The sequence below is a fragment of the Drosophila willistoni genome (genome assembly GCF_018902025.1).
Source record: "Drosophila willistoni isolate 14030-0811.24 chromosome XL unlocalized genomic scaffold, UCI_dwil_1.1 Seg141, whole genome shotgun sequence".
Lineage (NCBI taxonomy): Eukaryota > Metazoa > Arthropoda > Insecta > Diptera > Drosophilidae > Drosophila > Drosophila willistoni.
The window spans coordinates 1,274,373-1,331,790 of NW_025814052.1; the positions used below are offsets into that span (position 1 = coordinate 1,274,373).

Consider the following 57,418-nt stretch of genomic DNA (forward strand, 5'->3'; position numbering starts at 1 on the left):
TTTTGTTTGTTTGTTAAGCATTTTCTTATTATCTATTAAAAATTAATACGCCAATTGCATTTAAAATTAACGCGACAACAACAAAAAAAAAATCCAACCAAGGGCCAAGTTAGGAGAGTACAAGAAGAAGAATACGTACGAAGAGTGAGGGACTGAGGGAGGTAGGCAAAAAAGGAGTGGTAAAGGGGGTTACTATGTGGGGGGAGATGGTTTTTACAGGGCGACACACTCATACACACACACAGCGAGTCGAGAGCTTAACTAACCGGTTCAACAAGAAATTCTACAGACAACAAAATTAAAACAAGTCAGTGTTGCTCCCCTTCACTCCTCTACCCTCTTTACTTACCTCTCCTATCCACGTTATGTTAATACAACAAAAGACTAGTTTTGAACCGACTGTTTTAATACCCTACACATACAACTCGATATCCATTTCCACTATCTATTGATTAATCAGGAGGAGGAAGGAGGTAGGAAATCTAATCTCATCTAATAATCTCACCTAGGAAACTCCAACAAATTGCTTGACCCTTTCGACTGTTGTTTAAAAGGGAGGAGGGACGGTTTGATGACTTGTTTTTATTGATTTCTCTATATACATACAGTGACTCCATCGCATAATCGGACACAAGTTTTCTCGGCTTTAATTAAAGAGGTGAGCATGTAAATTTTTTGATTTATTTTTAGTTCAAGGTCTTATAATTCTGGTGAATCAAACAATCATCATTTTATTCGGCAGCTATGTTTAAGATGGAAAAAAATGTCGGATGCTAGCGCTCAACTCATAATTTGACACATCGGACAAATTTCAACAAAGAGTCAAAAAGACAACAAATTAATATTTGGGTGGGTAACCTTTGGTTTCCTAGAACAGAATCCAAGTGGCAGGAAGAAGACGAGTATATTAACATTTTTTTTATAGAATGTCTTTACACATATTCGCTGCAGGAACTTTTCGCTTTCCCTAATAATCTCCATGGAACTTGTATGAAAAAAACCCTAGAAACTAAGTCTTTTGAATAGAGTTTTTATGCTTATTTGCTGCTTACAAAGACCTTCATACGGGGCGTCAAAAATTTCGATTTTCATTTAAAATATTAATCCAAATGTCGAATAAGAACTTTTTCTTTCCAATCCTGGCAAAATTAGAAATTTTTGAGAACGATTTTTCCTCTCCCAAAAATTAAGAGTTAGATCCGCCAATGTTGAAAAGCTTTCCCCTTAAGGAAGGACCAAAAATCCTTTTTAGCCATAATAGACACATCCTTCTTAAAGTTGACTGAAAGGGTATACACAGCTCTCACATACAAACAAACGTACATACATACATACATACATACATATATTTAGACCGGGGGTATGCCCAAACCATTGAAAAACACACAATTTGTAGGTTTTTTTTTTGTTTTTTATAACCATTATATTTGCATAATTTAAATGCTAATTAGCTGCTAGAAAGAGGACAGAGAGAGAGAGAGAGAGAGAGCGGGAGAGAAGAGAAGAGACAAAGAAATTAACGTTAAATTTATAACGAAATTTATGATAATCTTTAAAAGTGAAAGAAGAAAAATGAAAATGCACTTTATATACAAGAGTTATTGGTAAGGAAGGAGGGGAGGCGTCTATCCTTCGTAACACTAGGCAATACACAAACGTTTTGCAACACTTTAGAAGCTTTACAATGGACGTCCATGTGGATCATGATTAAAAATCAAAATATGGAAAAAGTCTTTATACAATAAAAAATATATATTTTCCCATAATTTGCACAAAACTTTCTTTCGAAAAGAGACGAAAAACTGTTTTATAGGTCCTGATCATTTCGATCTCTTAGCTTCTTCAAGTTAGTAGGGTCATTACACCACCATAGGGTGAAATGGTATATTAAAGTCGCCAAAATGTATGCAATAGGCAGAAGGACGCTTTTCCGACCACATAAAGTATATGCATATATATTCTTGATCAGCATGTTGATGCTCGGCTGTTGATCTAAAAACATATGTCAGTCTGTGTGTCTGTATGAACACCTAGCTCTCGGAGACTATAAAAGCTAGAGCCACCAAATTTAGTATATCGACTCATGTAGTATGTAAAGTAAACAAGTGTATTTCAAATTTCAATTCCACGCCACTTTCCGCCCCCGTAATTAAAAAAAACTCGATTATATCCCGTAATTTTCTACATATATGGCGGCGCTATGGAGCTCAATTACTTGAGTGAGCGAGATAAAGAGAGAGAGTTATGCTTGTAAAAAGTATGTGAACAGAACTTTTTATAAATACATGTTCTACTGGTGGTAAGAACGCTTGAAAACGTGATATTTGCGTAGAAGGGTTTGAGAAAAAGGACTCAATGGGCTGTAGTCCAGTAGCTATCACACTGTTTTTGGTCAGTCAGTCCTGTAATAAGCAATATTAAAATCAAACCTAAAGTTGTAGAAAATGTTATCCCTGTTGTTACGAATCAACGGTTTTACAAGGACGAAGGATCGAAATATGCATAACCATATATCGCCAGGACACTCATTTCTATAGGACACTAATGATATTAGCCAGATGTGAAAACTGATAGAAGACCCCAGGACTCTTTTCTTCTTTCCACTCCTTATATAAAACGGTGAAGGGGTTTAAGTTAAAGAACATTGTTGTAGAGAGAGAGAATGAGAGAAAAAACGAGTTCTCTCCCATTTGATAATTATTTATTTAATGTTTTTGAAACTCTGCGCCATTAAAATGAAACCGGAAACCTTTTTTCGTTTTTAGAGCCCTTTCAATAAACAAATGGTTTGAAATTTGATTTTTGTTTATTGTAAAAAGAATAAAAAACGCCACAGCAGTTTTTGTTTTTAGCAAACTTTGCAGTTTCTGGGAAAAGGCAGCGGAAAAAAAGAAGCAACGTTGTCAAATTTCACTTTTTTTTTCCAACTCCTCACATAAATAATTTGCTACAATTTCAAAAAAAAAATTTCAATATATTGCAAAAAGCAATGCCAAAAAACTCAACTGTGACTTATACCCCAAAGGGGGAGAATCCAAGGAAAATCGGAAAATAGCTACAAATTTTACCTTTAACTGATTCAATTTCGATATCCAAGATTAGTTAAGTATATCGAAGTTAATATCTCCTTTCGATTGCAAGAATCACGTGAAAATTCCTTTAAATGAATTTTCCGTAGAAGATAGTCCCAAAAGTAGGAAGGAAAATGGCATATCGTTTTCATTTTCAATGCTGTTTACCGAAAAAACGCAAACAAACTTGGTCGTATGTAGAGTTTTGGCCGCAACTCTAAGTGTTCCAAGTCAGGATATATAGACGATGCCCCAAATAGCCCTACCCTCTCCTATATACTCCAATTCTGTTGTTCTCGAGTTCGAACCCCGACGTAGGTGGAGTTTCCCCATGATGAAGCAATACTAAAAGGTAGTTCCGTCGGGGATAAAGTATTCTCCTATATACTATATATGTACATATATACTTGTATTTGTTCCCAGCTGAAATCGAAGTACTCGAAGCATTGAAAACCGTGTATTTTAGACCATACGGTAAAAAAGAACATACACACACACACTTACACACGTATACACACGTGTTGTTAAACACATTTGGCAAATTAGAATAAAATTTGACTTTTATTCATCAAACTATCATTCCAAAATTCCAAAATCGATTGAAAATCGATTGTTTTTAATTTTCCACTTTTTTTCTGCTTTTTTATGTGATACTACTACATACATATGTGTTGGCCACGTTGCCAATTTTCGTGGCATGAATTTAAACCGTTACACACACACACACCACGAAGAGACGGCACTTGGACAGAAGGCAACGTTGTCGCATTTCAAACTTCTCAAATTTAAACATCAGCTTAAAGTTGCTAAGCGCAAAAACAAAAATTGAAATAAAATTGAAAAAACATAACTTACCATGCGCAAAAAGGAAAGAAAATCCATTGAAATGTTTGAGTTTGGTTTGAATTTATTTTTCTCCCTATTTTCCATTTGTGATGAAAAACTTAGTAACTTCAAATTTCCTCCTTTTTTATATCTTTACTTTCTTACTTTTCTTTACTTCTATATATTTTTTTTTACTTTTTTCACGCACACACACAGAGGTATAGAGAGAGAGAGAGAGAGTGAGAGACACACACAAAACACAAGAAAAAAAAGAAAGAAATAAGAAAGAAAACCAGTAAAAAAAAAACCGTAAGAACTTGAATTTACAGAACTTCTACACACACACACACACACACACATTCATAGATATATATATATATATACAAATATATATATACATACATATATAGCATATACATATTTGTAATTTCTTTTTTTCTCTCTTTTTTTGGGCACTTTTTTTTCTATTTTTTTTTGTTGGTTTTATTATTATTATTGATCCAGGAGTTATGAAAAGGGCGTAGCTGTAGTAGAGGAGGCGTGGCAGTACACGGCTAAAGGGCGTCGCGCATATCGACAAATTAACAAATTTGTTTTTAATCTGGCTTTTTTTTTCTAATGGGCGTGTCACGCAACAAAAAAAAAATTTATACACAGTTTTAAACAAAATTGCAAAAGGCCTAAGTATACACATATACACTCATGTGTCTGTGTGTGTGTGTTTGTGTGTGTGGAGCTAAAGAAGAGAAGGCAGGGTTGGGGGGTCAAGCTAAAGCCAAAGCTCGGGGCTTGGCTTTAACTTGACTTTTTTTTTGTATGTTGCTCTTCTTTTTCCTTCTACTACTTTTCAAATTTGTTCTTGCCCACACACACACACACACACAAACACAGGCAGTGTAGATGTAATTGAAATACATATATTACATAAAATTATGCATTTTGTTTCTTATAAAAAACAAAAAAAAAAAAACTCAACAAACAACAAAAAACAGTTAAACAAATTAAATTGATAAAGTGGAAGAAGAAGAGCTGCAGTAGATTTTTTATAGCAGTAAAACGCGACGCAATTTTTTTTCTTCTATGTACTTCTGCTTTCTCGTTTACACACACACACACATATATATATATATATATACATAGGCAAATGCACACACACACACAAGTGATTTGGTGTTGTTGTTGTTATTGCTGTATTCGATTTGAATTTTTTCTATTTTTTTTCGTATTTTTTTTCTTTTGCTTTGCTTTTTTTTTTTTGTTGCTCTTTTTCGTTTTAGATTTCACATTTTTGGCATTGGTTTTGCTCAATTTTCGTTTGGCTCACATTTTAATAAATTTTCGTAAATTTGTTATAAATAAATTCGCAACGTTTCCTGGGCAAAAAAAAAATTTCTTTTAAAACGTTGTAAAAATTTTCACATGCTCTGCGCGTAGCACACACCCGAGTTTTTAGGCTTTGAACAACGACGACGGCAACACGGCCAACGACGACGACGACAACTGCGCTGCTATGGCGCGCTCTGCTATGTTCGTTTCGATCTGTTGACTGCGACTGCAACGGCGACGGCGACGTCGACAGCAGCAGCGTAGGAAAAACGAAACGGCGCTTACATTTGCTGCTCCTTTCTAGCTTGAATTTTGTTCACAAATGTTGTTAATACTTTTGGGAAGTTTTTTTTTTTTTGTTTAAACAATACAAAAATTTATTTTTATATTTATAAGAATTTACAAATTTAATTGATTTATTCACTACGACGTGTACAAACAAACATATAGCAAGTGAGCGAGAGAGAGAGAGAAAGAATAACGCCTGGCTGCGGCTCTGTGGCTAGTTGTGGTTGTGTCTTATTTGGCGGCGGCAGCAGCAGCGACGACGTTTGTTGGCTGTGCTTGTTGTTGTGTGTTTTACTACAGGGCGGCGGCGGCAGACGCAACATTTCCATCCAACATGCTCGAAGGTTAGATTATGGAGATCTAACCCCCCGTGGCAGAGCGGTCGGCAGCGGCAGCGGCAGCGGCAGTGGCAACTGCAACATGACCGTTCACACTGTTATTTATGCTGAGGGCAAAAAAAGTTTTCTCTCCCCCTCCCTCTTAAGAACAACATAAATGACCTAAGTTTTAACAAATAACAAATAATTACAAATTATAATGATTTAATGTATTTTGTTTAAAAATAGATTTTTTAAATCTTATAAACTTAAATTCCATTCACCTCTAAATGTTTAAGTCTACTTACATTATTATTTTGTATGGAAAGAAATTGACAAAAACGACTATAACCCACAGTGGCGGATCTACGGGAGGTGAAAATGGGGAAAAATATGTACATCAAAGAAGGCGATTTAGAAACAATAACAATTCATAAATAGCTGAAAAAAGTCAATGTTGGTGTCAAAAGGTCATATAACAGTAAGTGTTAAAGTTTCTTAGGCAACTTTTTCATGGTTAAACTTTCATTATGAGGCTAATACAGGTGGCTAAAAAATTAAATATTTTCACAATAAGACTTAAAGTCTTTAATTTGTAGCTGAAAATGAAGATTTGTACATACATATGTACATATTATGCAAAATCAATAATTTTTGTTAAATTTTTTTTTGGGCTCAAGTTCAAAACCCAAATTCCAAATTCCTCTTCTGCTCTGGAAAATGTAATCAATTAAAATATTTAAATCATTTAATTTTCTTAAGTAAAGGAATCCCATGTGTTAACATTTTCTCTTAAACCATTTGTCGAGGAAAATAGTTGTGCAAAATTTTTGAGGTAATAGACACACACACACACACATACTACCTCCCTCCCACCCACATACATACATATATATGTACATACATAAAATGATGAAAATGCAGGCATGGGAAAAATATTTGCAGTTTGCAGCTGCATTCAGAACAGTTTGACTAACTGACTGACTGACAATCGTTTGTGTGTGTGTGTGATATTTTTGTTGTTTTTCTCTCGATGTAATTTTTTCCTAATTTTTTTTTTTTGTCGTTTGCCAATTTGCAGTGAAAGTGAAATGTGCAGAAGTAGGTGGTCTAAAGAGGGGAAGAGAAGCGGGGCAAAGCAGAGGTGGTGGAAGCAATATCATTGCGTGGGCAAAACACACACACACAAACGGCACACACAGATGCACATTCAACCTGCATCAGCGGCAACAAACAAGTATGTCTGTGTGTGTGTATGTTGCATGTTGGGTGTCGAAACTGGTCTGTTTCTTCATGTCTATTAATATTTGTGTGTGCTGTTATTGTTGTTGCAATACTCTCTGTTATTATTAGTTAGTCTCCTCTCTCGCTCACTCTCTCTCGCTCACACTCGCATAAACACACTCCTTGGTCCCTGCAAATATCTCTATCTCTTTTCATCTCTTTCTAGCTGCTGCGGCAGTCCGGCCGGCGTAGACAGAGACTGATGGCCTCATTGCTACAATGAGTGAGAAGGCAATGTTGTCAAATTTCATTCGAACTCAAACGCAACATGTTTGAAGCCAACTAACGCCGTTGTTCCATTGAAAATTGACAACTGCGCAAAAAGAGTACGTACATATGTATATGTATGTGCTTATATATGTATATGTATATGTAGACGTTGCTGCCAAAAAAAAAACACATAAATAAATAAAAATAATAATAGAAATAAAAGCACAAAACGCAAAAAGAAACAACCCAGTAAGAAGAAGAATAGACGCCGTGACGACGACGACGACAACGACGACGACCGACAATGACGATGTATTTATGTATGTATGTACATATGTATGTATGTATGTATGTAGCTTAAGCCAGCTTTAAAAACAACAAAATGTGATTGCGGTGGTGGAGAACGAGAGCAAAGGAGAGAGAGAGAGATAGAAAGAGTGACAGTGCGAAAGGGGGGATAGGCACTATGACGTGCTCATACACGTTGTGTTTTGCATGACACTCTGACTCTCTTCATGCGAAAATCATTCAATTGTAGCAAGCATGACAGCATCAACAAAGAGAAACAAGAACAACTAAGATAACTGCAACCCCCACATCATTCCACCCACATGTACATACATATGGAGTTGCATCCCCATTAATCTCCCACAAATGAGAAGAAGGTAATTGTAGAGTTTATCAGCTGTTATCGTCAGTTTTCCCGCCCTCTGGGATAGTATGCAGTTGCAATGATTATAAATCCCAATGAGAAGCAGAAGAGGAAGAATACAACTACCGTTGAGTTGTTGAAATTAAGGCTTCGCATTAACAGTGAGGAAGAGAGAGAGAGAGAGAGAGAGAGTTCCATGTAAAATCAATTTATTACGCTACTGCTGAAAGATGATAAATCCCATAATGGCTATGAGCTGCGTCCATATGGTGACTCCAATGATATTATTTTCAAATGCATCCCAGCATGAAAACTAGTGATCCAGTGAGAAGTGATTTGATTGTAGCAGGTGGACAACACAATTATAATGACGAATATGACCAAGATGGGAATGAAAATAATAATAACATGACGGTAAAGAAACCGACCGAACGAATGATGTTGATTGGCAAAACGGATGGCAGCCCACTTCCGCAATATGCGAACCGATCAGCATCATCAGCAATTTTTGCCTGACAAGTGAACGGAAGAGCCAACGAGTACATGGGATCCATGTGGACAGGAGTTGGAACTAAGACAGCGACTGCAAAAATGCATTAGAGTTGCATGTGCCACTTAAAGCAGCGGCGACGTCGACGTCGACGTCAGCTCTAATAAACGAGAAGGTGCAGTCCAACCGACAAACAATAACCAACTAAAGAAAAATGGAAAACCTTTTCGACATTTTTGTCGCCTTTTCTACCCCCAACACCCCACACCCACACACACAAATGGCACTGCAAAGGCAAATAAAAAGAAGAGAAGAAAAGCCAAGCAAGTTCTAAGAGAGAGAGAGAGAGAAAGAAAACTACATAAGCCGAACCGGTTTTTTTTTATCCATTTTTGAAAATTTTGAGTAAGCGGTTCTGTCTACCACATGCAGCCTCACCCTGTGGTTCTTTTCCTTTTTGTTTGTTTTCTTTAGCCATTTTGCGCTTTGGCACAGTCAGCGGACTTTTTGTTGGGGCATCACACACACACACATACACATATACCATGTCTCCCTAAAATATACAAACATACATCTTTGCCTCCCCCTTGATCCCCCCGTCGTAAAATGTTCAAGAAATTTCTGCTTGTTATTCTGCTTTTTTCTCCTGCATTCGTATGTATGTATGTACATACATATGTACAAATGTATTTCCAGTAACTTTAATTTTGTTGGCATTGCTCCATTGCCAATTCCAGAGGCAAATCCCCGTTATGACAAAACAGATGGGAGGTGAGAACCAAAAAGACATCAAAATTAAAGTTGGTATTGGGAATTGGATGTTGTATTTGAGTCATTTTAAAGAGAGAATCAAAATCAATTCTGTAATTGTTCATTAGCTTCGAATCATAAATGTCTTCAATGGCCTCAAAATTGTTTGCCAATTTTGTTACTTTAAACAATCTGTGGAGTCCCCCTAAGATTATTTCTTGCTTGATTAATCAATCATCTTTGAATTATGCCGTGCGATTCCGCATTATTTGATGAACAGTGAACGTGAACAGATGTTCACAGTTGATTAAAATCAGCATCGTGGTGGGTTCATTCGGTTCGTTCAGTTCTATGTGAACATGTTCAGATCAAACATGTTGTGCTCACAATATAATCAGTGAACAAAACTCAACATTGTATGAGCTAGTCTCGTATGCGTCATTTCAGTGAGTGTCTGAATAGTCGTCTGAGTCAATACATTACGTTCGAGAGCAATAAATGAATTAGTTGATAAAAGCAAAAGCAAACAAACAAACAGGCAAACAGAAAACAAAACAAAAATATGTCAGAGGATCAAAATTTTGTATTAGAACAAATTGCGAAAAAGGTGTACAGTTTATCGGCCAAACGCAATGTTAGAAGTGCCGTATGGAGCATATTATCCGAAGTAATTAAGGACGATGGCGTTGTTTTGAAGGGTTATTTATATTGTCTGATGTGTGACAAGCTTGTCAAATATTCACCAAAACAATTGTCAAATTTAAATCGTCACAAATGTTGTCAAAACCTTAAGGATCCTAAGCCGAAATGCGAAAAAATTGTTACACAAGCTGATAAGAAAACCGCCATAGATGCTTGTGTTGCATGGATTACAGAGGATTGTCAACCGTTTTCGGCCATCGATGGTTCCGGATTTCAAAGAATGGCACAATTTTTTATCAATATTGGAGCAAAGTATGGTGATAATAATAATATCGAAGAACTGCTACCAGATGCGTACACACTTTCCCGTACAACACAGAATGCCGTAGATGAAACGAAAAATCAAACCAAAAACGATGCACCCGATATTTTCGATGAGGATGAGGCAAGCATGAATGTAAGTTAATAACCAACAATGAATAATAGCCAACGAAAATAAACTTTGTTAAATTTTTGTTCTTATGATGTCTCTTTAGGACGATGAATTTTTTAGCAAACAATCCTATGAAGTTGAAGAAGATGCTCTAAATCTAGATGAAAGTAGTGGTGGTGGTGACCCCAACGAATCAGAGATGGAAACAGTGAAACCGATTAACAATACGAGCGCCCATCGCTTGGAGCCACATCGATCGTCATCAAAATGGAACGAATCAAGTGCAGGTCATATTGGCAGTACTTCTGCTGGCGTCTCAGCCAATTATAGGGCGAGAAAACGAGGCCAAAATAAGCAACAACGTAAACGTAATGTCAGTCACACTGATGATAATGGAAGTGCTTGCCATGATGAGGATTCTTACGATTATAACAACGAACACAAGAATGATGATAATGATGATGATGATGAGTATGATGGAGATCGAAATGATTATGTGGCAGCAAAGAAACGACGTTGCCAAACTTCAACCGATCGTGAGACAGAGAACGAATGTGTATTAATTGGTAAGCGTATGGCAACCCACTTCCGTAATATGCTACCCGATCAGCGACTATATGCGGAACGCATCATTAGCGAGGTGCTTGTCTATGGCCGAATGAATCGTCTCACGATAGAGACGCGATTTATGCCGGACAATTAGGCAGCAGAGGCGACTGGGAAAATGCATTTTGTATACTAAACAAAAAAAGGAAAACAATTGTGACAAAACCAAAAAAAAATAGAAATAAAAACTAAACAAAAGACAATGAGTATTGATCATAAATTATACATTATTGTACTCTTTTTGGTCGTATGATTCTGTTTTTGAGAATCTTAAAAAAAACTATCTTTAATCAGCTTATGGTTAAAGCTGGGTAGGCCAGAACTAGCTACTTTTTGACAATTTTGTCGCCTGTTCTACTCCAATACACTGACACCCACACACAAGAATGGCACAGCAAAGGCAAGGCTTTTCTTCAAAAGAAAAGCCAAGCAAGTACTATATTAGCCGAACTGGTTCTTTTTCTTTTTAACCATTTATGAACATTTCGTCTACCACATGCAGTCTCACCCTGTGGTTCTATTCCTATTTTTTGTTTTCGTGCTTTCTTTAGCCATTTTGCGCTTTGGCATAGTCAGCGGACCCACACACTTGCACATAAATCATGGCTCCCTACATACATACATACATACATACATACATACATACATACATACATAAAATGTTCAAGAAATTTCTGCTTGTTATTCTGTTTTCTTCTTATTTCTCTGCAATCGTCTGTATGTATGTATGTACATACATATGTACACACATACATACATATGTATAATTTCCAGTAACTTTAATTTTTGTTGGCATTGCTCCATTGCCAATTCCAGAGGCGAGTTCCCGTTATAACAGGACCCAAAAGGGGCAGAAGTTAAAGTTGGCATTGGAGCAATAATCATCAGTATACTCTCACATCATTTTTGTATGAGTCATACACATTGAAGATTCTTGCATTCTTAAAAGAATTGCTAAATGATGAACATTTTACCGTAAACTTGATCAAATGACAGTTCATTGGCTTGTAGTCCAAAACATTTGGGTGAGAGTGAGCCAGAATTTTAACAATTATGATCGTCTTTGCAGGTCTTCTTCCATCATCGTCATCCTGAAAATCCTCTTTAACTTTGTCGATTCAATTTGGATTACTTAGGACTTTCTTACATACATTTGTATGTACATACATACATACATATGTATGTACATATGTACATATGTATGTATGTTTGTATGCGTGTCTAGTTATTCTTGTTGGTTTGTTGCCTTACACACGCTATTTCTTTTATCTGTTATTCTTATTTCAATGGAAGCTTCTCATATTCCTTCGCTCCCACAAAAATTCTTATGGGACTTACATACATACATACATACATACATATGTACATATGTAGATACATATGTATGTACATAGAAGTCTTTTATGCCTTTCTTTTGCCACTTTCTTGTGTGTTATTGTTCTGTTCTTTTGTTCTTATTTTTCTTGTTGTTGTTGTCATGGTCTTTAATTTCGCTCTGCCTCCACGCCGTCTTTTTGACTCTTACTGCCTCTTTCCTTTTCTTCAACCATCTCTGTTTTCAGCCCATCAGCCAGCCATGTCGTTTGCCATTTTACTGTTTGTTGCGGCTGCGACGGCAGCGGCAGAGACGGCGGCGGTGGCGGCTTTTACCAGTCGTTGAACGTTGATATTCGACGCTGGCCGCGACCGCAGGGGCAGCAGCAGCAGCAGGTCATTAAAATAACTTTGTTGCCCTGTCCCTGTCCTTCCTGTACATATGTATCTATGTATGTATGTATGTATATGTGTGTGTTTGTTTTCTTTTGCCTTGCTCTGCATTTTTATTGCCGTTCGTTTTCATCAATGTGTTTTTTTTTTTGCTTGCTTTTTCTTCTTTCTCTTTTTGCCCTTCGTTTTTGTAGTTTTGTATGGGCCCGGCATTTAAGCCGGCGCAATTTTTTTTAGGCAAATTACTCTCTCTCTTTCCCTCTCGTTCATTTGTAACTGCCTCTCTTTCTAGTATTGTCGCTCTCTCTAGCTCTCCATGGTCTCTCACTCTCTGTTTTGTCAGCGTCTTTTGCGTCTTGAAGCCGAACAAAATCACAATCTATCCATCCATCCATCTCTTTCTTACTCTCTCTCTCCTACCGCTCCATCTCTTCACAATCCCAGTTTCTATGTGAGCTGAGTGTGTGGCACAAAATGAAAATGGCAAAACAAGGTCAAGTGTAGGGAGCAAAGTTTGTTTGAGTGCACACACACATACATACATACATACATACATACAAACACACACACAAGCGAAAGCTCGCATAACTTTTTCATTAAGCGCAACTGTTGTTCTTTTTGCTGTTGTTGTTGTTACTGCTGCTGCCTCCTGCATTTGTTTAAACAAAAAATTGTCATGACTGAGTCACGAAGTGCGTCGTCGAGGCAGCAGCAGCGGCGGCGCGTTCAACAGGCGGCAGCCATGCAGACAGCATGTTTCAATTTTTGAGGTTAGCTTTAGTTTTTGTCACGAATATAATTTGCACAAAGGTGTCAAATTTTGTCATCCTTTTTGCCATCAAACAAACCCAAATGAGAGATTTGACCCAAAATCTGACCAATTTAATAAATATTTAGCTTGTACGAGAATGTTTTTTATCAAACACTTTTTTAAACAGCATAAACATTTGATGTCAAAGAAGAATTATTTAAATACATAAGTTTTGAAGAAAATTTCTTTAAAGTCGCTTTTCTGTTTTTAATACCCTCATATAATTGTTAAAAAAACGTGATATCAGTAACAAATGAATGGTAGATATGCACATACAAATGTGAATCTAATCTATGAATCAATCTATCCATATTCATGTATGTACATACATATGTATGTATGTATGTACATATGTATATACATGCAATGTAAATACATATGTACATAACAAACTGTCGGCCCTGGCATTTTGTTATTGCTCTCTTTGTATAACCAAAGTCTGAACTTGACAAATGATGCTTGATGTCAACACCTGTGGATACATATATGTACATATGTACATACATACATCACATACATATGTACATAGGGGGAAGTAATGTTGGTAAAACCAACCTCAATCAGAATCAGAGAACTTCTAAACCTACTAAAATGGGTTTTTGTGCCCCCAAAAAGGTGTCAATTTTGTAGATACATATGTATGTACGTATGTATGTACATACTGTGGCTCACAGCTTATTCGACCCACCTCCTGTATGTACATATCAACAAGCATACACATGTAACTTTTTTAGACTAAAACTCCCACAACTTTTTAATTTAAACGAACTAAGACTTTTGATTTATCAAAAATCTATTTTTTAATAGAACGGAATTTTAAACATACATACATATATATGTATGTATATGCATATGTATGTACGTATGTATGTATGTATGTATGTATGTACATACATTGTATAACCAAAGTTTATTGTCAAAAGACAGAATAGAAATTCTTGAGCATAAATTAAAAGTTCATTTATTGATATTCATTTTACATTCAATGGAATGTAAAGCAATAAAATGTAAGCATTATAGAAAACAAACGATTGTTTACTGGCCATTTTGCTAATCTTTTTGGTAATCTAATCTTTACGGTATCAAAATTAGTTAGAAAATACTTAATAATTATATTAGTTGTTGTTGTTTCAATTTCCAATAAGTCTTTTTAATTTGTTGGTGTTCTTTTATGCGCTCTTTAAAAGTAGTACATTACAATGTTTATTACATCTATGAGTGTACATACATACATACATACATACATATGTATGTATGTATGCATACATGTATGTACGTATGTTTGTATGTATGATATGCTAAGGGTAATGAAACTGACAAGTTATGACATGCAATATGTAAAAACAGCCTAAAGAATATCAATTTATAAAATGATTCGAAAAACAAATATGTACATACATATGTACATATGTATGTACATTTTTGTTAAATTATTGTTATTCTGTATCTTTGTTAGCAAGTTGCAAAGTTAAAATTTTACTCAAATTGTTTAACACTAACTGATTTCGTAAACATTTCCCACAATTAAACAACTTTCATTAATATTCTATTCGATAATGGTTCACTCTAATAGATGTCTGTATATATGTACACATGTACATTCAGCCATACATACATACATATGTATACATTTACATACATATGTATGTATGTATGTATGAATGTGTGTATAGCAATAACAACAACGTTGCAAAAAAAAAAAGAAGCAGCAAAAGAAACCTACATAAATAAAAAATTAAATGGAAATTTCTGATATAAAACACATACAGACATGCACACTTGTATATATACTTATACACAGGCACACAAACATACACACACAACAAGCATAGAGCCAAGAGCAGTGCTTACGCTCACTTCAAATGAAATTTGGCAACGTTGCTTTGGCTCCGGCAACATAACAAAGCAAAGGCAACAACAATAATAACAGCCAAGCGTCAGTCAGTGAGCGACAGCGACTAACAGACAAACCGACAATCAGCCAGTCAGTCAGACAGACTGACGTGACAGAGAGCGCAACGTAGTTTTTGCGCAGCAACAGAAACCAACGCAATAAGCCCGAAAGAGATAGAATAATAAAGTCTGTGCCAGAGAGTGAGAGCAGCAGCAGCAGCAAACACACACACATACTCAAAGAAGAACAAGCTACCCAGTAGGAAAACTGCAGTGCATGGAACTAAACCAAATGGTGTAACTAAAAAATTCACAAAAATATATATGTACATATGGAAACTCAACTGTTATAACAAATATGTACATATGTATGTACATACATATATCTTTCGAAGCAATTTAAAAAAGAGATCAATTAATAAAATTTAAATAATTCCAATTTAATATTATACATACATATGTAAGTACATGTGTATGTAAGTGTATATGAACTTGTGGCCAGAGGCTAAAGCGCAACTGGGTACAACGCTCGTTTGCTGGCTCTTCCTATTATTTTCGTTCTATCTCTCTCCCTCTATCGCTTTTGTTCTCTTTTACTCTTGCTCGATTCAGTCGACGGTACTCGGGATACAACAACAAAAAATAATACAAAAAAAGTTTTTTTTTTGCTACAATTTGACACACAAAGCAGCTGTCTTCACAAGCACTCAACACATACATACATATGTATACATACTTACGCGGACATATGTATGTACATATGTACATATGTGCATACAAAGCTCTTATATATCACACGCTGTGTTGCCATAGATACAGACATACTGATATAGTACGTGTGTATGTATGTATGTTAATACATACATTCATATAAACATATACATATGTACATACATACATACATACATATGTACAATATAAGTTGCATTTCATATTTATAAAATACCTTAACTTGAACAATTTTATTGTATTGTTTATCAATTTTAAAACATTTCAGGTTCGATCAGTACATAAATTCTACAGATTATACGCTGAAATGTGTTTTCGAATTTGATTTTAAAAATGTATTTTTAAACATTTCAGATGCTTTATAATTATGATATACACCTTTGTATATATGTATGCATATATGTACATATATGTGTGAAATGAGTGTACATGCATATACATGTATGTATGTATGTGTGTACATATGCGAAATGGGTATGGATCGAGCGGGTCTGGCGGGGGTAGTTGTTATCTACTGCGCATTGTCTTGATGCGTAGTTGTCTGTCTGTGTGCTTGTGTCTCTGTGTATGTGTGCAGAGAAGATGAAGCAGAAGTGAAAGAAGAAGAAGCAGCAGCAAAAACAACAAGAATAAGAATGACAGCAGCAGAATACCGAATAACTAGCGCAGACGCTTGTCGTCAACCGGGGGGCATTGGTGGTGTTAGTGGGTGAGGATATTGAAAGAGAGCAAGGGGAGGAGAGTAGCTGATGTGCGACAGTCGGTCGGACGGTGGGTCGGTCGGTCGGTCGGTCGGTTGGTCGAGCCAAAGCACACAAATCAACATGACACGACACGACCAACGGCAACAACAGAACCGTAGAAAAGAAAAGAGAAGACGAAACCAGATGAAAAGGGCGCTGTGGAGTAGAGAGAAGAGAACAAACCGGCACATTCAACTTCAAACACACACACGCACACACATACAAACAAAGGCAGACGCAAATACAGATATGTATGTATGTACATACATACGTACGTATATTTGTATGTACATACGCAAAAGAGACAAACGGACAGACGTTCAGCCGTTCAGACTGACTGTGAGCCGCTTGACTGGTTGTTGGCGTGCGAGCGAGACAGTGAACGGGGATTTCATCGTGGGAAAAGGAGAGAGAGCGAACGCATCAACCAGTCGAAATAAATAAAGCAAAAGGCAAAAGCAAAAGTAGAAGAAGAAATACAAAATAAAAATAACAAGAATAATAATAATAAAAAAAAAACAGAACAGAAAAAACGCAACAACAACAAAATAAAATGAAAGCACAAGAAGCAGTGGAATGAGTGTGGACTGCAAATTTGTTTTTTTTTTATTCTCTTATCCGTCTCTCCCTATATGTACATATGTATGTACATACATATAAACATACATTTACGTTTAGATTTGTATCTATGTATGTATGTATGCATGGATGTATGCGTGACGTGGAATAGGATTGAAACTGAGGCAGCGGGTGGTGTAACTTGAAGATGCAAATCAAAAATTTTGAAGTTTCTCATGAGTTTTTTCAGGCATTATCTATAAATATTACATGTATACAAATTATGACGATTTTATTTTAGAATAAAAAACTTTTCAACATTGTTTAGCTATTTACATATGTAGTAATTTTTAAGTAGTAAAATTTATTTTATTGCTCTTGATTTCATTGGCTAATCCATGGGATTCCATAGGGAGTATAGAAAATTAGTGAAAACCCGGACAATTTTTTTTGTACACAGGTCAAGGTGGCAGTCACTGTGCAAGGTCCTTTCTACCAAAGTTTTAGCAAACCGAAACTCTTTTTTTTAAAGAAGAGTAAACAAAAATGGAATAATTCAAAGAGATACTACATAACCAAAGATTTCCTTAGATGAAATAAGAATTACGACATCGGTTAAATATACAGATGTATGTACATACATACATACATATATTTTTGTGGATTCCCCTAGTTTAGCAAATATGTATGTATGTATGTACATACATACATATGTATCCCTCTCCCTCTCTTTCTCTAATCTCTCACTCTCGGACCACTATCTAACTTACTATAGCTGCATGCATTATCATTTTGAGCTTTGTTGTTAATTTTTGTTGATGTGTTTTATTTAAACTTTTTATTATCGCCTAGTAGATCGGTCTTATCATAGAAGCAACTGACACCGCAAATTCTCTCCCCCCCAATCCACCACGCTATCCATGAGTAAAAATTCACAGTTAAGCCATTTGCAGTTGTCATATCAAGAAAACAACAAAAGCAACAACAACGATGAAAAAAAAAAACAAACAACAAAGAATGAGAAAATAAAACCTAACCTTAATTGATAAACAAGCGAGGGAGAAAGAGAGATAGACAAGGAGATAGAGGAAGCGAGAGAAAGAAAGCGAAGCCGACTAAGCGCAAAGTAGCTCACTTTGGGGGTCCCCCGCCTGCCCTCCCCCATCTCCTTGGCTTGCCGGTTTTTTGGGGCCAAGCGTAATCGTTGTCGGCAGCAGCAGCATCTCTCTTCTCTGCTCCGCTCCACTCTTCATCAACCAACCTTTACTCCTAGATGCGGTATAACGATCTAGCCGCAACAACGTCTTGTATTACGTGTTGGCGTTTATTTATTATAATTATTTACTTTTTATAATTCTCTAGATACCCTGTTGTAGCTAAAGCAGACGCTAAAGGTATACATATATTCTTGATCAAGAGTGATATTTCAAGTAAGTCTTGTAAACCAAATAGTGAAATTAAATCAAAAATGGATTCTAGTTATGTATCTTTATAAGGGCAATTTTTTGAGGTTAGGAGTTCTGTGGTCTGTTAAGCAGGAGGGGGAATGGCAGATGCCACGACTGTGTCCCTTACGTTTCATTTTGTCCTGGATATCCAATATTACCGAACGATTCTCATTGCCTAGGACTTTCAATGCGCTTTCTTAAAGAATTCTTCTTAAAGCTTTTAACGTATCACTAGGGATGATTTCCCTCAGCTTAATGGTAGGTATGTTAGGGTATTTTAAAGTCGGTGCTTCTATCTAGATATGCATGTGACATATAGAATATTCTTTTTTTTCGTTGTTGTTGTGCATGGATTGTCGCTTGGAACACATCTACCCGTCGCCCCGTTGACGAGGGATTGAAACAACTCAAGCAAGTCACAGTTCCAGTTCGTTATTTCTTTCCCTCTTCTCAATATCCTCCTACCCTTTCGGCCAGTTGTTCAGCGGTGGCGACTGGCACCCAGCAACAGCAACAACATGCCAAGCAAGTTGGTTTTTTTTTATTATTTTCTTCTCTTTTAAAAAGGAACCGGTTTTTACTGTCTTGCATATTTTTAGCAACAAGTTGAAAGAGTTACTCTGGGCAAATACACAGATACAGCTACATAAATGATAATGAAAACGTGTACAAAGATCGTCGACAACGAATGGCCGAAGTGGGGTGACGGCTACGGCATCGGAGATAGCGATGGAGAGAGGTAGGGAACGGCATTTGCTGCTCAAACTGCGATCCGCGCGCCAAAAGTAACCCCTCTTGCTGGTTTTCCCCGCTCTCTTTCCTCCTATTACTTGATACTTTTGGCGAATGGTAGTGATTAAAAGGGGGAAATGTGGTTGAGAGTACAACGTAGGGGAGCGGTGCCGATGGGCAAGGGGACGTGGTGGTGGTGCTGGTGCTGGTGCAGGGGTTTGTTGAGTAGGGGGGCAACCACAAACATAGCCGCCGCGTCATCGTCGTTGACGCCGCAATACAATTGCCGGCCATTGTTGTCGTTGGGCGACCCCCAGAAGAAGAAGACGGCGCCGACCACGACGACGACGACGACGACGACGACGTTCAGAGGAGATGACTTTCAATACACTGTAATTCTTCGAAAAGGTCACTTCGATTTGTAGAAATATATGTACATACATACATACATATGTATGTATATTGAGTCAGGTTCTGCGACAATTTAACCGGTTCCCCTCCCATAAACAGGCCATATTTTTGAGTTTGGCTTTTAATGCACTTGAAAAAAAAAGGATTCGCTCGAAAACTTCACCAGAAAAGATAAGAAGAATTGGTTGACTACGCTAAACTATTCGATTTCAGTGCTTGGAACTGGTTACCTGTCATCCGCTGATTTTGATTGATTACAATTGAGTTAATGTAGAGTGGTTGAAAGAGTGTCTTAAAGTCGGTGATTGAGCATCTTTATGTGAGGAAAAATGTTGTGTGCCTGTTACATTTGCCATGCCATTCATATTTTGTTTATTGTTATTTTCAACAACAACAGAAAACTACGTTACGCTTCTCCCCCACGAACCCCTTCAGCCTTAACCATCCAGGTGGCCCCGCCTCCTCACAAATATATACAATGGCCACACTTTGACCCTGACTTTTAATACAAAACGTTGGTATCGTCTATGGATGGGCAGCACCACCTTCATTTGGACCTTTCCTACTGTCCGATATGCTGAATTATTATTATTATTATTATTATTATTATGAATGTGTTTATGCATGTGTTTTGTTTGTTGCTTAAAGTATGATTAATTGACCCGAGGTTGTGCCCGACCACTTTAGCACATGTATTTTCCAAAATGACCAAAGCCCCAATCATCTATGCCACCCTCTCACTTCCTCTCTCTTTTCATCTCTTTCTCTAATTTGTCGTTTTTATTTCTATACTTTAGCCTAATTCTTATAGTGAGATTTCTAGGCTTCTTGGATTTGAATAAGGAAAATGTTAGAACGAATTCATTCAATACTTTAGTTACTCTAAGTACTAACAGAATTGATGATAGTCATATTCGAGTACGATAGAACTTATTTAACAGTATACCATTTGAATACTATTCATTTCGATGAATTTATAGAAAGTTCAATTAAACATTACTGAATGAATGAAAGTTCAAACTACTAAGTGTAAATTTAAAGTATTTAAATGTATGAAAAACAGTATTCAATTCCAAGTACTCGAAATATTGACAGACCGAATGTAATCGAATGATTAAATCAGTCAAAAACTCAAAGTATTATGAATATTCATATTAAAAAGTGAACGAAAGGATGTAATCTGTCTGAATCATTGAAAAATAATGAGTATATGGCAAATGAATATAGTCAAGTGACTGAATCATTGAAAAACTCTGATAATTTTGAAGATTGAGATTACTCTGAGTACCTTAGTGTCAATGTGTTTCAGTCTCTTCAATTTATTCTATTCATAATCTCTTAAATATCGACTTATGTATGTATAAGCAACTCTCCACATTTACACACACATTTCGAATATCTTCCCTCCAGTACCAAATGTCCCCGGTCGACAATGTCGCCGCATCGTCGACTATACCGCCGTCGGCAGAATTTAATTCTGCCGGCGTCGACAAGCAAAGACCAAAGAAAATTTGTATTTTGTTTTTTATTTTTGTATGGACAACACTATCGACATTCAACGCAATTGTCGATGGAACGTCCTCTGAACCGCATGCAAACAAAATCCATCGATCAACGGTCGACATTCAACGCAATTGTCGATGGAACGTCCTCTGACGCGCATGCAAAGAAAATCCATCGATCAACGGTCGACATTGAAAGCAAATGTCGCTGGAACGTCCTCTGACACGAACGCAAAGAAGACCTGCCGACGTACCGTCGACGTTCAGAGGAAATTTCTTTGCAAATGTCCCTCAAAACATTTTCGAAAAACCATCCGCGGACATACCGTCGATGTTGTCGCTCAGTTGTCCCGATTGTCCTTATTGCTAGGTCATCTAATGTTAAATGTCGCCGCAACTTAAATGAGCGTGTCGCCGCTATGTCCCCCAAGACAGCGGACATGTCCCCGCAAACTCGACGGAGAGTCTCCGCAGACGCGTACTGCAGGGTTTTGAATCCCTATTTCTATTCATAAGTGTATGTATGTATGTATGTATGTATGGTACATGTTATTGTTAGTATTCCCAAACTACGTCCATGTCTTTACTCTCTTTCTACATCTTCCTGCATCTCACCATTGCATACACACATACATATGTACATACATATATATATCTCGTGCAAACAACCCACGCGCACTGCAATTTCTGTTTACACATGGCAAATAACGGTTGTGCCATTCTTTTGGGGCGAAGTAAATGAGATAGACGAAAGGAGTAAGTGTAAAGTGTAAGTGTGTAAATGTTTGCATACATATATACATATGTACATATGTATGTATCTATTCATATATAGGCCGATATCATATGTCAACGACAACAATAAAAGAAAAAGCGTAATGGCAGCGACGACACAACTGAAGGCTTCGTCGTTATGCAAATTTTTAGCACTCGAAATGGTTCAGTTGTAAAATCGAAAGCATAAAACATTTCCCTGTGATATATCAAAACGATGTGATCATAGTTGTTGTTGCTAGAAAACGTCCATATTTTGTACAATTTTCCATTTTGAAATAAAACTGCCAATAAGACTACACACTGGCGACATCTATATGTGAGATTTCATAGAGTTGCCATAATGTTGAATGGTCTGTTGTAACTGTGGCGCCATCTCTGCAGCCAAACTAATGACAAATTTCCGTTTTTATTTTCCAACACTATTGTATAATCAGCTGAAAACAAAACGTTACAGGCATCAAGTAAAATAAAACACAATCCCTCAATAATGTCGAATTGTCAAATGGCTAAATTGATATCCTATGCAAAAGGCGGATTTTTGCGTAACACCCGCTTAACCAGCCGTGCCGTGCCGCAAGTGTAAGTTGCATTTACAATTTGGTTACCTAGATCGCCTTAAAAAATTCATCCCAATCATCAGTTATCAACATGCCACAAGCAGCCGGGGATTTGTCCATCTGACATCATCTGTGGCGCAATCATCAGCAATTCATGTGTCCACTCCCAGTACTCCTTCTCTTATGCTTATAATGGGCAAACGTACAATGTTTATACAAACTCAGGATACTCCAAATCCAGAGAGCTTGAAATTCTTACCCGGCGTCGAAGTACTTGGCAAGGGTAACACATACGATTTTCCGAGCGTTGCAGCTGCACATTGCAGTCCATTGGGTAAGTTTCAAGAAACCCAAGAATGATTTCTCTCAATTAAAATCAATTTCATTTCAGCCAAATTACTATTTCGCGTTGAGGGTGTCCGATCCGTGTTCTTTGGTTCCGATTTTATAACCATCTCCAAAGAGGAGGCCGCCGAATGGGGCCTCATCAAGCCCGAGGTATTTGCCGTCATAATGGACTTCTTTGCCAGCGGTCTGCCCATTCTGCATGAGGCACGCAACAATGCGGATACCGAGATACTCGAAGATGATGATGAAACCGTAATGATGATCAAGGAGCTACTTGATACACGTATACGACCCACTGTCCAAGAAGATGGTGGCGATATTGTCTTTATGAGCTATGACAATGGCGTTGTCAAGCTAAAGATGCAGGGTTCCTGCTCCTCGTGCCCCAGTTCTATAGTAACATTGAAGAATGGTGTACAGAATATGCTGCAATTCTATATACCCGAAGTGGAATCCGTTGAGCAGGTCTTTGATGAGGCTGACAAAATGGCGGATAAAGAATTCGAACGTTTCGAAAGGAATCTAAAGCAAAAGGATACATCGAGTACCGCACCCGTGGGTATAGGCGGTGGTCCTGCAAATTAGTAATGAAAATTATTCTTTTTTTTTTTCTCTCTAATTATAATGTTTGACTATTTGTTGTTGCCTAATGTTAGCGCCTAAGTAAATAAATCGAAGCAATGAGCATCTTCGGCTTGTTATACATATAGTTTCTATGTATCCTAGTTGCCTAGACTCTTGATGAGGGGTTACCATGGGTCAATGCCATTGATTGTAAACAAAACACGGGCTACCAAAGTTACCAAGTTTAATCAATACTAACTAACTAGTATTAGTCCCTTACGACGACGACGACGACGACGACCTGCATTTCCAGTTGTTGGCAATCTGTAGAGGCATTTCGTAGCCAATAGTCTTCTATATATTGAACTCTCCATGCTCTGTTGGGCCAACGAAGATCATTATTTGAGTCAACGTTATCCGAATCCACAGCAAAAGGCACCCGAAACGCTTAAAAACGTTTTGTTGCGTTCCAGTGTACCGATTGTGAGTGCTTCTAGTGAAAGAGAAGAAGAAAGAGAAAAAGAATTGTGTAAAGTGCAATTTGCAATGGCACCACTCAAAGGTCAAGAGGTCACCAAATTCCATAAGCACTCATTTCTTGAAAATCGCATATTCGATCATCGTCTGGTCAAGGATAATCTATTGGATAAATGGCCCACAGCGGACATGAATGAGTACAACGAGCGCAAGGATCATCGCAATCTAATGGAATCCTATGTAGAAGCCAATTAGTATCATCTCGAATCATTCATTCATTCATTTTTAAGCACTTGCAAAAGCACAAAAAAAAAAAAAAACCAAAAACAATAACAAAATCTGCCTTAAAAAAGTCCAAAGTCTTATGTGTCCTGGGAGTCCCTGGCAAAGGCTTTAAAAACGCTCAAATTCTATCATAAATCCCTTTACAAAATCATGATTTTTGTTAATCTAGTCGAAAAATTACTTAAGCTAGAATAATTCTTGAAAAGAAAAGTGCAGAAAGGAAGGGAATTTGTCTCAAAAATCATCCAATCATGGATCCATTGCTATATTGTTGCTAATGCAAAATTTTCAACCTAAATATTAAGAAATTTTTAGTTTGGGCATTTGGGCATTAGGAAAGATCAGACAAAGAGTAGAAAATTAAATCAGAAATGTGTTGAGACCCTCAGAATATTCCCCTCGTGTACATCTATGTATGTCAAAAATATTTACAGTGCTGGTCACGAATTTATGATGCTTTCAGTTTTCTGACTTAAGTTGTGATTTTCTAAGCTTCTAATCGATCTAACATTTACCCGAACGATCTAATATTTATTTTAAGGAAAAACATATCGTTCGACGGTAAATTCAATTTACTTTCTTTCGTAGTAGGAGGAAAAGACAAGTACTTAAGTATAAATTAGTGTTGTGAAACGACCTCGTCAGTTTATTTTAGTTTTGTTAGAAGAAGTTTTTCAATGAATTTAAAGTTATATCTGTAATATTTAAGATTTTAGCAAAAACTTCTTAAACGAAAATGAAATAAAAGACCGACAGCTGAGATGATCACATTTACAGTTCATAATCCAATATATAAATAATAACTAACAAATTACTAAAAAAAAATATCAAAGAAGCTAACATCGGCTATGCCGAAGTTTTTATACCCTTGCGTCCTTGGTAATAATAATTTTACATGTTCAAAATTTGTTTTCGGCAACTCAATTCATCAATATACCAAGAAAACAATTTTACTCTCTATTTTACAATTTGTTCTTCTTCTTCCCTCATTCCCAAGGCAACGCACGCATACACATACAGTTTATGCTATGCAGCGTTGCGTCTGTGTGTGTATGATGTACTCTGTTGATGACGAAAGACGCAGTAGACAGCAAGCAGCGCTGCCGGCAGAGCTGGGAGCAGAGCCGATTATTATATTGACTGTAACTTGTGTTATATTTATCCGATCACATTCAAATTTTGGGATCTGGGGTTTTATTTCCAATATTATCATATATGTAAATTTCATAGCGATACTCCAATTTTTATGAAAATGTTTCTTCTAGAGCTATATTATATAATGGTCCGATCCTGATGGTTTTCATACTTTATTTTTCCCGGATAATTTTATAATACCCTCTGCAAGGGTATAAAAATGTTTTCTTTAAGTTACTTTGAAGCCGAGAAAATCACAACTAACTACCAACAAGTAAAAAGAGTTCTTAATAAAAAATTGAAAGATATTGGGGAGGGGGCAACGGACGCCTGTCTACACCTGTCTACGCCTCTGAATATAGTACAAATTTTCCACAATTCATTGATGATTCTTTTTACTTCTATTTTGCTGGTTTTTCTATTGTTTTCTTTCCTTCTTTTTTTTTTTTATCTGCTAACTAAAACATTTGCTCTTTGTGTTTCAGCTCCTTGATCCTGTCAATAGTTGAATATTTAGAATTATAACTTTTGCTTTGATAAAACTGATTTTTTTTTGTTTTAATCGATATCTTTGTTGTTTTCTCAACTAACTTCCAATCGAAATGAAAGTTTAGTTCTCTCTTTTTTTTTTGGATCCCAGTAGGCCGTGTCCGTTTGAAATTTTCATAGATGTTGCTCCCGACCAGATTCTAGTCAGTCTAAATCGTAAGCTAGTTCAGCACACATCAGTTGCTAGTTTATTTCTATATACAAATCTTATACATTTTTGTGTTTAGTTTTATATAATTTTTTTGTGATTCGGAAAAAAAAGTCTAAATTCAAAGTTGTTGAAAATTATTAGTGTATGCACCGCGCACAGAAAGTCCTTCCCTCCCACAGGACACACACGAAGTACACCCAGAGACACACACACACACAGAGTGAAAATTCCATTGCACAATGAGTCATCAAAATAATACAGACCCAACAGCCACAAATATACCACAATCGACGGTCATGTATTCCCAATTACAGCCATGGAGCCATGCAGGAGCACCGCCCTGCATGGAGCCGATTAGTGGGCCATCGATACCGCCCCGTGTGGGCACAGCATATGAGACGACCACACGACATCCTTGGCGTCCGGCAATGGCCTATGAGCTGATCCAAGTGAAGCATCTACCCGAACAGCCGGTGACCAATCAGTTGACCAAACAATGCTTTCTACCCACGGGCATGAAGACGGATGGCATGATATTTCCCAATTTGGTCACAGGATTCGATCGTAATCCCCAGCATGCGGCACGTGCGGCTCTCTATACACGTTATACGAACAATGAATGGCATAATAATAATATGACCAAATATTCGGAATCCAATATGAATCGGTAAGTTGTCCCCACATGTGCCCACATCCTGCCCTCCATCCATCCATTGCATCGTCATTTTTGGATTCCCAGCCACATGTCGGAGCGAGTGCGCAACGATGCAGTGCGTTTAATGCGGGAATCCGATGAGAAGGCCACTGCCGGTCAACGTGATGCCGGCCGTCGTTTGGGTGAACGGATCACGGATCTAACATTTTGGCGTAATGAGCTAAACACCGAACTGGAGAAACTTATTGCCGAGATGTCCGATATCAATGAGCTGCAACGTCAATGTGGCAAGGCATTATTGGATCTGGAGATACCATTGCATATTGCCCAAGAATGCCTGTTCCATAGGGAGTCGCGTCAGGGTACCGAGAAGGTTCATGACATTGTCGAGAAGGCTCTGCTCGTGGAGGTCAACAATTTGCGTATATCACGTGATCGGCTCAAGGGTCTTCATGAGAAGATCACCAAACAGGCGCTCGATTGCCGCGGGGCTCAGCATTTGCTTGAGGATGATGTCTCGCACAAGGAATCCTCATTGGGCATCGATTCCATGTGTCATCAGTTGAATAATTATAGTCGCGGCATTACCTATTATGGCGGCATTGAGAAATACGATCCATCTGTTAGCACCCAAGAGTCATGGGCCCAGGCCAGTAGTGAGCATGTAAGACGGTAAGTAATGTTTGCAGCCAATCCTTCTCCAATCCACCACCACATCCTATTGACTCCTCTGGTTCTGCAGTTCTCAAGCAGAGCGTGCCAAATTATCGCAATTGCGCAGTGATTCGCAGAATATTGTCAATGCGGTGGCCGCCACTGTGTGGGATTATTGGAGTAATACCAATAATTCGTTTGATCGACGTTCCCAGGAAATGGCCGAGGCCAAGAATCGTGTACAATTGCATTTGCAGAAGGTGCAGCAGGAGCTTTTCGATTTAGAGAAGCATCTATTTTTGCTGCAAAAGGCCATACAGGATAAATCGATGCCCCTGAAAGTGGCCCAGACACGTCTGGAGGCGCGTTCCCATCGTGAGGGTCTCGAATTATGCAAGTAAGTGCTATTGCCTTAATCCCTGTAGCCACCACCACTACTACCACCACCACCACTATTGAAAATCTTTCAAAATAGGGATCATGCACAGGAACGTTTGGTCCAAGAGGTTCAGGACATACAAGGGACTGTCGATGTACTGCATCATAAGCTACAGGAAACTGAAGCCACACATCAGAATTTACTCAAGACTCGTTGTGCCCTTGAGGTGGATTTGCGTAATAAGGTTAATGCCTTATTTATTGATCGTGAGAAGTGCATGAGTCTTCGACGATCGTTTCCAGTTAGCAATTTGATTCGTTATTAATATCAAATTGCAACTGTTTCAATGTGTTAGTTGTGTTGAATTTTGTTTGTTTAAAACTCTATGAACATTGCCACATCAGGAAATATATGTATGGTATATCGGATTAATTGAATTGAAACTATGAACATCGCCACATCAGGAAATATATGTATGGTATATATCGGATTAATTGAATTGAAACTATAAACATCGACACATCAGGAAATATATGTATGGTATATATCGGATTAATTGAATTGAAACTATAAACATCGACACATCAGGAAATATATGTATGGTATATATCGGATTAATTGAATTGAAACTATGAACATTGCCACATCAGGAAATATATGTATGGTATATCGGATTAATTAATTTGAAACTATAAACATCGACACATTAGGAAATATATGTATGGTATATCGGATTAATTGAATTGAGTTTTAAATTTCAACTACTTAAGGGAAACCCCACCATCTGATTCCTAAAGTAAAATAGTATTTTCCAAAAAAAAGTCTGACTCTAAGGGTTACTATTTTGCTTTTGTATCTGATTTCCAACACTAAAACAGTGTCAGTTCGATGACATTTTCGATAACACAGGCCGACAATTCTGAGGTCATAAAAAAAATTTGTAAAAAATTTGGAATTTTTTTTTTCAAATTTCTATGGTATACTTTTAGGTGCCTTTCGAGTTTATATTAAGAATCGGCGAATATGTTTTAGTTAGGGGCACCTTCTTAATTAAAGTCACCAAAAATAATGTGATGCCTCTGTAATCTGCAATTCCAAATATCCATTCATTATATTTAAATTAAAAACGACCCCAATAATTCAAAGAAGTACATTTTATTTCACATTGAAGATCTCATTTTGTTTTTCTTTGTTTATCATTTGGTTTTTTTGTCTCTTACTGGTATGTTTTTTTTTTTTATTTTTGTTTCAAATTTTCCACTTATTCCACTTTTGTCTTCATCTTCTCATCATTATCATTATCATCATCGTCATTATCATCATATAATTTACTAATTCTTACAAAAACTTAAGTAAATGTTCCATTTCAATGCATAAAATAAGAAACTAAGAAAATATATACGTATGTATATACATATATGTATATATATATATATGTATATATATATATATTCATATAGAATCAAATTCAATTCAAAATCAATTAATTCAATCAGTTTGGAGTTACACAGAGAAAGAGACAGAAGAAGAGATGGGGAAATAAATAAAGTAGTTAAGTTAATTAAGTTTCGGTTAACGGTATTCAAAATAAAGGTTTACAAACTAAGTTAAAAGCTAATTAATTGTTTTAAATGGCAGCTACAAGATTTGAGTAAGTCATTTCTTTGGTCGTATTAATGCGAAAATAATGGTCTGCCAAATTGAATGAAACGTTAAATTTAATTGTTAAGGGTGGGGGGAAAGAACAAAAAACAATAACAAAAAAAAAGTAAAGCAGAAACAGTGAAAGCGAGAGAGAGAGTGGGGGAGAGTTGGGTTGAAATTGGAGACAGTGAGAGAGAGAGAGAGAGTGAGAATGAAAAGATAATATGCTGTTTCGCTTTAGCAAACTTTCAGTGTCTACAACAACTCTTCTTCTTCTTCATTCTTTACTTGGCTCCCGCAATACCGTTACCTCTTATTGCAAATAACTTTGCTCCTGTTTACCGTTACATCAAAATTGGTTGTAAGTTTTTTTTTTGTTTTTTTTGTTTTTTTTACCATTTATGACAAAAAAATTATGCTCATTTTTACCATTTTTTTTTTTACCGTATATATATATATATAAACACTTATTAGAAGTTCGCATGGGTGTGTGGGTCGTGGATGTGTTAGATGCTTAGTTTTTAATAGAAATTCTGTGCTTAAAGAAAACAAATTGAGTTTTTGCTTACATTGTAGGTGTGGTTGTGTCTCTGTGTGTATGTGTGTGTGACTAAACATCGTGCATCGAGCAATAATGTAAAACGTAAGATAGACAGAGAGAGAGAGAGGGAGAGAAAGAGCAAGAGGATAGACGACGTGCAGTGGGTGCAGTGCGCAAAATTTACCTGTTGGGATTTTATTTGGGTATGTGTGTGTTCGTGTCAGTGTTGCAAAACGCCTGTATATTTATAGGTTATGCTCTCTTTATATGTAGGTGGCTTTAAGGGACGGGTGTCTCTTTTTTTCGGGATATAATGTAGTCAGGGTAAAGAGGATTCTTGTTACGTATATATTTCTATTTTTAGCTTTCTTTTTTGTTGTGTTTTGTTTTGTAAGTAGTTTTACGTTAATTTTCTGCTTTTCATACACCAATTGAATTTGCTTTGTTTTTATTTTCTTTTTTTTTTTTTTGTTTTAGGTTTTTTACCATTTGCACTTTTGTACATACATACACGTCTATGTATGTAGGTATGTACATACATATACATTTGCATATATGTGGATGCAGTCAAGTTTCGTATTCAATACCTACAAAATGGTTGTTCTTGTTTTGTTTTTTCTTTTATTTTTTTGTTTTTGCTTGCATACTGTGCTTGTGGATGGAAATATTTATTTGCTTTTTACTGTTATTCAGTTTCTCTTGACAATTAATAAAACGAAAAAAACATTTAACACCGATACTTTTCTTTTTTTTTGTTTTGGTTTTATGTTTTTACTGTTATACATCTATGTATGTATGTGAGTGTGTGTTGGTATATGCCCATATTGTATGCAATAATTTCATTAGTTTCATGTAGCAAAAATATAAATGAATTAATATGAAATAAACTGTATCATTTTGTTTGATGCTATTTTTCTCCCCATTCTTTAAAGTTTTTCCCTTTTTTAGGGTTTTTGTCCTTTATTTCTTTTTTTGTTTTTGTTTATTATTCTTTGCTCGTTCGGTTGCAGTGGTGGTTGTTGCCTGTGCTGTATATGCATTTGTGTGTGTTTGTTTTTTTTTTGTTGTGGATGGTATGTGTACTAGCTAAAATAGGTGGTTATCTTTGCTAAGGACAGCTTCGTGACACGAAACTCCTATGCAAAATATAGAAAATTACAATTTCTTCAATTTTCTCATATTCGACATCAAAATATGACGCTATAGTACATACAAACGCAATTTATGCAACTGTGTGTGTGTGTGTGTGTGGAACATGAATGATTTGGGTTTGTAAACTAAAAATAAAGCAAAAATCAATTAATTAAAACACAATTTGTATGGTCTTTTTGGTTTTTCGTTTTTTTTTTCTTCTCTATTTTACAACATTTCAATTATACGCTCTTGTTTTGTTCATAAAATATAAAATCATAAGGCAAAAATAAACAAAAATAAAGGGCATAATATATTCCATATAATTTTTGAATTTTTATACATAAGTTTCATGAAACAAAGGAACGTGTTGGATGTTCTGGATGCAATAAACCAAAAAAAAAAAAGAAATAATAATAATTGTACATATATATATATATATTTAGGGGAAGAAGAAAGTGCAACGGAAATGGTAATACATGGAAGTAGGAAAAGGAGGCAGGGGGGTGTATGGTAACAAGCAAACAGCATTGGTCCAAACGTTGTGTGTGTGTGTGTGTGTGTGTGTGTGTGTGTATTGCCAAAATACATCAAAAAAGTAGGCAACACTTAAAATATGGATTGTATTAGTGAGATTGCTTGGGGAGTAGTTGGAGTGTTGCAAGTGGTGTACATATATGTGTAAATACATTGTTCGTGTGTGTGTGTATCAGTGTGGGCGGTCTCAACATGAAAAGCTTTTGCTTGATTTGTTGTTGTAAACCAATTTTTTTTTTTACGGATTGTGTTAAAAAGGTTTTTAATTCTTTCATTTGTTTTGTTTTGTTATTTAAGATACGAGTAGTTTTCAATTATTTTTTTTTTTTGGTTTTTTCTTGCTTTTTTGTTTGCTCTTGTGTGGTTGGGGGTTTGTTTGTGTTTGTGTGTGTTTCTTATATGGAACGACTGTGTGCACTGGCCTAGGCTAAGCGATATCATCTGGTGGTTGTTGTTGTTGTTTTGGTTCTATCTTTTTATGTTTCAGTTATATATATGTGTATATATATTTTCACTGATGCTGTTGCTGCTGCTGCTGCTGTTCTACAACTAAATTGTCCTCCAATTCGGCACGCTGGCAACTGCTGCAGCTGGTAGCATCACTATCCTCCACTATGGTAGCATCATCATCGAACTCATCCTCGAAATTTTCGTCATCGTCATCGACATTTTGATTATTAAAGTTCCGCTGCTGCGGCTGCTCGTCGATTTGATGTTCATCAGTCAAGTCAAGGTTCATGCTTTGCTCATTTGTGGCTGTTGTTGTTGTTGGTGTAGCCTGTTGCTGTTGTTGTTGCTGCTGTTGCTCATCTTGTGTTTGTTTCATTAACTGCTCGTTATCCACCTCTTCCTCTTGGTTCTGCTCCATTTCCGTTGTTTCCTCTTCCACCTGATTCACTACATTATTCTTCTGATGTTGTTGTGGTTGTTGTTCCTGTTTCTCCGTCACCTGTGTTGCTGCCGCTGCTTCCAGCTGCCGCTGTTGTTCTAGTTGTTGTTGTTGTTGTTGTTGTAACTGCTGCTGTTGCTCTTCTTCCAGCCTCCTCACCACCACTTCATCCGACTCGACAATACTTTAACCGCTCTTAAACAATAAAATGGCCACCTGGCCCAAATAGAAATAAATGAAATGACGCGTCTCATGTGTCACATAGGAGCCAAAATTGCGTCCAACAATGCAATGCCATGTGGGATTGTATTTTTTGTCGAACTCCTTCTTGATATAAGCAGCAATATCCTGAAAGAAAATGAGAGAAATTGAAATCATTAATAAGCTAATTATTTTTTTGTTGTTTGTAATCAGTTAATAAAGATAAAGAAGCTAATAACAAGAACTGTCATTGTTTTGCACAACAAACAGAAAGCTACTAAAGAAAACTGCCGAAAAAGTGTGTCTCTCACTCTCACTCACTCACACGCACACACACACACAGAGACACAGAGAGAGAGAGAGGGAGTGAAATAACGATAGCTGGAAGGAAAAACACATGGCTATGGGGGCTAAGTGGCTGCTAACTGTTTTGAAATTAGCGGCGCAAACGGCAAACTCAATAAAATTGTTGCCGAAACACACAACCAAAGAACAAGCCAAAGCGTCAGGCCGCCCCCCCCACCCACACAAAGCGCCTCGCCAGGCACATTTAGTCAGCTGCCTGTCACTAGGGTAACCCAAAATGTGACCTCAAACTGGCAAAAAGGCAGCTACAACAAGAACAAGCTAAAAGCAAGCCAGGCGAAAGGGAAGGAGGGAGTGTGGGTGGGGTTAGTAGTAGTTAGAAGTTGTGGGAGGCAGCAAAGTTTTTGATTTTATTTTTTTCGTTCTTTGTTTGTTTGTGCTAATGAGTTAGTTATGATTGGTGGCGTTGTTGTTGTTATTAGTTTCTGCTGTTTGTTGTTGGTCGATTAAGCAATTTAGTTGAAATTAACACACAGTTTGAGCTGCACTTAAACCACTTCAAGGACACACACACACACACACACACATATATAACTACTGAGAAAAAGGGACAGCAGAGAAATAGATAAATTTCTGCAGTTTAGTGCATAAATGTCAAAGGTCATTGTCAGTTGGTTTAGCCAAGAAAAGCCAGGGTTACACGCCAAAAGCACTCACAACAACAACCCAGTAAACACACACACACACTTACGCGCACTCACACCACAGCACTACATACACATTTGTGCGTATGTAAACGCTGTGAAATTTATTGTAGTCTACCCAAAAGGCGCACAAAGTGAAAACAAGTCCAAAACCAAAGTTACAACTGATCCAATATAAATTAGAAATTTTGCAAAAACAATAAATTTTAATATTTAACCAAGAAACAAAACGATACTCTACATTTGTACGGACGGACATGGCTAAATCGATCCTGATTGATCGATAATATACATATGTATATACTTGAGATGAGGTCGGAAATGCTTCCTTCTATCTGTTACATACATTTTGACGACTTTAATATACCATGTCGTCACCCTATGGGTGTCCAAAGTAATTTCAAGGGTATTTTCTCCAAGCTTTTACTCACTCAATAAAAAAAACTATCATTTATTATCATTCAGTAGCCATATTCAACTATAAGAACTTTTGAAAACAACCTTAAAACAAATTATTCAGCACAATTGTGAATATTATTGACGATTTTTAGTAAGGCTTTTGAAATTTGTTTAGCCTATGATAAAAAATCGTATATATTAGTACGATTCATTGAATTTTGATTGTCAAAAGATTTGTTATTATTATTTTGGCCAAATGAAAAAGTGGGTATATTAGAATTATAGTTGGTAATTATTATTAATTTTTCCACAAATCTTTGAAAATCAGGAATCTGATCGCAAAACTTGTCACATATTATTTATAAATGGACATTTGCCCAAGTCCTCGATATTAAACCTATTAATCTGGCTATATTGCGCATGATTTCTTAATAATGATAAAATGATATTAATGAAAATGTCCATTTTGACTTATATAATTGATCGTATTATTGCTTGCCTTTAGTTAGTTAACACATTTGGTTAATTATTGTTATATTATTTCAGTTAATTAGTTGATTGGTGGCATTTTGTTCTCCTGATTTGTATTAGATGATGATTATGAAATGCTAAGTAAGCGTTTCAGCTTAACGGTAATAACCTTATGTCGTTGTTGTTGGTGGTGTTCTTGTTCTTTCAACTTGTTATCCCTTAAATATGACGTTCTCAACTACGATTTACACTGGCAGAAACAGCAGCAATAAAAATGTTATCTCATTATCTCTCTCTCTCTCTCTTTCGCTTTCCCTCTCTCTTTATCTCACTGTCGTTTTTAACAAAATACCTAGCGTTGGAAACTTTAAAAGCAGACGGAAAGTTTTTTCTTTTTGTGTTTTTTTTTTTTTGCCACACATTTGGAATGTTGACAAGGAGAAGTGTACGAGAGAGAGAGAGAGAGAGGGAGTAGAAGAAATGAATGCGTGCCAAGCCATAAACTTAACCCGGTAACCTCAAAATAAAAATAACAAAATGAAGGCAAAGAAAATAATAAAAAAAAAAAAAAAGAAGAGAACAAAAAACCCCAACATAAAGCTGATTTAGCTGAGTGCCGTGCGACAACGTCCATGTCCAGGTGGTTGTCGTCATCGACTGCTCTGTGTCCCCTCCCCACCCAAGTCCTTTAGTCCTTTTTAGTGGTGATCGCTATTAAGTCATTGGGTTGGTGTGGTTGAGAACTTTTTCCTCCTCCCTCTCTCTCTCTCTTCCACCAACTACCCGTCAACCTGTCGTGTTTGCTTGGCGAACATTTTTACTGCAGTTAGTATTTAGTGTAGGATCTTCTCTCTTACTGTGCTACTGCCACACACACACACATCCTGTTTGTTTGTTTGTGTGGTGTGTGTGTCAATGTCGTGTCAGACGACAATATAAAGTTGATTGTTTTATATTCAATTTGGTTTGAGGGCAACAACTACCCCACAATCAACTCAAACACAGCAACAATGTCATGGAATTTGTTTTGGCAACGCCAAAAAATTGAACATTTTGACATAGAGAGAAGTGAACCACCGCCGCCATGTTAAGGAATTTCGATTGAGAGCCAGCCAGAAAGCATTTCTAATATAATCTATATATATGTATATATATGGGGCGAGATGTGTGGTGGTGTGCGTGTATTACTACGGCCAGTTGGCTGCTTGATATATAGAAATACATATATTCTGTGCCATATGACGATAATAAAAATCAACGTTCAACATATTGCAAAAATTAGTTCAACTTAATTCATCTATATTTAGCGATCGATTAAATCCATTTGCTATTAAATCAATTTCAATTTCAAGTCCTGAACTGAATTTAGACCCAAAAAGTATGCTTAATTAAGTGTTGGTGAAAATAAACATTATCTTATTATTAGTTTAGATTAAATATTGTTCAAATTGTTTAATTTTCAATTTCAATAATGCATTTAGATTATTTACAGACATTTCCAAAACATGTATCCCTAGATGTATGCTATATTTAAAAGGTAGTGTTGATTAACACCTCAATAAAAACTGTAATGATATTTCAGCTTAAATATTTCAAAATGTGATATTTTCAATCTTTTTAGATTATTCGCAGACATATTATAAACTGAATTTTTCTTTTTGCAGTGCCCCCAAAAGTATGCTTAGAATATCCAAATGAAGCGTTGAAGTAAATTATCTCTTCATCCTGCATTGAAGAGAAGAAAAAAGAAAACCTAGCGCGTATGATAGCAAATTCCCTTATCTATTTGTCTATCTATACATCTGCGGGTAAATATATTGAAAAAAAAAGTTCGCCCCATCGAAAAAAAAAATACATTCATCAATATCAATAATTTACTACAGTTCTCTGCAATTTCAGTTCGGCCTATATCATGTCAATGTATATATCCTATCTATATGTTTTTTTTGCCTATATGTATATCGTGTGCAATGGAAATGGCGACGTCACTTAACGACATACATGGCTATACATGGCTATACATACATATGTACTTATATACATACATATAAATATATATATATATATATATATATATAATATGTAACTATCTGTATGTAAGAGTTACTCTTGTATTCTGCCCGCATATTGATTAAACATTTGGCCACGCAAAAAAACAAAACTTACACACACACACACAGCAAATACACACTCTGAAAGGATACCTCCGCCTGCCTTCTCCTCAACGCCAACGCGAACGCCTCACCACAGCAGTTTGCAACAAATTCAATGCAATATTGTAGTATTCTTCTTCTTTTTATTTTTTTATTGTTATCAATTTCCTTTTGTTTTGTTTTGCGAGACATGAAAAAGAAGCAGCAACAAAATGCAGCAGCCAACTAACCAACCAACCAAACAAACACAAACAGGCAACGAACCAGCCAGCCAACCAGTTAACCAAACAAACAAACCAAACAAACGGGACAAGAAATAAAAACTAATTAAATTTATTTTTAAAACTTAAACAAGGAGAAAGAAGGAAGTCAGCTAAACCCGGAGATAAAGGGTGGAGAGAGAGTCTTGAGAAGAAGTATGAGGGGGGGAAAGGGGGGGGGGGGCATAGGGAAGCTGCAAAATTTATATCGCTTGGTTCTGTTGTTGCTGGTTGTTTTTGGCCTCCATACCTTACTTCTGCCTCTCCTGCCTGCTCCTTCTATGACACGGCTACCAACCTACTCTCTATACTCGTTACCCCTCAATCTCTTGTCTCTTGTCTCTATCTCTCTCTCTCTCTCTCTGCTTGTTGGCTTATTTGGGGCTTTGCCTTTTAAATCGCTGCCGCAACCAAGGCGCACAACAGATAGAACAATATAAAAAAGTGAACCGAAAAAAAGCACACCCATAATGCCTATAGATACAATTTAAGCTGCTCGGAAAGGTTGCGCGCCCCTAAAAATATACAGCACATAATTTTCTCTTTCTATATCCCTTTACCCCCCGCATTAGATCCACACAATATGTGTGTGTGTGTGTGTGTGTGTGAAGAGCTTAACCCTAGTGTGTGTGTGTGTGTGTCGTTGGGAGGCAAAGAAAATGGGGTTAGCTTGGGAATGAGAGAAGGGTATTAGTTGCGTATCTAATGGATACCAAATTGTTTTTGCATTTCAGTTTTCTTTCTATTCATTTTTTTTTTTTCGTTTTTTCTAGTCTAGACTCATGGGTAGGAAATTCCGAAAACTCATAATCAGCTTTTTGTTCAAATTGATTATAAATGCTTATTGATTCAGTTTCTCGCCCTTCTCTTCCCACCCCACCCCATCATGGGCTTGACCCGATCATTTGCATAGATTATGATTGTGAAAATAAAAGAATAACATGTCGATCATTAAGAGAACAACCTTATAAGTTTCTAATGATTGGTTTCTTATTCTTAGCATACTTTTTCGAGCAATCTAAAATAAAAGAAGTTTGCTTATTCAAGTCTAAGAAGGTAAGTTTAGCTTCTTCTCACTCTCATTCTGTAGAAGAAGCTCAAGAATATCGCTGACAACACAAAAGTCTATTACGAAATAAAACAAAGAGGTGTAAATTCATCTTTTCAATATATTCCATACGAATTCCGAATTAAGTTCATGCCACATTCTTTTCATGAAATGATTTTGTGAAAGTTTGTTTTTCAAAATTCTATATTTAGTAACGAATTTAAGTGTGTTGCCTATGCGAATTTGATGTAGGCGGCGCGGTGCACATTGTAAATATATTTTTAGTTGCATTTTCGACAAAAAAATAATAGTGAATTTGCGCTCATCATTCACATTATATAATTGATTTCGTCAATATTTTTCTTAAAGGGGCAGAGGCAGGGGGAGATGAGGTGGTGTTCAAAAAGGTGAAATGTGCCGGAACATAATCATTTTAAAATTTTGCCTGAGCAATTAAATTTATCTTCTGGGAAAATAGACGCACACACACACACACACAAAAGAATAACAAAATCCATATTTAATTACCTACAGACACACACACACACATAAAGAAAACAAAGCAATAATAATGCCGCACTTATTATTATGCAATAAGCAGAATAAGAAGAAGAAGCAAAAGCAAAAAGAAGACGTTGGTGAAGAGGGAGAAGTAGCCAGAAAAGGCAATCAATCGCCCGTTTCTATGCATGTTTGTGTGTCTGTCGTGTCGTGTCGTCTGTGTTTGTATTGGTGTGTGTGTGGCACATATATTTTATTTATAGCAACAAGAGGCAGGCTCAACCTTGTGGGCGGGGTTAGGTGTTTTCAGTGACAACATTTTACGTGTTTGTGTGTGTGTGCCTTACTCTCTTTCTATATATATATATATATATATGTATGTATGTGTCCATGTGAGGGATGGCAGTGGAAAAACAAAAACTGTGGCATACTTTCAGGCAGCGCGTGATGTACGCATTTTGCTTTTACTGCTCAATTAGCAGACGACAACACCGCCTCCGTCGCCGCTGCCGCCGCCATGCCTAGAGATTCACTAGTCTACATCAATTCTCCCAATCCCCCTTCCTCACCCCGCTCTCTCTCACTCTTCTCAATTTAATACGCCCCCCTCCTCTCTTATACAATAACAATAATAACAAAAACAACAACAACACTTCCGCTGTGATTTCAAGTTTACTTTGTGTTTGCTTTCAACGGCTCTCAGGGCTCTCAGGTCTTGGTGACCCTCCTCCTCTCTAGCCCTGTCGATAGCCCGCCCTCCATTCTCTTATAGCTGCCATTGGCATTGACAAAGGCAACTGTGGCGACTCTGCCCTTCCTCCCTCCCCCTTCCCTTTCTTTCGTTTCGCAGCAGGCGCTATCACTGACCAACAAGGCAATTTCTCGTAGTTGGCGGCTTTTGGTTTTTCAAACCAATGTTGTATGCATATTGATTATTCAATTTCTTGGACTTTGTTGTACCATTTTGTTGACATTGTTTGCTGATTTTTTTTTTTTTTTTTGTTTCCTTTTGTTGTTGTTTATTTTAGCTTGAAAGCTTTTCGATCTATCTTTCTCTCGCTCTATCTGTGTGCCGCCGCCTTCGTTTTGGTTTTTTTTTTGGTTCCAACTGTTGATGATGATGGCCAGTTTGTTTGTTTGTTGCAGGAGGTCAGGTCAGTCCATGTCATTGCCATTGTGACAAGCTTTAGTTTTTATTTCTTTAAATTTTCATTTCAAATATGCTTAGAAATTAACCCATAACCCAAAGGTTGGTGTGGTTGTGTGTGTGTGTGGTTGGTGTATGTGGTTGGTGTGTGTGTTTGTGGGCACAATTTTGGTTAGTTTCAATTTGACAACGGGCGGCAAGTTAACTAGTTAATTTCGCAAAAGGTCAACCACGAATTCAATTACGAAATTCCAGGAAAATGCAAAATGCATAACAACAAGTCAGCCAAGCCAGCCCAGCCACATTGCTAAAAGGCAGCAGCAGCACCAAAGGAAGGACACTGTGGTAAAAGTAGAGAAGGGAATGAGGGAGTTCGCTCTGGCACTCTTCTGTGTGTGTGTCTCTCTCCCTCTCTCTCTCTTGGCAAGAAAAATTATTAAATGCCATGGCCAGAGCTTACCAGGCTAGGCCAAAAATGGAACTTTGTTGTTGTTGGAAGAATGCGGGAATGTGGGTGGAAAACCGCAGGACTGTAAAATCGGTAAACGCAATGGGAAAAACGCAATACCAACCAACGCACCGTAGAAAGAAAACTAAAGCACACTCATCCCATAACTTGAATGACTTTCATATTTCTTTCAATAGCCTCTGGGTCCTCAGGATTATTAACGACGACGTTTTGGTTAAATGGTCAACAAAATGAACAAACCACATTCGAACCTCAAACGGAAATGAAGCTTTTGAGAATTGTATTTCTCTTTCTACCTGTGTATACACACACACAACATACACATACATATATATAGGAAACGATTAAAAATTCGCAATATTGCATACACCTAGAGAGATTAATTTTTGTTTTTTCTTGAAATTCAAATTGAGAATTCTCTACTGCTATACATTTTCTCTCCATTTTTCTACTTTTTTGTGTTTGTATATTTACTTAGGATTTTTCTTGAATTGAATTTTGTACAACTTTTCTTGCAGCACAGAGCAAAAAGAAAAAATTTCAAATAATAAAAGTTTGCTCTTTTATGCCGCAAAAAAAGAAAAAATATAGAAGAAGCCAAAAGAAGAAGGAAGAGTAAATGAAGTTGAATGGATGGGTTTGGTTTGGTTTGGTTTAGTTAGGATGAGTTTTGGTGTTCGGTTGTTGTTGTTGTAGGAGGAGGGAGGGCGGGTGGTTGGCAGCAACGCATAAAAGCAAATCAAGATAATTGGCAATGCCCCTCGCCTTGTGGATTGTAGCGCATGGAAAGCTTTTATAATCCATTCACATTCACTTAGTTGCATAGCAACACCTGTTGTACTGTCTGTGTGTGTGTGTGTGTGTGTGTGTGTGCACATACATTTGCATTTATGTTGGTAGTCTGCAAAAAAGTCTTTCTATACTTGCAGTCCTTGTATTTTGTTGGTCTTTTTTTTGGTTTAGTTTAGATTGAGTGGCCTAACCAATGGATTTTCTAGGTTTTTGCCATTGCATTGTAATCGGGGGATACGAAATAAAAAAAAAAAACCTGACAAATACATATTGGCTAAATTTTAGTATTAAAATCTAACATCTAACATCTGAATTCAGTTAAATTGTCTATAGTAATGTTTTTTCAGTTTTTCCAACTTTTTTTTTGGTTCTCTGGTATTTATAAACATATTTCCACTCACCTTTTCAATGTTGTACTTCTCCAGAGCTTGTGTCGCACAATCAACGGCATCTTGCTGCATCTCCTCGCTCATGTCAGCATTCTTAATAACAGCTTTGCGATCAGACATTTTTGCAGTTGTTGTTTTGCTTTCTCGGTTTTGTATTTACTTTAAAATTGGACTTTCTTGTTGGTTGTTTTGTTGCTTAATTGGATGATGGTAACTGCAAGTAGAAGTTTGGGGGGAAAAGAAAAATGAGCACTGTAAAGGAAAAGAGAAGAAGAAAAATAAAACACTATTAAAAATGGGCATTGCACATAATTAAAGAGCAGGCTGTTTAATCAAGTTAGCTGCATCCACACACACACACACTCACGCAAGTTTTCACACACACACACACACACTCAGATGAACATATGCATATGTATATACATGTATGTAACATAGTGAGACGCAAGCGCATTGAGCGCAATTGGCAAATGTTGCATACTTTTTTGGGCAACTGCTCTGTTCTGGTTTCCCTCCTCCGACCCCCCACCTCCCCTCCTCATATCTGTTCTACATATATTGTGATGTTGCTGCTGCTGCTGCATGTAACATACAATTTAATTATAGATGACAAACCAACATTGCAAATCAAATATCCAGAGCCAATGGACAAAATATATATTAATGAGATACACACACACACATACCCTACACATATACAACTAATTAGCCTTGCAATATGCAAAATGTGAAAAAGAGAGAAACAGTTAGAGCGCAAATGCAGAGGAGAAGCGAAATAGCCTTTTCCCGTCTGTTTTTCTCCATAGATATTCATGGCCTTGAGGACAGGACAACACAGCAGCAGCACAATGATGATGATGTTGATGCCACGCTTGTTCTTTCCCTCTTTCTCTCTCCCTTTTTGTCTCTGTCTTTCTTATTTCATCTATTTGCATCGTTTGTTTTCCCTCTCTCTCTCTCTTCTTTTCTTTTGCATGTGTGTGTGTTCGTGAGCCTGTTGGCCATAACCATCACACCAAGGACAGAACATTTTCTGATGTTAATTCAAATTCAAGGCTTATAACCCCCCTCCTCCCTCAACATCTACCCAACCATATTCTGGACCTCGCTTTGTTTTTTCTTTCTGCCCTCTTCTCTCCCGCCATTCACTTTTGTAGCATACTTTTATAAGCAACGCCATTGCCCCTATTAGTAGAAGGAAAGGAACAACAAAACAAAAAAGGGTGAAACAGAAGAAAAAAAAACCAAAATATTTCAAATGCAATGCAAAATATTTCGAAGAAGGTTTAAAAGACATTGAAAGTTAAGAATTGCTAAAAACCAACAAAAGCTGCAGTACAGCATATGCAAAATGTACATATGTATGTGTATGTACTTGCATATGTATGTGGATGTGCTTGGCATTTATGGCAACTGAAGAAGACTACAAGACTATTCTTTAGAAGGTATATTCAATGAAATGAAAAACTTAGATACTCTAAGCAAGAGCAAGGATAACTACACAAAGTTTTACTATAGTTATTATAGTTGTTTTTTTTTAGGATCCACTCGCCCTCTTCTTGCAATTTAATCGGCATACCTAATAATAATAAAAACAACGACAATTCGTTATATGGGAATGAGAATAAATGGAAAATTCATTTGCGAACCAGGCAACTGAAAAAGTATCAGCAAAATTGAATAGAAGCATCTTCATGAAGTCAATTAGAAATGCATTGATAGTTGGACAAACAGCTTGTTGCCTTCCGATCCCCCCATAGACTGCCGCGCTTCATGCAATTCATTCTGGTCACATACATACACAGATACGCACACACAGACAGACAGACAGACAGAAAGGCAGCGGAAATAACGATAACAACGAAGCAAATCGAAGCGCGAAACTTTATAGTGCAAACCTATGCAACGCGTGTGTGTGTGTGTGTGTCAGCAAAATGAAATTATAACGACAGGCGGACGAGCAGCTAGTAGCTAGTAACAGTAGCAGCAGGAACTGAAACTGACAACATAATACAAGCCTGCAAGCACTTGCAAGTATGCAATGCCTTTTTTTCTCGGGCAGTCCATGTTTCAGTTTTAGTGTTAGACACACACACAGGCAACCAAGGTAATTGAATTTTGAGCCAGAGTGTATATGGTGGGATCCCTATATACGTATGTGTATGTGTGTAAGTCCGTTGCCTTTCATTACGGGCCACAGAGCATTCTGCCATTCGATGTTGCTGCTGCCCCTCCTCGCCTCCCCTCTCCTGACCGCCTAAGGGGTAAAAAACTCGCGATATTTGATTTGCTTTTGGGCCGAAAATAGTTTTGTAACTAGCTAGGTATATGTACTTCATCCACGGTTAATATAGACACCTGACATCTCTGTCAGATCTAAGAAGAAAACTGAATCAATTTGGGTTGTCTATAAAGAAGATAACTTATAACGAAAAAAAATATTTTGACTTTCATAGACAATTTTTGGTTTCTTTTATGAATCAATCATCCATAATATCAAAGAAATTGAAATACTCTTTTTTAAGGTAAATTTAATTAATGTGAAGACTAAAGCATTCGGAAATACTCCACATTCTTAATATTTTTGTAAAATTGAACTTATCATGATAAAATGAAACGTGGTTTAGTTATCACACAAAACTTAAATTCCTAACTTCTTATATTGTTCGGCGCTCAAAAACAACAATGTATCGCGAATACGTTTTTTTTACCTCACCTCAACTCAGTTCGTCTATCTTGCCCACCTTCTCCTCCTCGGCTCAAAGCGGAAACCGCATAAACCATAATTGTTCCATCTACGAATAAATTAAGCGCCAGATTAGGCAACAAATATAGTTAAATATTCTCTAAATTATTTCGAACAATGACGTCAACATCAGACATGGGGACAAACTGGATATTCAAAACTTGGATTTCTCTTCGAAAACTATTATATCATACATATATGTACATATATGTATATGATGGTATTTGCGTGGGCCAATCTGCAGTTATTTTTTTATATTTGCTGCGTAAAAATGCTGCGTCAGCAGCGGGCAGAGTAAGCTTCGCCAGGTAACAAAAAAAAAAAAAAAAAGCCGAATGCCGAAAGCCGCCTTCTCTATGGGAATTTTGAACATTCTTTTTTTTTTTGCATGACAATGCAGCGGCAGCAGCAGCAGTTGCACAACTTCACTCAATTGGAGAACTTTCGCACACTTTACACACATACCACACAAACACAGAAAGAAACAAGAAAAAAGAATTATTATTTTTGTTTTACTCACCTTGAAATTAATTGTTGAAAATTTGTTTTGTTGACGCGAATAATTTCAGAGAGTTAATGACAAAATAGAGAAAGGGTTTCTCGTCTGAAACAATTTTTGAAGCTGCCAAATCAACAGCTGTCATCCAAATGTATAGAAAAAACCAAAATTCAAAAAAAGGCAAAAACGAAAAAAAAAAGTGTTGCCCTAATGTGTCCGTATGTGTGCGGAGGTGTCGTATTTTTAAGCGTATGTGTGCGTGGGTCTGTATGGGAGAATGTGTGTGTGTGTGGACTCCTTTTTAGCGAATTTTGCACGCCGCGCGATTTCACAGTTTTCAATAAAAAAAAAATACGATTACACCATCAAAAATCAGATATCAACATGAAAATTCCTTAATTTGCCGCAAAAAACAAAAAAAAATTTCATGCGTGGGTGTTGTATTTGTATGTGTTTGTGTTAGTTATGTTTACCGCTAAGCGCACTCGTCGTGGTCGTCGTGTTGTTGACTGATTATAAAGCACGTCGGCCGCTGATAACTCGACCTATAGATGTATCTGGAGCTGTTTGCTTGCCTTTCTGTTTAAAACTGATTCGATCGAATTTGCACACACCGCACAGACCCCAAAAAAATGACGAACATGCCTGTCGAATCTCGATGCTGATTGGTCGAGCTGTGGACGCGTCTGGCAGGCGGCATCTGGCAGGTCGCGTCTGGCACTAGTGATGATAGAAATGTGTAACGACCGACTACTTGCCAACCGTAGTCGGTGACTAGTCAATAGTCACTAGTCAATGCACTATATTTTTAGTTAACGAACCTGCAGACGTAGGCGTAATTATATATTAATAATTGTTTAATAATTGATTAGACATTAAAGAGTTGGGCATTCAAATTCAAGAACTCGTTACTAGATGTCGAGTACAAAAACTTTTAGCATCACTATGTGCTTAGGGGTTGCTGATGACAGTGCGCGGTATTTAAAAATTTATCGATTATTTGTTAAAACTGTTGTATCGTTGAGACTGTTAACTCAAATTCTCAGTGGCGCCAAACGGTATGTTAACATAACAGAAGTTCCGAAATTACACTACTACAATAATAATAACAACCACAGTAATAATAATAGTAATAATAGTTGCTTTGTTGTTGGTGTGTGTGTCGGGCCTAGGTGAATAATAGCAACAAGTATCAATAATTTAAATAGCAGTTAAGCGAATAATAAATAATAATAGTAAAAAGAAAGTGTCGCAGACTCACACACAACGAAAAGAAGTTCGCGCGGCAAACAATAGGAAAGAGAAGAAAAGAAACAAAAGAAAAACGCCGACAGGCGACAAAAGTTTTATATTTTATTAAACGAATCATTTGTTTAAATACCACATCTGGCAAGCTAAAGTGTAATAAGAACATAGAAATATTTGGAAGAGTTAAACAAAGAATATCAGCCACAAAAGATAAGATAAAAAAGATAAAAGCAAGAGTAAGCGATCAAAATGCGCAAATTTACAGCTTTTGCGTGCGGCACAGGTGCCGGCCTGGCAGCTTTTTATCTCCAGCGACTGCGCGATCCCAAACAGACAGCATGGGTGCACAATTCGTGGACAAATAGTGAAAGGCCGGTAGACAGTTGGGCTCTTTGGGACAGCAATTGGGACTGCCGCGATCCGAAAAGTCTGGTGCGCCCACAAAAGAACGAACAGCCACAAGAGCAAAATCGCTATAATAGCGACTTTGAAAAAAACCATGCCAAATCCGCACGCCATATTATACTCATTCGACATGGCGAGTACTTGGATGTTGGCGATACGGATGATACTCATCACCTGACCGAACGGGGGCGAGAGCAGGCCAAATTCACGGGCCAACGTCTTCACGATTTGGGTATCAAGTGGGACAAAGTCATTGCTTCGACTATGGTACGTGCCCAGGAGACAGCGGACATAATACTCAATGAGATCGACTACGACAAGGCGAAAGTAACAAATTGTGCTTATCTTAGAGAGGGAGCACCAATTCCGCCACAACCACCTGTAGGTCACTGGAAGCCTGAGGCATCGGTAAGTACAGGACTGCTTCCGAAATCATCTCTCCAAGGAAACTAATTCATTCTACATATATGCGCTCTTCTGCAGCAGTTCTTTCGAGACGGTGCCCGAATTGAGGCAGCGTTTAGAAGATATTTTCATCGCGCCTATCCCGACCAGACCAAGGAGAGCTACACTCTAATTGTGGGCCATGGCAATGTTATACGTTACTTCGTTTGTCGTGCCTTGCAATTTCCACCTGAAGCCTGGTTAAGAATAAGCATTAATCATGCATCCATTACGTGGCTGACAATCAGTCCGTCTGGAAATGTGTCCATTAAGTATCTGGGAGATTCAGGTTTCATGCCCGTTAAGCACCTCACCAATCGCATACCACGCGACGCTAAAAATGTTGTATAGATAATGGTCAGCACTGACACCGCAACTGCCACTCATCATGTTAAATTTGCAGATTTTGTTTATGTAGAAACAATCATCCCTTTTACTATTTTTAAAATATATATTACTTCTATTAATTAATTAAACAACACAAAAGATTGCATAATAATTGTACATTTTAAAATGTCTGAATCCGTTAAATTCAAGCTGCACGTTTTTTTTGGTGTTGAGCAAAATACTGGGAGCTGGTGCATAATCAAAAAACTGTTGGCAACACTTGATCAACTGTATCTTGATCTGTGTTTAAACAAAAAAAAAAAAGGAAACTTAATTTTGCCATTGTGATCCTGAAAAGGCCAAGAAAATGTCTGAAAACACTCTTGCATATGGACATCTGGTTAATTCAATAACCCAGGATGGTAAATTAAGAACGATATTCAATGAATATGATGCAGAACTTCGCGAAAATGAACGTTTGAAAATAGCCAGAGAACGTAAGTTCTTCGGGACTTTACCATTTCAAATACCTAAATGCCTAATTACATCCTTTAACAGAAATACTGACACAGATGAATACGATGGCTTTAGATCATATGCTGGTTTGTGAGGCCTTTGCTGGCATGAATGCCCAAAGGGAGGAGCAAAATAGAGTAAACGGGATAATGGAGCTGTGCTACAGTCAAGTTCTCAAAATGGAGCACTTGCTGGAAAATAAAAAGTTCAAGAATATATGCAAATACACAATGCTGCTCAAGCAAAATGAGGCACAGACTGTGCATAAATCATTGGAAAGCGCGCATAGTTCCGAGCTGGAGAATCTAGCTATACTAGAATGTCGTCATTTCGGTATGTTGAGCGGTTGTGGGACGGGGTCACTGGATTAAGTCAAGTTTTGGCCATTTTATTTACAGTTAAAGAGCTGCGGAATTGTCTGTGTGTCTTGGATAGAAGTCAACAGGAGTTAGACATAGTACAGCGATCTTTTAAAGATTCTCAAATCCAAAAGAAGATGAATCTCCAACGGGCTAACGGGCAGTTAAATTTAAAAATTCTGCATCTTCTTCTTCAACGCAAGGACTTGATTCAATTAAAGAAGACGCTAGCCAATTGTGCTGCAAACAATCTACAACAACAACACCAGCAGCAGCAACCCGTAGCACAGGGTTTACACGTCAGCATCCCGTCGCTGCAGAAACATGGGGATAAGTTCATAATTCAATCCGCTCTAGATTTCTTAAAAAGTTTTCCAACTGGCGATATATCCAATAATCAAATTCAGTCGAATTCAGCTCATGAGCCAAACACCTTACATTCCATATTGATGGTGGATGGTAACAGAAACACTTCGAGCCCGACCAAGCAAGTACGTTTTGCTCCCTCTCCGCTGTACGAGAATGAAGATGATGTCATGGCCAGCACTGATAATTGGGAGGAATTGGTTGGGCGTATGGATATCAATCTGGACAACGTAGAGCAACTGCCAGCAACAATGGATTCGGCAGTGTCCACTAGTTTTGCTGATCCCTCTTCCACTGGATTTGTGATTACATCCGAATCAATCCCCACACCTCGGAATAATTTTGGAAACATATGTCCTCAGCCTCTTACTGCAATTGTAACCACATCCGGATCAGATCCTACCACTTCTCGAGATTCTCTTGCTCCTAAGGCTAAATTTGTTAAATCCTTGACTGCAATCACATTCGCTCAGCCTCCCACTGTTGCCCATAGTGCTAGGGTTGTTCAGGCCTCGACTGCATTTGCGACCCCATCAGAATTGATCACTACTACATCTGGAAATAATTTTGAACGCATTTTTGCTCAGTCCCTGACTGAAACTAAGACCAAATCTAAATCAATCACTGCTACTCCGCACAAAGAGTTTATGTTTAGTTCTCCCGAAAGTTCGTCCACAGCAATGTCTGAGGAACCATTGCTCTTTGCGGCGCAAAATGATGATTTCTTTTTAAACTTTACTTATGACACCAATGGACAGAAGAACAAGGCTGACTATGAACTATAAAATGACATACATTCGTATAGTATTAACTTTCGAGTAGTATTAAATACATATGTGAAGAAATATTTTAAGTTTATCAATTGTTATAAAAATCCATGAATAAAGTTTCCGTTTTGTTAATCATAAACTTTTAAGGTAACAGTTGAAGGGATAAGACCAGATACTGTCGCTCCTCCCGTAATTGATTGCTAGACCCTTAATTGAATCAATATTATAAGATTTCGGATAACTAACTTATGTAAGTACGTACATCAACTATCCTGCTTGGCATGGACACCTACATATTTAACATATGTAAGTACGTACAATACATTTTTATTATCAATTGGGTTAGCTAATAATTAAAGGTCAGTGTTGGTTGGTTTTTCTTTGTTTTCTTTTTTGAATTTTTGGTTCGAGTCGAACGCACAGCACAGTGACTGAGCCATAAGGAAAATTCAGCACCGTGTATCTGTGATTTGTTTGAAACTAGTCTTCTTACATGGTAAATTTTAAAAGTAGTTTGCTTAACAGTAGGACATACATATATATATATATATATGTATATATGCAGGTCAAGCGGCGATTTTGTAGTTTCAGGATTTGCTTCAGCTCTTCGTTTCCCGGTTTACATATCGACAGAGCTCTGTTTTTGAAGAGCCTGGGCGAAACGTTGTGTTATTAAGAGGGATGTGTCAATAAAGCGATCAACACAATTGCTTAGACACGTCTCCGTGGCAGAATCCAATTTATTGCTTGGCTTGCCAATGCATTTTTCCCAGCAAATCTCGTTGAACTCGTGAATCTGCAAAAAAATTGAGAAGTGGCTCCGGATGAAGGTGATAACAACATAATTTAACCACTATCTTTTACCTGAGCATGGACCTGTGCCTTCTGTTTTTCAATCATTAGGAATTCTTGCAATTCTTTATCGTTTGCAGATAGATCCTCGAATTCAGACATGGTTTTCAGTTAAAATTTTTTCGATTCAGTCAACAATTTAAATTTCTCTTCAATTTGTTACCCCTTTTGAGGTTATATAAAGATTTGACAATTTCCACCAGTGTTGTTAATGTTGCCAGATGCTACAAGTTACACAGCACTGATGTAAATGCTTTCCAACACTTGTATACCAGATCCAACAAACATGCGTAGACCAGTTTTTTTCGTTGTATACCAGTTGCTAAAACAGGCGTAGTGTAGTTTATTTTCCTTGTATACCAGTTGCAAAAACAGGCCAACACATTGAAGCAAAACCACCACAGGTGCCAGGACATTTAGGAGTGCAATACTTACAAGTGCACCTGTGCACGGAGCAGCGATTGTCCAGCTTTCGATTGATCTCCGATACGCAAAAACGAAGGAAAACAACACCAATACAAACGTCACAGAAGGCATAGAGAGAGGAGAGAAGTGTTGTGTATATGTTGTGTGTATTGTTGTATTTGTAGTAGTAGGTGTGAGCTGCTGTATGTAGGTGGAACTTAAAACTGATAACAAGCTGTAGAGCAGTCTGTTCGTAATAGCCAGAAGGCGCAAAGCACAGAGGCTGGAATGCAGCTCGATATGGATGGCAGGACATTGCCCGGTCGTGGTAGCGGCAGCGGCAGCGGTAGCATTGGCGTCGGCGTCAATGGCGATAGGGACAGGGATAGCGGTAGCGGCACAACAACATCCCTAAGAAGCAGAAGTAGCGGTGGCACCTATAGTCAACAGAATATAAGCATGAACTCCCTAAATGAGGGCATGGTTCATGTTTACGATTATACCACCAAGAAATACAAACAATTTATACGCAACATGAAATGCGAGGAGATTTGTACAGCAATGTGTCGAGAGTTGAACATAAGACCGGTGGTCCAACTAATCTTTGGCATATGCGAGCATCGAGATCCGCCTGCCAAATCCAAATCAAAGTCAAAATCTAATAACACAAACTCAGTTAGCATGGGCTTTTGGATACTGCCCGGAGAGTGTTTATCTAACGAATTGCGCTACTGTTTTCGTATACGATTCCGTATGACCGATATGGAGAAACAATTGCGATTTATTGATCAGCAAAGCTTTAACTATCTATACTATCAGATGCGACATGATATGGTGCATGAGCAAATCTCAGAGATACGCTATCCGGATCACAAAAACAAGGTCCTTGGCCTGGCTGTCATCGATATGCGCATCGATCTGGAGAGCCAGCCATCTGCAGCTGAGGCCATACAAAGGGCCTACAAAACATATTTGCCTCATAGTCTATGGAACAATCATGGCCTATTCACACGCCCTCACATCCATAATGTGTTTCAAGAGCTTATTGCATCGAGTTTAGATTTTGCCGACTTTAAATTTCATTATATATCCTCCATATGCAGTCTGGCACCGACTTATATGATGGAACAGTATCGGGCCATTGTTGACGAGTTGCCAAATGAGAATTTCAATAATATGATGGATTATCATGGAATTACAATCAGCACCAGCGCTAGCACAACCACAAGTCATGGCAGCGGGAGCACAAGTATACTCTCTAATGGTACCAATAGCACAACAACTCTCTCCACATTGGCCCCTGCCATCAGTTGTAATGGCCTGGCAAGTGATGCTGCCAGCGGCACATCCAATGCATCATCCACGATAACAGGCACCAGCTACTCCGCGACTAATTCTGGTAGCCGCAAATTCAAAGGCCGTAGTCAAAAGAAAACCAATGATGTTAGGCCAAAAGGTATTGATGTTCTAGTTAGATTATGGTCACATGAATCAACTGATCCAGGACTCAAAATCGCTAGAGTTTCAGCCGTACCCAAGGTGAGTACAACTGCAAAGAACCTTCAATTTTCTCAAGAAAGTAGAATTCTTTTTCTTTGTTTTTGTTCTTGGTGCTTTCCAATGATTTAATTTAATGGTTTTCAATAATAAGACATTAAAATTTTAAATGGAATTGAATGTTTAATGCATGTTTTATTTTCGACTAAAAGTTTTGGATGCTGATAACAAGAAAACATATATATGTATATAAAGACATGAGATCAACGTCACAAGGTCTTATCGGACACATTTCATTGTTATATACCCCGTACCCCATTGGAAGGGTATATTGAAGTCATCAAAATCAAAAAAATCTTTATCGATGTTGTAAAGAAAGTCGAGACGAACTAAGATCTATAGGGAATAACCAATTCAATAATGTGCACTTATTAACTTTAACTTTTTTATATTGTTTATTTCAGTGGTCTTTGGTTGCCATTACGGAGGATATTATAATGATATCGCCAGATGAAAAAGAAAAGAAAGTATTATTGGAAATCAGTGGAATGCAAAGTGGCTTTGATATGTATTTTGAAACGGTGCAGGAAATGAAGTCCTTTGTTTCCTATTTGGGCATTTATATGAGGTTAATATAACATATAACAAATTATTTAAGCCCGCCTTGTAATAATAAATCTTTACGATTTTATAGATTGACTGGAATATGGTTAAGGGATCTATGTCTTCTATACAAGACACCTTCGCTGGTAGAATTAAGAGAACTATCTTGTCATGGCCCCATAGGTGGTGCCTACTCCTTAATGAAACTGCACGAGAAGAGTGATAAATGTGGCTCTTATATTATCCGACAATGTGATCTGCAATACTCTACCTATTATATTGATATTAATGTCAAATGGTATGTATGCACATATAAAATTAAACAGTTTTAAGAAGAGAATTTTTCAGTTTAGTTTGTGTAGATTATACAGAGAGGAAGTTCAAGTTTTCTAAATCAAGTCAATCAAAAAAAATAAAGAAAAAAAACCCAGACAAAGCTAATGATGATTATACAAAATTTGAAGCTGAAAATAATATTAGCAATAATTGTTAGTAAAAGTGTGTTTATCAAGTCTATCAGCATAGTACAATTAAACGGATGCGAGAGTTTATAAATTATAAGGAAAAAAACACCACCCAGCAGAAAGGCCACAGTTTACTGTTGATAATCATGTTTTTATTTTTTATATTTAGCCTGCCTCTTATCCATGCAGAGGCAGAGGCAGAGGCATATATATATATATATATATATATATATGTAATTTTATTGTGTATATTTCTACATATTTGTAGCCTGAGTGGTGTGCATAAAAATCATCGCTTTCAAACGGAAACATGGAAAATACTACGAGCTGAGAAACAGGAGAGACAATGGATATTGGTCCAATCGAATGGAGTGCAAACCGCTTTTGCCACATTACATGATGTTGCGCTCTCCATAGTGACCGATAGTCTGGAACGTCGATGTGTACCACCATCATTTCATGACAAATATCCATTATTGTTATTATGTTTGCCGAAAAATTTGAAAAACAAAAAGACTGATATACAATTGAGCGATTTCGATTTGCGGCGTCGTAATGCACAATTATTGAATCCCTCTAAAGATCTGCAATGCTATCCAGGTATGTACATACAAGTAATTCCATATCACTATCGAATTATTAAACCTATTTCCATTCATTAACAGTTACATGTGACAAGAGCAATGATAATATAATGTTCACAATGCGCGGTGATTGGCTACAAAAGGGTTCATTTAAGGATGTACCGGTTACATTAAAAATTCTACGCAATGATGGCGATTATGCTGAATTCATTGCGATGACTGGGAAATGGGGTCTAATCGAATCGCCACAATTTCTTAAATTATACGGCCTAACTCTGGCAAATCCATTGACCATGGTCATGGAATATGCCAGCTATGGTCCATTCGATCGATTTTTGAAAAAGCAACCGAATGTTGCCCTAAGTAATCTCATTCAGGTATGCCTTGGTTTGGCACGTGGCATACACTATCTGAGCGAATATCGAATTATTCACAATTATATACGATGTTCGAATCTATTCATTACTGAATATAAACCGCCACATACATTGGTGAAAATCGGTGATCCTGGCTATCCGAGACCATATCAAGAGAGCGAGTAAGTTGCACATTTTGTATTTCAATTTGGTTTACACAAATTTAATATATAAATCTTTCTAAATTTCTTAGCTTTGCTTGGATTCCAACGAAATTTTATAATAATCCAGAAGCGGCCAAGGTTGATCCCAGCACACAAATTTGGGCATTTGCCACAACAATTTATGAGATATTTTCGCGTTGCCGAGAGGATCTAAAGCTTATGACTCAGGCCACTTTGATACAGAATAAAACGCAGTATGCTAACATATTGCCTGAGCTCGATCCGCAATTGTGCCCGCCTGAGATCAGTGAAACAATTATGGATGGCTGGAGCGATGATGTTGAATCGCAATTTCATCTTCAAGTCATTGTGACGCGACTCCATGAGATTAAGTGTCCTCATACAGAGATGTCTGAAAATGATTTAGGTAAAATTAATTTAGCCTTACTCATAGGCTAATTATATCTAATTTCGATTTTCCCTCATTTATCATCGCAGCTTTCAGACCTGAATACAATGGCTATAATGATTATTATGATGAGAGTTTTATGGATAATGGTGCCCAAAATAATGTTACTACAGATGATGCAAAACCGTTTGACTATATGCATTTTCCCATAGTAATCGAGGTGAATGGTGGCCGTGTGCGATTTAATAAGCATTATAAAAATGACAAAATTGGCGAAGGCCATTTTGGTGTCGTGTACAAGGGTCGACTTGTCCGCTACGATGGTTACGATGAACCAGTGGCCATTAAAAGGCTTCACACGAGAAATATAACGCCTGACTTTCAACGCGAAATGGATATAATGCAGGATCTAAGTCATCAAAATGTTGTGGAATTCAAATTCTGGGCACCTCAATTCAATGCCATTATCATGGAGTTTTTAGACTGTTCATTTGATGTCTATTTGAGAAGTAGTCCAGATTTGCCAAGGCGACAATTGGAATCCTATGCCTTGGATATAGCCAAAGTAAGTTTACATAGACCGTCCGATATAGACTAAGGATAACTACGACTAATTTTTATGAATTTTTTAATTGCATGCTGCAGGGCATGGAATATTTAGCCGGAAGGCATATTATCCATCGCGATTTGGCCGCAAGAAATGTTTTGGTTGATATAAATAGAAGTATTGTGAAAATCTCAGACTTTGGTCTATCCCAGAGAGTTAATGAAGCGGGTTATTATTTTGGAAAAACAGAGCGACACTTACCCATCAAATGGTAAAAATAATGTTTAATATCTAACTGAATCAGTCTCTAAATTTCTTTTCCTTTCTCTTTCTCACTCTCTCTCTCTCTTCATCCGTGTTTAGGTATTCGCCCGAGGCAATTAATGACCAAAAGCATTCAATGTATTCAGATATATGGAGTTACGGCGTTACCCTTTATGAGACATTTACCCGTGGATCGCTACCAGAATTGGATCCCATGGCAAAAACCGAAACCGAATTCCTTACCCGACTTCAAAGGGGTGATCGGTAATAAAGCTTTAAAAGTCTATGTTAAGAATGTCTATTACTTACTTATAAATTATTTTGTTCTAGGCTACCGAGACCACAGCCATTAGAAGCATGTGCAGATTTTGTATACAATGACATTATGTTGAAATGTTGGAATGAAGAGCCCAAAAATCGGCCAACATTCACAATGATTATTGAAATATTTCGAAGGAACAATATTATTGGAATACCAGTTTCTGAATCATCACAACACCAACAGCAGCACCATCACCATCACCACCACCACCCACAACAACAGCAACACCAGCTTCAAAATGGTAACAACATCGAAAACGATCATTCATTTAGATCGGGCTTCGATCGCAATTAGAAGTATATATTAAATATTTTTAAATCGTAAATTTTGCTATATATATATATGTACATGTTTTATTGTATAAGTAATTCGCTTACTGTTAATTGGATATATTCTATTTTTGAATCTGTTGTTGGCTTTTTGTTTTTTACACTAAAAGCATAAAATTTGACGCACGTGCTCTTAAAGATCCTGTCCGAACAGATTGAATGTAATAATTTCATTTAGCTAAGCTATTTAAATGTTGTAAATATCGGCGGGCAATTACATAAATGGATCCTCGTTAGGAAATTTAATTTCATTTAAAATAGGGCCATTGCCCTTCCTCACCTACCTCGCTCCCTCCCTGACACCTTCAATACCCTCTTTCAGTTTTTTGTCATTCTACTACAGTCGCTCTCTCTTTGTATTTCTTTCTCTATCTCTCTCACTACCTTTTCAATGATATATGACAATTATTTTCAAGTACTTGTGCCCGTTTCTTTAAAATAATGCCTTTTCTTTCACAATTTGTACATTCCTCTGAAGAATCAGAGGAAGCACGTGTCGGAATGATAATGTTTTGTCAAATTTGGCGTAATTTTATTGGATGGGCGATTTTTTGATATATATAAATTCATATAATTTTGTGTTCAAAGTTTTAAATCACTTTTTCTTAAATATTATTAGTCATGTACTCAGAATGTAAATAATTGTAAAAAAAAAAACAACAAAAAAACCATAAAAATGAAAGATCATAGGGATGAGAAATATTTAAGCTTTATCTACACTCACCCACACACACACACCTTATTGACGAATGCGGGCAAGTCCCAAGCCCAACAAATTTTATTAAAAAACAAGAATCTAGGCATATATTATTTGTATGTATGTAATAGTATATAATTAAGTTAACTATGTAATTTTTATCAAGCATGTGCACATATAGTTTTTAAGCTATGTATGTCAATTATTAATTAGATCGATCAGAAGATGCCATTTTTTCTTTCACTCTGTTTTTTTTTTTTTTTTTTTCTTTCAAAGCAACTTATTAATAATGTTAACTATTATGAAGGAAATAGGCATTGCATTTGCAAATACGAAGAATGCCCAAAAAAATTGTATGCTAAAAAAAATATATCTAGAAACTCTGCCACGCTTCGCTGTGCCTGCCTTTGAAAAATTAAAATTGCTACTATAATTTGAGATTTAAACCACCCTATCATTCAAGTTAGATCGAACTGCACATGGTGTGCGAATTTTATTCTTTTTTGTTATACCACGTTTTATAGTGACTGACGTTTCATGTCAAGTCACACGGGATCGTCTGTCCTATGTCCATCTCCTGGCTCTAAGCTACCTCCCTACCAATTTTCAGCCAAATCTGTTTTGCCGTTCTTGAGTTGTAAGTGGTGTAACTAACACGACTTTCTTTTATATATATAGACTATATCAGTTTTAGCTGTTAAGGGT

The 57,418-nt window shown here is 37.1% G+C and overlaps 8 protein-coding genes across 10 annotated transcripts; 6 read left to right on the forward strand and 2 right to left on the reverse strand.

The window, feature by feature from the left end:
- Positions 1-9,485: 9,485 nt before the first annotated feature.
- Positions 9,486-11,054, forward strand: LOC6648752. The gene is made up of 2 exons (XM_023179335.2): positions 9,486-10,312; positions 10,392-11,054. Exons 1-2 carry the CDS (start codon positions 9,776-9,778, stop codon positions 10,989-10,991), a joined length of 1,137 nt encoding a protein of 378 aa, XP_023035103.1. The 5' UTR covers positions 9,486-9,775; the 3' UTR covers positions 10,992-11,054.
- Positions 11,055-22,613: 11,559 nt separating this feature from the next.
- LOC6648753 (NFU1 iron-sulfur cluster scaffold homolog, mitochondrial) lies at positions 22,614-23,819 on the forward strand. The gene is made up of 3 exons (XM_002071040.4): positions 22,614-22,784; positions 22,846-23,096; positions 23,154-23,819. The coding sequence occupies exons 1-3, from the start codon at positions 22,693-22,695 to the stop codon at positions 23,693-23,695; spliced, it is 885 nt and encodes a 294-aa protein (XP_002071076.2). The 5' UTR covers positions 22,614-22,692; the 3' UTR covers positions 23,696-23,819.
- A 2,444-nt stretch (positions 23,820-26,263) lies between these two features.
- On the forward strand, positions 26,264-28,696 carry LOC6648754 (tektin-3). The gene is made up of 4 exons (XM_023179242.2): positions 26,264-26,937; positions 27,010-27,597; positions 27,668-27,976; positions 28,055-28,696. Exons 1-4 carry the CDS (start codon positions 26,510-26,512, stop codon positions 28,281-28,283), a joined length of 1,554 nt encoding a protein of 517 aa, XP_023035010.1. The 5' UTR covers positions 26,264-26,509; the 3' UTR covers positions 28,284-28,696.
- A 3,917-nt stretch (positions 28,697-32,613) lies between these two features.
- LOC6648755 (dynein light chain 1, cytoplasmic) lies at positions 32,614-45,415 on the reverse strand. Of its 2 annotated transcripts, none has more exons than XM_015177185.3 (3): positions 45,259-45,415; positions 41,553-41,754; positions 32,614-33,048 (listed from the first exon to the last, which is right to left on the reverse strand). In XM_015177185.3, the coding sequence occupies exons 2-3, from the start codon at positions 41,658-41,660 to the stop codon at positions 32,887-32,889; spliced, it is 270 nt and encodes an 89-aa protein (XP_015032671.1). In that variant the 5' UTR covers positions 41,661-41,754; positions 45,259-45,415; the 3' UTR covers positions 32,614-32,886. The 2 variants fall into 2 exon arrangements, with proteins under 2 accessions (XP_015032671.1, XP_023034997.1); XM_023179229.2 differs by having other exon boundaries at positions 41,553-41,792.
- Positions 45,416-45,869: 454 nt separating this feature from the next.
- On the forward strand, positions 45,870-47,413 carry LOC6648756 (serine/threonine-protein phosphatase Pgam5, mitochondrial). Of its 2 annotated transcripts, none has more exons than XM_002071043.4 (2): positions 45,870-46,846; positions 46,922-47,413. In XM_002071043.4, exons 1-2 carry the CDS (start codon positions 46,283-46,285, stop codon positions 47,231-47,233), a joined length of 876 nt encoding a protein of 291 aa, XP_002071079.1. In that variant the 5' UTR covers positions 45,870-46,282; the 3' UTR covers positions 47,234-47,413. The 2 variants fall into 2 exon arrangements, with proteins under 2 accessions (XP_002071079.1, XP_023035000.1); XM_023179232.2 differs by having other exon boundaries at positions 46,925-47,413.
- A 56-nt stretch (positions 47,414-47,469) lies between these two features.
- LOC111519281 lies at positions 47,470-49,403 on the forward strand. The gene is made up of 3 exons (XM_023179053.2): positions 47,470-47,706; positions 47,768-48,058; positions 48,124-49,403. Exons 1-3 carry the CDS (start codon positions 47,577-47,579, stop codon positions 49,233-49,235), a joined length of 1,533 nt encoding a protein of 510 aa, XP_023034821.1. The 5' UTR covers positions 47,470-47,576; the 3' UTR covers positions 49,236-49,403.
- A 48-nt stretch (positions 49,404-49,451) lies between these two features.
- Positions 49,452-50,279, reverse strand: LOC6648758 (mitochondrial import inner membrane translocase subunit Tim8). The gene is made up of 2 exons (XM_002071045.4): positions 50,085-50,279; positions 49,452-50,016 (listed from the first exon to the last, which is right to left on the reverse strand). The coding sequence occupies exons 1-2, from the start codon at positions 50,172-50,174 to the stop codon at positions 49,840-49,842; spliced, it is 267 nt and encodes an 88-aa protein (XP_002071081.1). The 5' UTR covers positions 50,175-50,279; the 3' UTR covers positions 49,452-49,839.
- Positions 50,280-50,366: 87 nt separating this feature from the next.
- Positions 50,367-57,159, forward strand: LOC6648759 (tyrosine-protein kinase hopscotch). The gene is made up of 10 exons (XM_023179054.2): positions 50,367-52,016; positions 52,439-52,602; positions 52,669-52,875; positions 53,310-53,641; positions 53,707-54,163; positions 54,235-54,572; positions 54,644-55,119; positions 55,200-55,372; positions 55,465-55,629; positions 55,696-57,159. Exons 1-10 carry the CDS (start codon positions 50,766-50,768, stop codon positions 55,979-55,981), a joined length of 3,849 nt encoding a protein of 1,282 aa, XP_023034822.2. The 5' UTR covers positions 50,367-50,765; the 3' UTR covers positions 55,982-57,159.
- Positions 57,160-57,418: the final 259 nt, after the last annotated feature.

Bases quoted from the DNA above. Each gene is read 5' to 3' on its own strand.
- LOC6648759 (XM_023179054.2), top strand. From the start codon at position 50,766: ATGCAGCTCGATATGGATGGCAGGACATTGCCCGGTCGTGGTAGCGGC. The intron at 54,573-54,643 runs GTAAAATTAATT...TTATCATCGCAG, and splicing joins GATGTCTGAAAATGATTTAG to CTTTCAGACCTGAATACAAT. The intron at 55,630-55,695 runs GTAATAAAGCTT...ATTTTGTTCTAG, and splicing joins CGACTTCAAAGGGGTGATCG to GCTACCGAGACCACAGCCAT.
- LOC6648752 (XM_023179335.2), top strand. From the start codon at position 9,776: ATGTCAGAGGATCAAAATTTTGTATTAGAACAAATTGCGAAAAAGGTG. The intron at 10,313-10,391 runs GTAAGTTAATAA...ATGTCTCTTTAG, and splicing joins AGGATGAGGCAAGCATGAAT to GACGATGAATTTTTTAGCAA.
- LOC6648753 (XM_002071040.4), top strand. From the start codon at position 22,693: ATGTCGAATTGTCAAATGGCTAAATTGATATCCTATGCAAAAGGCGGA. The intron at 22,785-22,845 runs GTAAGTTGCATT...CCCAATCATCAG, and splicing joins AGCCGTGCCGTGCCGCAAGT to TTATCAACATGCCACAAGCA. The intron at 23,097-23,153 runs GTAAGTTTCAAG...ATTTCATTTCAG, and splicing joins TGCACATTGCAGTCCATTGG to CCAAATTACTATTTCGCGTT.
- LOC6648756 (XM_002071043.4), top strand. From the start codon at position 46,283: ATGCGCAAATTTACAGCTTTTGCGTGCGGCACAGGTGCCGGCCTGGCA. The intron at 46,847-46,921 runs GTAAGTACAGGA...GCTCTTCTGCAG, and splicing joins ACTGGAAGCCTGAGGCATCG to CAGTTCTTTCGAGACGGTGC.
- LOC6648755 (XM_015177185.3), bottom strand. From the start codon at position 41,660: ATGTCTGATCGCAAAGCTGTTATTAAGAATGCTGACATGAGCGAGGAG. The intron at 33,049-41,552 runs GTGAGTGGAAAT...ATTTTCTTTCAG, and splicing joins AGAAGTACAACATTGAAAAG to GATATTGCTGCTTATATCAA.
- LOC6648758 (XM_002071045.4), bottom strand. From the start codon at position 50,174: ATGTCTGAATTCGAGGATCTATCTGCAAACGATAAAGAATTGCAAGAA. The intron at 50,017-50,084 runs GTAAAAGATAGT...ATTTTTTTGCAG, and splicing joins AGGCACAGGTCCATGCTCAG to ATTCACGAGTTCAACGAGAT.
- LOC6648754 (XM_023179242.2), top strand. From the start codon at position 26,510: ATGAGTCATCAAAATAATACAGACCCAACAGCCACAAATATACCACAA. The intron at 27,598-27,667 runs GTAAGTAATGTT...CTGGTTCTGCAG, and splicing joins AGTAGTGAGCATGTAAGACG to TTCTCAAGCAGAGCGTGCCA. The intron at 27,977-28,054 runs GTAAGTGCTATT...CTTTCAAAATAG, and splicing joins GAGGGTCTCGAATTATGCAA to GGATCATGCACAGGAACGTT.
- LOC111519281 (XM_023179053.2), top strand. From the start codon at position 47,577: ATGTCTGAAAACACTCTTGCATATGGACATCTGGTTAATTCAATAACC. The intron at 47,707-47,767 runs GTAAGTTCTTCG...ATCCTTTAACAG, and splicing joins TTTGAAAATAGCCAGAGAAC to AAATACTGACACAGATGAAT. The intron at 48,059-48,123 runs GTATGTTGAGCG...TTTTATTTACAG, and splicing joins ACTAGAATGTCGTCATTTCG to TTAAAGAGCTGCGGAATTGT.